General features: G+C 39.1%; 3 protein-coding genes across 5 annotated transcripts; all 3 read left to right on the top strand.

Moving 5' to 3' along the window:
- The first annotated feature begins 24135 nt into the window (after positions 1-24135).
- LOC109432926 (uncharacterized) lies at positions 24136-63156 on the top strand. 2 transcript variants are annotated; one of them, XM_062845153.1, is made up of 3 exons: positions 24136-24413; positions 47467-47777; positions 60712-63156. In XM_062845153.1, exons 2-3 carry the CDS (start codon positions 47762-47764, stop codon positions 62943-62945), a joined length of 2250 nt encoding a protein of 749 aa, XP_062701137.1. In that variant the 5' UTR covers positions 24136-24413; positions 47467-47761; the 3' UTR covers positions 62946-63156. The 2 variants fall into 2 exon arrangements, with proteins under 2 accessions (XP_062701137.1, XP_062701136.1); XM_062845152.1 differs by having other exon boundaries at positions 47397-47777.
- On the top strand, positions 32770-36161 carry LOC134285456 (uncharacterized). 2 transcript variants are annotated; one of them, XM_062846200.1, is made up of 3 exons: positions 32770-33015; positions 33073-33151; positions 33207-36161. In XM_062846200.1, exon 3 carries the CDS (start codon positions 33309-33311, stop codon positions 36153-36155), a length of 2847 nt encoding a protein of 948 aa, XP_062702184.1. In that variant the 5' UTR covers positions 32770-33015; positions 33073-33151; positions 33207-33308; the 3' UTR covers positions 36156-36161. The 2 variants fall into 2 exon arrangements, with proteins under 2 accessions (XP_062702184.1, XP_062702191.1); XM_062846207.1 differs by having other exon boundaries at positions 32770-33151.
- On the top strand, positions 36255-45132 carry LOC134288917 (uncharacterized). Its single transcript, XM_062854853.1, has 3 exons — positions 36255-36834; positions 42767-44256; positions 44338-45132. The coding sequence occupies exons 1-3, from the start codon at positions 36255-36257 to the stop codon at positions 45130-45132; spliced, it is 2865 nt and encodes a 954-aa protein (XP_062710837.1).
- Positions 63157-72089: the final 8933 nt, after the last annotated feature.

Genomic DNA, 72089 nt, shown 5'->3' with positions numbered 1-72089 from the left:
CCACCTAGCGTTGATGGCTCCTTTCTCATGCCTTCCAAAATCCAGACTTCTTCTCCATATTAAATATACCCTTATTGCAAGGTGTTTTAGAGCCCACAACTCCATTAAACATCCGCCATCTTGAACTACAGAACATTTGAATAATCCGTTAAAAGGGAAACGATGGGAAGTGAATAGAGTGAGAAGTCTGTTTGTCTGTTCTTTAACTCAACTAAAAAGCCGGAATCTTGAATTTTGAGCCACCATCTTGAATCCTAAAGCTTGAGTCATTTAATATCTGAACGCACTGTTCAATTTTCTGCAGCGCTCCTGGTGGTCGGATCCGGAAAATTTTGACAGCATTTTGTTTTGGAATGTTGCCTCCTTCAGTGCTGAAAATTCCGTCACGGTTTGTTTCGTTTCTAAAAAGTTATACGTAATGGAAGCCGCGAGTCAGAAATTATTTCTGGACAAACACTTTGAAAATCTGACGTGGCCAGGTGGTAGACTTTATCAAAAAGGATTTCAATCCAACAAATTACCCTCAGTTCCGCCCATTGAGAAATATTGGGCAATTGTCAAGCAGAAGTTAAAGAAGAGTGGAAAGGTGGTTCGGGATGCAACGCAGATGCAAAGATGGTGGAACAAAATGGCCGCTCCGATGAATCAACAGACTGTTCAAGATATGATGAGTGGTATTTAAAAGACAATTACACCGTCTTCGACCTTTCGAAGAAAAGTTTGAAATTTCGTCAAAATCAAATCGGAATAGGGTATTGGCTCCCTTATTAAGCATGTGGCTCCCATTTTCATCCTAAAAAAAGGATTGAAGTGCTCTTTCTTTTGTTTATTATTTTTGTATTTTTTGTTAGAAGTGAGCACGCATGAAAACAAAAAGAACGGAATCAATCGATGCCGTCTTCGCTTGTTTTCGAATAGGATGAATATGGGAGCGTGAGATTACTAATGGAACACATACCCTAATTTGAGGGCTATTTTTCTTTGAAAGTTCAATAAATATCCTTGATTTTGAGTATAAAACATTTTTTATACTTGACGGGCTTGGTGGTCTAGTGGCTACCGCTTCTGATTCGTATGCAGAAGGTCATGGGTTCAATCCCTGGCCCGTCCTTTTCATCCTACTTTGTATCTTTCTATCCACTTTCTCTCGCTCTCTCTTCTCTACATATACAACTCATCAGACACGAATGCCACATAAGTGGTAAAGTGTCTTTAATAAATATTAATAATAATAACAACTCATGTATATTCATATGTTCATAGCCATCGCTAGAACCAGAAACGAATTGAAAATAGTCGTTTCCCTCCCTTCCAACTTCCACTCACAGCACAGTGTATATATAACGCCTATAAGTTATGCAACCAAAGCGTGCTGTGCCGCTTGACCTTATTCACCTTATTCACCACACAATCTATCACGAACACTATAAATAACCCTATCCATGGATCGCATCACCGACCCAACGGTGACTCCCAGATCTCCCATCCTTTCCGTCTAACAAATACCCCAGTCCGTGCGGGTTGTGGGGACGCAGAGTGCTCTCGGTCTCTAGTAGCAACAACCAGTACACTCTAACATTCCTTTCCCTTCACAGCTGACTATAAGGACTTGGCCGGCGCCGTTATTGATCAAATATGCATGAGCTGCTAAAATTGCACTTTGAGAATAAGTGGAATGTCCCAGCCCCTTATTCAGTTGGATCTCAGTGCAACTGGTACCAGTTCAGATCAATCACGGAGGAGCAACCATTGACATGTATAGTCAGAATTGATCGTTGATCGTTGATCGATAAAACATTTTTTATTTCAATGACATGTTTCCGAAACAGATCCGATTTTTTGCGTCCAGATATTAAATGACTCAAGCTTTAGGCCGACATCGTGAAATTTCTTATCACCAGCGTTGATTTCCGCACCAAATTCGTCATCCATGCTAAAGGTTACAAAAATTGGCACATTTTGATGTGTCGCATGATGAGTATGACGATCCTATTCCCTAACCTGTCCTTTCCCATGCCCTATCCTTTTTCCTTCCCTTCTCCGTCAGGTAAATGATAAATAGGCTCGTGTTCATGGCGATGGCACAAATTTCCCGAATGGAGGAGAACGTGCCTCTTGAGCCGACCTACTGATACCTGATACCTGATGATGGGGCTTGGTTCAGTTCTATATACAGCCGGTTCTACCGGTGTTGGTTCGGATCACTGATCACTGATCACTCCGGAACGGCTTGACCGATCTGGATCATTGTCAATTGCAAATAATACGGTAAAATTTCGGTGCGATTCGTGTTAAAATCCGAAAAATCGGCCAATTGGAAGTGCCTTAAAAGTGAGTGACCTTTTTGGTACGCAGACATACATACACGAATCTATAACGAAAGGTCGAAAGACATAAGGTCGATGGACAAAAGGTCGAATGGACAAAATGTCAAAAAGGGCAAAAAGGTTCAATAGACTAAAAACAAATTGGAAAACATGAAAAAGTGATTAGAATTCAAACAGAAAAACCCTAATCAATCCACCTAGCGGTGATGGTGCCTTTCTCATCCCATAAAACATCCTTTCAACATAACGCAGAGTGACAAATGAAGTCCACTAAATATGGATAAAGCGAAATTTCAATTGTGGATTTTGACTATCACGCCGAGGACCTGGGATCGAATCCCACTCCCAACAAACTCACAAAATGTGAGTTCGAATCCCACTCCCAACAAACTCACAAAATGTGAGTTCTTCCTTCGGAAGGGAAGTAAAGCGTAGATCTCGAGATGAACTAGCCTAGGGATGAAAATCTCGTTAATACAGATAAAAAAATGTGGATTTTAATAATTCCGGATATCTTCCCATTCTTCTTCCATTTTTCATAGTTTCAGAAAATAAACTCTAGAAAACAATCGCCGTCTTAAATATTGAGGCATTATATAAATATTCTAGTCATCATATTTTAAATCTTGACATATTTTCCATGCACGTTCTCCTCCATTCGGGAAATTTGTGCCATTAACCCTGCTTAGCACCGGAAAATGTCAACAAACCTGTTCCAGCAGATACGTAGAAACAGTATCACGTTCATCATCCATCTCCTAATTCGACGAAATAGCCGCGAGGTAAGGGACATGCCTCACATTCAACGGATTACTGTATAAATCCGTGGTAATATTTTATTTATATTAACCCTCTAATACCCAATCCCGCCTTTAGACGGGGTATAGTTTGAGCATTTTTGTAATTTTGGTTTCGTAAAAAAAAACATTTTTTTTTTATATTTTTGGCTGATATAAAGAACTGTTCTATACATCTCAAAATGGTTTTTGATGTATTTAAAAGCGTATTCACATTTTTTAAAAATCATTAAAGAATTGATATGAATCGCTAGAATTAATATATTTTAAATTTTTCCCAAATCATTCTATCCTTGTTTAATAGTTTAAGGGAATCAAATACACTCTAAAATTATTTTCCTTAAAATTACACAAATAATAAAATTTTCAGTGAAAAAAAATTAAAATAATTTAATTTCAACAATAATAATAAAATCTGAAAATGTTTTCATCTCAAAAAATCCGTTCCCCAAATTGGCTTCCAGGAAAAAATATAAAAGTGTGGGGATGTTCAAAAATAAAAATTAGAAAAATCAAAAACTGAAATTCACGAAATCGAGAATTAATAAGAATCATCTTCCAAATCATGTTTAAATCGATTTTAGATGACAAAAAATGATATTTAGATCAAAATAAAAAAAAATAGGGTGTTAGAGGGTTAATATGAATTGCCTGTCGGTTTCGTTCTAGCAATTGCTAAAACGCGATTAAGAGTGTACAAACCAAACGCTTACAGCAATGCAAAAACCAGCTAAACGATTTGCTGAATTTTCAGCAATATTTGGTTTGATCCAACACGTCGTTGTGTCCTATCAGCGCAAATTGCTGGATGTATATTAGGGCAGTTCAGACTTTAAACATATCAAAAATTCAAAGCTCCCATATGTTCATTGCAATCCTTGGTGCAAAACTAGAGTCCTGTCAAATTTTCAGCCATTTTGGTGGTGATTTAATGGTGGCCCAAAAGCATAATAGGTTTGTATGGAAATAACTATGGAGAATTTTCCAAAAAGGTTGTCCGCGCGGTAGAGCATTACCCACGTGGATGAAGTCATAGGGTCAAAGCCGAATCGAATTCTTCAGATCTCAATGCTGAATGTTGCCGAAGACCGGAACTTATTTCGACAATCGGATAAAAAGTTATTAAACAAATTCTCACTCACATGCGCATCTTTATACACGATGTCCTGCAAGATGTGCAAGAAGGTAAAAGGCATACTATGATTGCGTGTCAAGCGTGTCGATCGAGCTGCGGTCTTCTTTTCAAGCATGCATGGATGATTATTGATTGATAACTTCTGTCTCGTGAGTCGAAACGAGTTGCGGTCTTCGGCAACATTCATCATTGAGGTCTGAAGAATTCAATTTGACTTTGACCCTATGACTTCATCCATGTATTTATACTCTACAACACGGAGGACCTTTTTTTTAATTCTCCATAGTAATTCCCATATAAACCTATTTTGCTTTTGGGCCACCATTAAATCACCACCGAAATGGCTGAAAATTTGACAGGACTCTAGTTTTGCACCAAGGATTGCAATGAACATATGGGAGCTATGAATTTTTGACATGTTTAAAGTCTGAACTGCCCTAATGTATATTAAATAGAAAATTGTGCTGAAATTCAGCAATTTATATTACAAAATGCATTCAGCAAGGCAAAACCAGCAAAATTTGCTGGTTAGCTGTCAAAAATATTTAAGGTGTTCCCTAAAACTCAAGCTAAGCGGTGGCACTTTTTCGCACTTACCAGTCGCGGTCTATCTCGCCTTCTGCTTGATGTTGCATTTTCAAATTGTGTAAAAAAGCCCTCCACCATGCAACAAATTCCTTCCAAGCTATTCTTCGGCAATAATAAGTCGTAGCTAGAAAACGGCGGATGTAAAACACTTTCTCAAATGTCGAAACCGTCGAAACGCAAGAACGCAAGGTACGATCCGCGACCGCCACCGACGAAGACCGAACCGACCGCGTTTCCTGACCATTCCAAATCATCACGGAGAAAAAATATTAGTAATTACAATGATTTTCAAGTTTGATTCAACCAAAATTTGGCACAAACGAAATGGTAGTTTGATTTTACTACCCACGGTGGTTAAAACAAACAAAAATGTCAGTTGACCGTTTTGAAGAGTTGTGAGTTAGCTTTTACAAACATCCGTTTGATTTTACTATTTTGTTAGTTGATTCTTTGTTAGAATTTTCGAATTAAACGGAACTGTAGATTCAACAACCAGATTTAGTTCGTATCTAACAAAATCTAGTTTGAAACAAAATAATGCTGTCGGTTAAATTGAAAAACGTGTGTTGCTGGAGGTGCTTCTTGAGGTAGACGGTGAACCTAGAGTGACTGGAAGGGAGAGTGGCGTCAATGTCAAAATTGGAACAGCGATCATCTGTCAAATCCATACAAATTCCCGTTCCAAACGAGCAAGAGACCTGTCAAAATTGGAACATGACGCCACTCTCCCTTCCAGTCACTCTAGGTGAACCAACTCTCACAGCAAAACACGACAATTACTGTCTCAGTTAGCTTAAAAGCCAAAAATAATGTTTATTATACTAAATAAATACATTTACCTTATAATTAGCTTACAATTTTGGTGACCTGTCACGGGAACACCTCCTCGCTATACTGATAATCACTATTCAATAAGCATTTTTCTTGTCAAGCTGTATAGCATTCAGCCGCAGGGGTTCTCAAGCGTTATTACAGTAGTCTTAAAATTTAAGGTACGCGACTATGCGTAACAACGTGTTTGTTGAAATTACGTCCGGGAATAAATTCCTCTACTTGCTTATACAAAAACAAATTAAAACAAAAATTGCATGTTGTTTTATTTATAAAGCTCATTGAAATATAACTTTCATCAAATGATAAATCCATACACACTTAGGAAACGCGGAACACTGCGGAAACGCCGACAACACCCGGCCTGTTCCATAGTGGTTTCGCCTCGAGTTTCTCCTTTACTACCCACTACATAGATAGATAGGTGAGCTAACGGGAATAAATAAAAAAGGGTAATAGTTCGACATCATTATTAAATATAACATTAGAAAATCCACACCTGGTAGTTCAGTTACCCGGGTAGAGGAAAAGATCTCAATAATAGCATATTTTGATATTGAGATCAAAATGTGATATTGGTTTGATAGATATAAGAGATAAAAGATCTGAAAATAATATCTAAAATTTACTCCTGGAACATCATCATCAGATCATAATTAGATCTTGTAAGATCTAACCAATAGCAGCAAGCTATTTGTTTGATCTTGAAATATCAAATTTTGATATTGTTCAGATGTTCCAGGAACATTTTTAAGATATTATTTTCAGATCTTTTATCTCTTATATCAATCAGACCAATATCACGATTTGATCGTCAGTATTTCACCTCTACCCGGGTAGTAATGTCCTTGTTCGTCTTTCAAAAGAACAACAAAATCCAAAATGTCCTAGAATTTTGTCAAAGATGATTCAGTGGTCACTAGCAAAAAGTTCCTTCGAGAATAAATATGGTTGCCGTCGACAGAGCTTAGAGCAGGCGACACCGGTGTCACGATAACATTGTAGTAATGAACCAGTTAGTTTGGATGGAACCAAAACTCCGGTTGTTTTTTCTACAAATAAAATGTCGATTTGATTCAACCGGTAGGTTTTGTTGAATCAAACAACATGATTGGTTTGATTCTTAGTTTCCTCGTAGGAGATGAATAAACTTGAAATTGGTAAAAACAAACTACATGTTTGTTGAAAAGCAACTAACATGATGGATTGAAAAAACTTTCATTCTGTTTGCTATAGAAACGTGTGCATTAGTGGAAACAACGTTGTTTGAACCAACAAAAATTTGGATAATAATGACTATTTATCATGTGGTAATATCAACAAACAGGTTTGTTATTTCAAACCGTTCTCATTTTTCTCCGTGATTATATCACCATGTACGTTTTTTTTCTCTCAAGCCGCAAACAGATGACCAGCGACGACGATGGTAAAAAACAAACTGATTTTAATTATTTTGGTCACACACACACACACACACTCAAGCGTTGCTTATACAGTACGGAAACTGTTTCAACTTTCCATACAGTACTTGTGTGTGCGCATCATCAATCGCAGGGAATCGAGTTCGTAAATCGAGTAATTCAGAAGTGGGTCTTGTGTCGTGATACTGTTTTTGCGATGCATGTATGCGGTTTACCGTCCGTGAGCGTTTGTGTGCCGTCGGATAAGCACGTTTCGCGCACATTACATGCATGTTCCGTGCACAAAACGCCGTGAGCGCAAACGCTCACAATTTCCTGTTTTGGGTGTAGAAACGCTCCAACACAAATTCTCTACCTGTGCTCGTGTCGTGCCTGCCTGAACGGTTCCATAGCAGAGGCTTGCAAGGATATTGAATGGATGGAGGCGACTTTCTTACGAATACCTCGACAGACCTGGGGAAGGAATAGGGCGAACTAGGAGGGTGCAAATTTTGCGAATTTTCATAAAGTACATCTGTTTGTTAACTCGTGTAACGTTAGAATTGATGTAAGTGCTTTGAATTTTCATCTAAATCTAGAATTTTAATTTGTAACTAATGAATTGACCAAGTAAAATCAAATATTATAATAAAAAAAAAGTTGATTTTTTCAGCACAAGTTGTGCATTTATCCATCGAGGCTTGCCGGTTGGATATATACGAAGAGTACTGAAAAAAAAACGTGTTTTGAAACGAGTTCCATAATAAAAAATATGCAATGATATTTTCATTATACATCTAATTTGAGTTGCATAATTTTCATAATGCAGCTCAAATGAATTGCATTATGAATATTATGCAACTATCTCCCATTATGCAACTCATTTCAGTTGCATAACGAACCAGTTCGGAAAAATTTACTTTTATGATACCAAAATTTGTTATGTTCAGTCTTCCCACAAACTCAACCCATGTTCAACTTCTGTACGTTTTCTCGTACTTGTGTTGAACGTCAAACGCCAAACGTCGGAGTACCCGTTGCTAGCGTACTCCGTACCGAAGCGTACTCAAGTACAAAACTTGTGTTCGTACCGAAGTACAAAACGAAAATCGAACCGAGCGCAAACCGAAAATGAAACCCGAAGTGGCATTCGGATTGGCAAACGATTGGCAAACGAGTGGTCCTGAACTGTCATTCGTCGTTCGAGAAAGTTCTTTTTTTTACGATCGCTTCTCACTTCATTTCGCGCGGTACTCATGTACTGTACACAAGTTCGTACTTGTGTTTAAAATGAACTTTGAACATAAGTACACGTTTGAGTAGGTACAGATTTGTGTGTTGCGGCTTAAACACGAAGTCGGAGTACAGGCGGAGTATAAATACAGCACCGAAACCGTGGTTGACTGGTGCACCTCGAATGGAATGACGATGAACGCGACGAAATGCAAAGTGATCAGCTTCTGCAAAGCACGTGCACCGCTCTCTCTCTCTCTCTTCTTGGCGGAACGTCCTCACTGGGACAAAGCCTGCTTCTCAGCTTAGTGTTCTTAGTGTTAGCACTTCCACAGTTTTTGACTGAGAGCTTCCTCTGTCAATGACTATTTTTAATGTGTATATCGTGTGGCAGGCACGAAGATACTCTATGCCCAAGGAAGTCAAGGAAATTTCCTTTACGAAATGATCCTGGACCGACCGGGAATCGAACCCGTCACCCTCAGCATGGTCATAATTTATTTAACTTTCAAATTTAATAATAGTTATTTATTTATTTATTTATTTATTTATTGTACCGTCTTCAGCTATGCTGCACAGACTGAATAATCTTAATCTAATTGCCTAATACTATTTCTAAAACTATTTCTACTATGATGGAAGTCAAACGTAAAATCGATCTCATTTAACAGATTAAAACACCTTTAAAGAGGATGGTTCTGACCATACTCAGTGCGATGAAAAGCGGACCAAAACAGCGTTCGATGTCGTAAACGTCGTACCGGAACTGAAAAGTTTACCTGTTCCAAGAGAGCCGGACAGTCGATTCGGCCACTGAGTAAATCGAACGCAAACATCCTTCGAAGATCCACACGTCGCCGTCGCAGAGTTTCTAGATGAATTAAGGACAGACTTGTTAGAATCCCAAAATGGCCGCCACAATGGCCGACTTTGGCACCTACTCACGATTTCGAACGCACAAATCTCTTCGTAAACAAAACCAGCGCACCTGAGCTTCTTATTTTAAGCTTATTACAAGTGAGCAAGAACAGAATAATGAAATGCATAATTGTTTGAAGCTTGCTTCTTGAGATTTGTGCGTCTGATGTTTTGATGCACTGTTGAAGCGGGATTTCAAGACGTTTGTCCTTAATTGACAACGATGTTCATATGGCGGCAATCTCAGTCGGTCGTTCCATGGCAATCCTCGAAGAGCGAAACGGACAAAGTAGCGTTGCACTCTCTCAATCCTGGCAATCTGTGTCTCGTGATGCGGAGCCGAGATTTATACGGCGTATTCCAGGATGCTGCGAACCAGTGAACAGTAGAGTACCTTCAAAGCGTATACATCACGGAATTCGTATGCGTTTCGACGTATGAAACCCAATACGGCAAAAGCTTTAGCAGTGGTCCTTGTAATGTGTTCCGCAAAGTTTAGTTTGCTGCCCAGTGTCACTCCTAAATCGTTGATTGACGTTACTCGGTCCAGAATTCTGCCATTTGCTGCATATTCAAAAGTCAGCGGTGCACGTAAGGGCCCATATAGCCGAGGCGGTAAACGCACGGGTATTCAGCATGACCATGCTGAGGGTGACGGGTTCGATTCCCGGTCGGTCCAGGATCTTTTCGTAAAGGAAATTTCCTTGACTTCCTTGGGCATAGAGTATCTTCGTGCCTGCCACACGATATACGATACGCATGCAAAATGGTCATTGGCAGAGGAAGCTCTCAGTTAATAACTGTGGAAGTGCTCATAGAACACTAAGCTGAGAAGCAGGCTCTGTCCCAATGAGGACATTACGCCAAGAAGAGAGAGAGAGAGAGCGGTGCACGTGCTTTGCAGAAGCTGATCACTTTGCATTTCGTCGCGTTCATCGTCATTCCATTCGAGGTGCACCAGTCAACCACGGTTTCCATGTCTTGCTGTAGAGCAGCACAATCAACCAGAGAGCTGATGATACGATACATTTTAAGGTCGTCGGCATACATTAGCAGGAGAGATTTCAACCGATGGCACAAATCATTGACGAAAAGTATAAATATAAGGGATCCGAGGTGGCTGCCTTGCGGCACCCCAGAAGGCGTTGCAAAGAGATTAGACGTAACTGAGCTCAGCTTAACGTAGGCGCATCTGTCTTTCAGGTACGAATGTAACCATTGGATAAGCCAATTAGGAAATCCCAATCGCTCAAGTTTACTTAACGCCAAATCGTGCGGTACTTTATCGAACGCCTTGGATAAATCCACGTAAATGCTGTCCACTTGACGATGTTTTTTTCCAGGCTGGAGTTGAGCGTACTTACATATACCATAAGCACGGGGGTGAATCTTCATCACGAAAAGCACTGCCCGTTTGATAGCTCAACACTAGCGAACCTGGTGGTGGAAGTCAAGCTTTAACCTGCAGCGAGCATAGGGAGGCGGCGTAGCACGCTTTGATGATTTTTTATTTTCCCATGGGATTTTATTCCAATCTAGTTTTCCAAGTGAAAATTTCACGTCTTCCACCTCGAAACTTCACATTTGTTCGAAGATACACATCTGTTCTGTGCCATAAGGTTCGAGGTTGTAGAACGATTCTTAACAAATCCATGCTGAGACTGCGAGATTATTGGCTTAGCAGCAAAATACATCTTGTCGTGAATCAAAACTTCAAAAATTTTGGCTAGACAACATAGAATTGAAATAGGCCGGTAGTTTTCAACCTGACGAACATTGCCAGCTTTATGGATAGAGGTAATAGCAGCCACGGGAACACAGCTTCCGATAGCGATAAATTGAAAATTCTACAGACAGGTGGTCCTAGCGCCGCAGCGTATCGTTGTACAAATACCGGAGAAAGTTTGTCACATCCAGGTCGTTTAGATGGGTCAACGGATTCCAATACATTAGTGACATCTGCTACAGAAAATGTCGGGCATGGAAAGTGTATGTCGTATGTCGGGAGAGTATTCAAAAGATCCGGAGAAACCATCTGAGGATCAGCGTTATAAACGGATTTAAAGAAATCGGCAAAAAGCTCAGTCGAACTTTCGACATCACAACTCGTTTTGTTGCCAAATGTCATTTCCGACGGAACCGATGACGCAGTTTTCCTACTCTTGATGTGGCGCCAAAAGGAGGATGGATCGGTTTTGACTTCGTCTTCGATACGAAAAACATACTCACGGAAGGAAGCTGAAACACAGTCGTCGTATTCAACTTCAAGTCTTTGGAGAACGCTTCTATTTTCCGCGGTACGGTGCCGTAGACAGCGGCGGCGAGCTTTGCGGAGGACATTGCGGAGAACATTTTATTTATGTAATTAATGTGTCTTTCGGGTTGGGTTCAAACACTCGGGTTAGGATGGTACTTACAATTATTCGTACTGATGTTGTTGGCTCGAGGAGTGAGCAATAAAAGAGAAAGTTACAATGATTGATTGGTCTTTTATACCATTAAAAATAGCATGGTTAGGGGATCGTCAGTTTTGACCTTTGTCAAGCCTTCCTATATGAATTCGATATTATTTCGATGTTTACAAAGGTTTACACATCTAGGTATACTACAGTAATCAATTGCAAAATGATGGTATTTATAGCACGAGTCCAACGAGTCTTTTCAAACAATGCCACTTCACTTCACTGACTGATCAATTTCACCCCGAAAGGAAATTTATAGATTTTTTTTGTTTATAGTATTATTTAGCGTTCCTAAATTTCAACCTTGAGGACTGAAATCCATCGTCGTTCTTGTTTTAAAGCATTGAGTTTGACAACCCCGGTAACTATTCATAAAATTGTACACCAAAAAGTTTGGAAAATGATATTATTTTTCCCGAAAATTATGGTACCGAAACTAAGAAGAAGCCCATGACAGAAATTATGAGTCCTAGGGAAGGGATTACTTTGATAAGAAGGGTTGGAATGGATTAACCATCATAAAATTGGTCATCGTCAGAAATACAAACCAACAGAATCGATAGTTGACATTGACAAACCTGCATTCGCAATAACTGGAAAACGCCATCCTTCCTGAAGAAAGGAGAATAAAACTGAGTCTAAACCCATGGGTGCAGCAAAGTGTCCCAAATAACCCAGAGCCGGCACAGTCAATTTTTATTGGTTTATTTGTTCGCTTTTCCGTCACTGAGCCAACGCTACGGTGTTGATGGCACTTATTTCTCGCTTCGAAAGAATACCGTAGTAAAAAAAGACAGCTTGCAAAATTGTGTCGTCTGCAAGAATCTGCATCGAAATGCTTTCGCGAAGGACGATCTCGCATTATAGGGGTTATCGTGAAGCAGGGTGGCTTTGAACACAAATACTTATCAAACAAATATTAACAAACAAATTTACTAATTTGAACTGAACCTTCCTTTTGCATCACGTTGACAGCAGCTCGCTGACGTAGTGCACGGTTTGGACCGAAAAATGAACCTAATGTCAAAGAAGGGTTAAAAGATGATATGTTTTATAATCTGAACAATGCACACTAAGTAATGCTGGAAAGAATAATGAAGTTTCTTGGCAGAAGGATTATTTCTTGGTATTTTGAAAAAGATCAACACCACTCCAACTAACGGTCGCCAGTTGATCGCTTTCGGAAGCCCCGGAGTGGCAAACTATTTACTTTTATATGACAACCGGTTGCTGGGAGGCAAGATGCGTCCTCCCATTGACGGCCGAGGAGAAAAACTTTCACTCGCTTTTATTCGGTCGTCGAAACATAAGCGCAGAAAAGTTTCACCCACTGAATGTGACTACTATGTGCACTGCATGGCATATGAGCGCATGACCGGGTGAGATTCCCATACAAATAGAACCAGAAGGATGTGTGACATTATCAAAGTTGCATAAAGAAGATGTCCCATTGTTGATAAGCGCTGGGGATGAGAAACTGTTTGTAACTGTCGCGCACTTAACAGAGTAACTATATGGGGAAACTGCGAACTGCCGTTTGAAACAATGATATCGTAAATGGTAATGGCGATCGAAACTACTGTTGGATCGCAACCCTTGCTGGAAAGGGTTCACAGCTGCTCGTCAAATGGCTTTTATTTTTCGATTATGATATTTGGATATCAAATTGTATATGTGTAATTCGAAACTTTCGATCAGGATTTCTGTTTAGATCCGACCAGATTCATATATGATAATTACAAAATTATAACAAGACTCGATACAGAAAAATCAGGTTTTTTTATTTGCTCGACGTTTTGACGGTTATGTGTCATCTTCAGGGTTTGGATACAGCGAAATTGGTTTATTTCCGTTTTGAAGATTTACGCCTACGGTAATTTGTCAGTAGTGTTGAGCGATATTAGTGCAAAATTCCAAAAATCGTTAATCGAATGATAAACCTGTAACACAATTGTGTAAAAGTACTCATCAGAGAAACTTAATTAAGTTCCTGAATATCATTTACACGACTTTCTATTTTTGTTTTCTTTTCCACGCCACGTTTCTACTACTTTTGAGTTAAGAAACCTATCATAAAATTGAAGCGACTGTAAAACTTTCCGATTCCATGGTGGATTTTCAGTTGCAATTTGTTCTTTGCTCATCATCACTTGTACCATACCAGTCATCGTCGTAAACTTTACAGTCTGCACCTTGGGTGAATAAACTTTTATTTATTTCCATTCTCTCGCCTCTTTGGCCTCTTCGGAACAAATTGGAAAATGTGCAGCCGTTGTTGACACGACGACGGCGGCCGGCGTGGTGGCTCGCGGTCAGTCACTGCAAAGTGTTTGTTTTTCTTTTGGCGTGGCTTCGTGAGCCGTGTGGGTTGTTTTGTTGTTGTCGGAAATTTTCCCGTTTATTGGATTATGGATTTCATACGGGTGGGACATGTAGGGAAACTTTTGCTTCTTGGTAACGAATTATTAAAGTTTTTAACTGGGGTATTCAATAACCAAAGCAGCCTGTTATTACTTTGGGTAACAGGTTTATTTCGAAAACTTGGTCATTTGCCACTCACCAATCTTGGAAATGGCTAACTTATTTGAATAAAATTATTTACATTCCTCTCTCAACAACAAATCTTTTTCAAGAAACTGTAATCCAAAAACAGTATGTTGGAATGAAATGATGTCTTTGAAGATGTTTGAGGACATTTTAGGACTTTTAGAGAAAGAAATACCGTGAGAGTGAGAACCTTTGCTGATCTTTGTTGTCATATAATTTACATTTTTACATTTTTTACATTTTTTTTTATAGCTTAAAGTATTTGACCATCCTGACTACTTGGCAAATTTAGAGACTAGAAGTCAGCTTCCTACAAAAAAAAAACAAAAAAAAAATCGAAGGGTAAAGGATTTGGAAAATGGAAATTTTATGCTATCTATCAGCAATTCCATAGAAAAACGATGTAGTGCATCTCCGATTGTCGTGAAACTTGGTGGGCTTGTAGTTCTTCGGAAATAATTAGACCCGTATTTTTTTATTTCGTCATTAGGGTGACCAATTTTCATATAGGGTGGTCCAAAAAATTAAGGTTTTTCAAAACTAAAAATTTTCAAAAAATCGTAACTTTTAAACCAGTTGACCGATTTTAAACTTCTTTTTATTTTGTTTGAAAACTATTGAATTGTAGTTATCAGGAAAAATACGTTAAAGGGCTAAAATGTAAAGAGTACTATAAAATATGCAAATATATTAGTTTTTCACGTTTTCATGGTCTCGGGACCAAAGAGGTACCCTGGTATTATATTTTTATCAGAAAATTCAGGAAATTTGGCGTAACATATCAAAACATCAGAAATGTATGTTTTTTTAGTTTTTGAGATATGATTTTTTGAAAATAAAAGGTCAAATTTTCCCATACAAGGCACTTTTTTAAATTTGATTATATTTTGATTCCTTATAATATTATGGATACCAAAACCACCAGGAACCACTTTAAAAAGCAATACTATGCATAGTTTTATGAGAATTTGCAATTTCAAGCAATTTTAGAGTAGCTAGTACTAAAATATATGACTCACTATATTCAAAAAATCATATCTCAAAAACAAAACAACATACATTTCTGAAAAATAAAAAGAAAATCGCGTTTAGTACTGTTCCTTTGAATTCCACTAAGAATTTGCATCCTTCGACTCAGTCGAGTCAAGTACAAGACACTGAAGACGACCTTACAGTTGAGGTCGTAATACGTATCTGTCAAAGGATGCAAATTCTTAGTGGAATTCAAAGGAATAGTACTTAACGCGATTTTCTTTTTATTTACAGATATTCCCCTAACAAGCCCAGGTTAATCATCATACATTTCTGATTTTTTGATATGTTACGCCAAATTTCCTGAATTTTCTGGTAAAAATATAAAACCAGGGTACCTCTTTGGTCCCGAGACCATGAAAACGTGAAAAAACTAATATATTTGCATATTTTTAGTACTCTTTACATTTTAGCCCCTTTAACGTATTTTTCCTGAAAACTACAATTCAATAGCTTTCAAACAAAAAAAAATAAGTTTAAAATCGGTCAAATGGTTCAAAAGTTACGATTTTTAGAAAAATTTTAGTTTTGAAAAACCTTGATTTTTTGGACCACCCTATATGAAAATTGGTCACCCTAATGACGAAATAAAAAAATACGGGTCTAATTATTTCCGAAGAACTACAAACCCACCAAGTTTCACGACAATCGGAGATGCTTTATATCGTTTTTCTATGGAATGGTTGCTATGTATCATAAATCCGCGATGAATATAACTCTCAGTTTTTTTTTTCTAAAAGTCCTTCAAATATCCTTTAGCACCTTCGAAGACATAATTTCAATCCAACAAAGCCATTTCAAGTTATAATTTTTTGAAGAAGATAATTTAGTTTTTTAAATGCCTTTTTCAGAAGTTGGGTAATAAATATTGCAAACCAAATAAACAAATAATATTTTCAGACAGAAGCTCATATACGAGCGAAATTCCATTCAAATTGAAAAAGGTCACGTCTATGTGATTTCAAGGTGATGCCTGGATGTCTCAGGACGGTTACAGGGAATCTCAGGGCATTTCAGGGGGCTCGGGGTTCCAGGGGGGTTCTTCGGGGGTCTAAGGGGAGCTCCAGGAGGAGTCAGGTGCGTTTTAGGGGTTCTCAGTTGATGTTTCAGAAGTCTTTGAAGCGCTTCAAGGGGTTCCAGATTGCTTCAGAGGCATTGCTTGGGGTTCCAGATTTCAGGATGTATCCGGAAGACTCTGAAATGTTTTAGGGGATCTTAGGGGGTACCCGGAGGTCTCAGAGATCTCAGGTGTTTCAGGGGATATCAGGAAGTTCCAGGGGGACTATGTTGCACTTCATACTGTTGAAACGCTCCCGAAATTCCATTTATCCCTTAGAAAAACCCTAGAAGTTTAAGGAAACCTCTGAGACCACTAAAAAACGTGGAAACCCCTTGAAAAGCCCCTGATACGCCTCGAAACGCCATTGAGACCTCCATAATACCATTCAAACACCCTTCAAATTTCCGTAATCTATCTGGAATACCTGGAAAAACTCCAGAAACCCCAGAACGCATCTGAAACAATCCTAAATTGTTTCTGAAGCTTTCTGAAATGCTTATGCAATACCTTGAAACGCACCTGAAACCCCTTGTTACGCCCTTTGAAGACTATTGAGACCTCCCTCCCCATCCCTGAAACGCCCTCAAAGCCCCCAGAAACAGTGAAAGCTGCCGGAACGCCCTTCAAATGCTCCTGAAATCCCCTTACACAACCCCTTGGAACGCCCCTGAAGCCCATTGGAACCCCCTTATTTGGTCTCTCTGGGAACTTCCAGGAAACTTTTTTGGCCCCTCTTCAAATGCCCAGGAGCAAGACCTGACAGTTCTCGCGAACTAAGTTTCCTCACGACTCACTCAAAGTGCAAATTCTCGGTAATACCAATCCGTGTGGTCAATTATGAATTTCAAATAACTCAACTTACATATGCACAGATGGGTAAATTATTGGTCGATACTTAAGAATACTTAAGAAACCTCTAGGAATATTTTTGAAGTTTTCCCTGATAAATTTCTGGTTAAATATCTGCAGGAATTTCTAAACAAACTTCTAGTCGAATTCCAGTGGAAATCCCTTGAGGAATTCGAAAAACAATCCCTGGAGGAATATCCGAGGGATTCTAAGGAAATTTTATCCCATAAGGAATTTCAAAACAAATCTCAAGATAAATACCAAAGAAACTCCCTAGAAAACCCCTGTTGTAGTTTTTGAAGGAACCCGTAGAAATATTTTCAGAAAAAAGTCTTCAGGAAATGTCTTTATAAAAAATCCCGAACGTTTTGTGGAAGGAATGCCTTAAGGATATCTTAGAAGAATCCGTGGAGTATTTCCAAAGGCATCCCATGAGAGACACCAGCAAAATTCTCTGTGAAGATTAATAGAAAAGTATCTAGAAGATCTTCCTAAGGAATTGATATGAACATTCCTGGGAAAATTTCTGAATTTATTGCTGAAGAAAAAATCCTGGGAGAAATTTCTGGAGATATTAGTGGAGGAAATCCTGCATTTTTTTGAAACATCTTGCTTGAGCTTTTGCAGGTATCACTTAAACAAATCACGCTAGAATCTCTGGAGGAATTTTTGGATGAATATTTGGAAGCATGGCTAAAAAATTGCTGGGGACACTTCTGTGAGAATTTCAAATAGAATCCATGGGGTGAATTTCTGAAAAAATCCCTGTAGGAGTTTTTGGAGCAATACGTGTGCGAATTGCTGAAGCAAAGCATTACTGAATGAATCCCTATTGTTTAAAAAAGCAACTCAAAACAATTTTATGGAACAGTTCCTAAAGGAATTTCTAAAAAAAAGGAGCGAAGCTGGTGTGATGGTTGAAGCCTGTGACTATAACGCTGAAGATTTAGGATCGAATCCCTTCCCCGACATACTCTCAAGATGTGATTTCTACCTTTGAATTTGAGAAATTTTGAGAATACAGGTCTTTTTTTTACAGAAAAATAGTTAAAAAAATCAAAGGATAAGGTTTTTGGAAAATTGAAACTCTATGACATCTAACATACATCCGCGATGCATATTACTCCCAGTATATATTTTTTCTAAAAGTCCTTCAAACATTTTCGAAAACACTTTTTCAATTCAGAAAACAGTTTTCAAGTTATATTTTTTTGAAGAAGATCACTAGGGTTTTTTTCATACGCCCTTTTTAAAAGTTAGGTGAAAAATATTGCAAAACACATAAACAAACAACATTTTCAGACAGAAGCTCGTATATGAGCGTGATTCGTGCGCGGCACTGGAAATGGGTCTCGGGGTGCTTCAGAAGTCACAGGAATGTTTCAGGAGGACTTAGGGAGTACGTGGAGGTCTCAGCGATACTTCAAAGAGCTTCGGTTAGTATCAGAGGATTTTAGGGGGCTCCACCGGGTTTCTGTGGCGCTTCAGGGGGTCTCATGAGCGTTTCAAGGGGTGGTACCTGGAGGTCTCTGGACTGTTACAGGGGATCTCATTGGCAGTTCAGGAGGCCTCATTGAGTTTCAGGGGGTCTCTGGGGCCTCGATAAGGTTCCTCGAGGTCTCAGGAGCGTTTGAGGGGTTATCATAAGCGTTTTAGGGGGACTCAGAGGTATTTTAGGGGATCCAAAGAGGCTGTAGAGCTGGATCCAAAGAGGCTGAGAGCTGGAGATCTCAGGAGAGTTTTAGGTGCTTTCAGGATAGATTTTTGGGGGCCCAAGGGATTTCAATGGGATTCTAGGGGCATTTCATTGGGTGGTCTCAGGAGTCTCAGAGCATCCCAGGGGGTTTTTGGGACGTTTCATGGGGTTCCAAAAGTTTTCAGAGGCATTTCTTGAGGTCCCGGGGGTCTCAAGGAGTACCTGGAAGTCTCTGGAACAAAGAAGAGAATTGTCCGACAAAAGAGGCGAAAACAAGCAACAAAGAATGCGCAGCGATTACTCTTTATCCCAACTAGTAACAGATAATGACATGAGCTAGATCTAGAATTGTTTTTGTTGGAGACAAAAGGGAAGCGGAATTTGTGGTGAGCTCGTGAATAATCAAATATTACTAACCCAAAATCGAAACTGTTTGATGGTAGATCTTCAATAGCGTTGCCGTCTTTACCGACTCTAAGGTACTGCTCGAAAATTACAATGGAAAGCTTTACAATAGCTAAACTCGTGGTGAACGATGTTTATCCTTTTCTGTTCTAGTTGGGACAAACTTATGTCGCATTGGGTGGATTGTCGTAACAAATGCAACTTGCAACATAACCATCATTGTTGCGCGATGGTTGAATTTTAATTCAGCGCTCTGGAATGTTTTACGGGATCTCATGGAGTACTCAGAGTTCTCAGAGGCGTTTTAGGGGTTTCAGAACGCCTGTTGATACGCTCCTGAAATCCCCTTTGACCCTTTGAAATACCCCTAAAGTTTAACAGCACTTCTGAGACAACTCCAGAAAAAAAAACTTGAAACCCCATTAATCATCCCTGGAATTGCCCTGAGCCCATATTCCCATTGAAACGCCCTAAAATCTCTGTAATCTAGCCTATGGCATAAAAATAGGTTTCAGTGTATTCAATAGTTTTGGAAGAAGAAAGCTTATGATTTATATAACTAATTTTAAAAGAATTTCTGGGAAGCTTTATCATGGTATTTATGTCATTGAAGAATAAATTTACCGAAAACAAATTTTCTGTACCCGAAAAAATCAAAAATTGTCAGATGGAGAAAAACCTTTAACCTTTTCCCTAAAAAAATCTTGATTCTGTTATTTGCATTATCTCTCCATAATTGTTCTCTAAAATTCTTTTTTTTTTATTTTTATTTTTGTGTATTTTAACTAGTTTCTAATTCTACACTCACTCTCTCTAAAATTCGTTTTCACGAATTCCATCATATTTTTTTAGCTGATTCAATCAAGAAGGAGCAATTTTTGATAAAGGATTAAAGATTATTAAAAGACTGCACAGGGACAACTTCTAGAGAAATCCCTGAAGGACTATCTGAAAAAAAAAAAAACAGGGGGAATCCCTGAGGTATTAGTGGAGGAAAACTTGGTCAAATTTTTGAGAAAATAATTTATTAGTTTGTCTTTATTAAAGAGACTTTCAGCCCTTGGCTGGCTCGTCTCTGATTGAGAAAATAACATGCAGTGACACGTAGAAAAATTTCTGACAAAATCTCAATATAAATGTTTGGGGAATCTTGCTGGATCATTGAAACAAATCATACAAACATCCCTTGAGGAATTCCTGCAGGAACCACTGGAAGTACTGGAGACATTAATGCTGGAACTTCCAATATATAGAGAATTTCTTAAACAGTTGTAAAAGACTTTGCAGAAAAAACTACTGAAAGAATTTCTGAAACATTCCTTGGAAGAATTATTTTCTAAATCTTTAGAGTATTGTTTGTGAAAAAAAAAATTCTGTTGAATATTCTGGAAAAAAATCTCTAGAGCAATTTCTAAAGGAATGAATGCAGCAGTTTTGGATGGGACTAATGTAAGATTTTCTAATAGAATTTTTGGAAAAATTGCTAGTGGAGCAGACCTGGTGTGATAATTAAAGCCTGTGACTATCACACGAAGGACCTGGGATTGAGTCCCACTCCCAACATACTCACAAAATGCGATCTACTTTTGGAATGGACACAAAGCCTTGGTCCCTGGGACGAACTGGCCACGAGCAAATATTCTTGGATAAAATATAAATTTATGAAGAGGAAAAAAATAGGGAAAAAATAAGTTTCTGTAAGAATTTTTCTAAGAAACGAATTAACGTTTGCATTAAAAAATGGACTTTTTTCAAAATGTGGTAGAAGAATGTATAAGCAAAATATAAACAAGTTATTTTTGTTCACAAACAGCATACATTGGGTAATGCTATAAAAATTGGTACAGGCACTTAAAGCCAGTTTTATTGAAGTTAGTGAGGATGTTGCTTACAGTAGTGGAGATATTTTTCGATATTTATTATCGTTTCGAGGAATTTTTCCATGAAGACTATTACAATTTAGTTACGCATACTCCTCATTTCACTTCTTCTTACTAACCAACCCTTCGAAATAATTGAGAAACTTGTAAGAAATAAAGATTCCATGTTATCCGAAGTGTAAAAAACAGCGAATTTCGACTTATAATTATGTCATGCTAATCGTCATTGTAGATTCATGTCAAAACAGAATATCATCATCCCCATGATATTTGTGAATCAACAAAAAACAGTTTTTTTTCAACATTTGGTACAATTGATACAAAAGTTCATCAAGTTTGTGAATGAAATTATGCAACCGAAAAAAAAATAATTTAACCATATTTTCTTAATAGTGCTGCCCTTATTCAAAGCGCCATTATTATGTTAAATGATCAAAATCATCTAAGTTTCCCTAGTATTTTCAACAACCATGCATAGGTATATTGGTATAAATTTTTCGACGATTTTATCTCAATGGAGCATAGAGATACACTGCAATGCATTGTATGTGCTTAGTAGAAAATCATTGAGAAAAAATAGGATTTTTTCAACACCGTTTCACATTTATTAGAATAACTTCACAATGCACGTATCGTTATGAAAATTGGAGTGGAAGTAGTGAAAATGTTTTGAAATCAGGGAAAATTGTTAAAGATGGCACTCCAGTGTAAAAGAACTTCATAAAAAATTGGTGAAAAAAGTCCATTTTTTTTAATGTAATCGTTACGAAGACTTTGTAAGAAAATCCATGACGCAAAACAACTATGGAAGCTTATTTAAACGGCGTTTTGGAGAATTTTTTTTTTGAATATTTGGAAAAGTTTCCAAAATAATCCCAGGAGGAGTTTTTGAAAGTTTGCTTAGAAACTTTTTTGTAAGAAGTCCTATCGATTTTTTTTAGAAGTTTCTGGGAATTTTCTTAAGGAATTACTCATAAATATTTCAAAAATCCCCGGAAGAAATCGCTGATTGATTTGAAATATTTTCTTTTTTAATTATTGACGATTTTCCCCCTTATCGAACGCGACGATTTGAATCCGTCGCTATTGGAAACCGTCGCCAGAGTCGTCGCAGCCAATCAGCAAGCGGGAGTCTGACGTTTCTCCGATCTCACTAACACAAACAGCAGCAGAGGTGGTGCTTGATTCGTTGCGATGATTCCAAAATGCCGACTGAAAGTTGGCAGCGCGTTTTGTTATGAAAGCAACATACAATATGAGCAATCAATTTGTTGTGTTATATTCGGTCGGTTCTGTTTTGTGCTGTTTTTGTGTTTTTCCTGTTGCATACATTTAGGCTTCAATTAGCAATGATACAAGGTTAGCATACTTTTAGGAGTTTATCAAGTACATATGGTCGACGTTCGGTCAGAGTGGACTACGAGATTTTTTCCATAGGTAAAAATATGCGAAGGATTTCAAAAACTTTGAACTTTTCGTCATTATTTTGATGCAGATGTTTGGTTACATAAAGGAACTATAGTATTCCCGATAAAAAATGTACTACATTTGACATCACAAGTTTTATGCAGGGCATTTTTCTGAAATCGTTGAAAAACAGATGCTCCGGTCTAACTTAACGCCGACCATATATTGCTGAAACCTATCAAAAATGCGTTTTTGCCATAAATCAGTAAAATTTCAAGTTAAGTTTAAACTTTTTTAGATCAAACAAGCCTAGATTTTACAAGGATTGCAATGACTCTGTTTTATTAAACATATAATGTAATTTGAAAATTTTCATGCAAAAAAATATGGGAAATTTTGAGGTACATTAAATAAGCAGTTCAGATTTCGAAGGTAAGTTGTTGGTACTTACCATGCAGAAAACCTTAGTTTCGGAAAGATTCACGAAGATTTTCTAAAAAAAAACACCATCTATCTGGCAGGAATTCGTGAGGTAAGATCAAATTCCCGTTAGATACGCTATGGTACGCACTTGGTACACTCACTTAACGGTATTTATTTTAATGTTGGTTACCTCATGGTGTGATAATGACATGGGTCGTTGTTCTTGGGTTATTTGAGAATAAGAATGCAATAATTTGGTCCGAAGTGCTGATTGCAATTCATGTTACTAAGTGGTTTGTCTACAGGGTTCTGACGTCTTAGAAAATGTAGTGGAGAAAGCTGGGAAATATCCTACAGAGCATGCTAAACTTATTTTTTTTTTTCATTTATGAATGCTCTCATATATAAATTGATAGAAAGTTGAAGCCGCAAAACAAATCAATTTTTCATGTTACAAAAGTGACCCCTATGGCTTGGTCTATGTTAGCTTTAGTATCAATTACCATGCGTCTCCATTGTAAACCTGTGTTACACTTAAGGACAAACGTCTTGAAATCCCGGTTCAACAGTGCATCAAAACTTCAGACGCACTAATCTCAAGAAGCAAGCTTCAAACAACAATGCATTTTATTATTCTGTTCTTGCTCACTTGTAATAAGCTTAAAATAAGAAGCTCAGGTGCGCTGGTTTTGTTTACGAAGAGATCTGTGCCCTCAAAATCGTGAGTAGGTGCCAAAGTCGGCCATTGTGGCGGCCATATTGGGATTCTAACAAGTCTGTCCTTAATATGTCGTTATTGTTTATGGATGTTATCAAGCTCTCGAAAAAGAATAACTGACTTATTTCATTCCATTTCTTCATTCCAATGTTTCCCCGAAGTCGTTAATTCTATTTTACACCTGCCCAGGCTAATATTTCCACGTACCAAATACCTACAAACAAAGCGCACTTCTTCCAACGAAACCAGTCAGTGCCACGCCGCCTCAAGCCACAGAAAACATACCATTGCTTTTCCCTGTATGTCATGTCGCCCACCTTCCACCCCACTGGTTTCGGACTAGAAACATACAAAGTTATGTCGCAAAGTGGTCATCGCTGGCGTTGTCCACCCAGGTCGGTCGGTTGGTCTGTCTCAGTCGGTCCGACTGCCTTCGGGGGGTAAAAAACGAAACAAGTCCGCAATGGCAATTAGTAACACCCGCGTCCATCGTCCTGTCGACAAGTGTTGCCTAGCGAGTACCGGGCGGGTGGCAAGTGCGTTGTCGTCGTCGTCATTTCGCCCCGAAAGATTAATGAGTACTTAACAACTTTTCATCGACGACGACGCAGATAGGGGACATACACATGGGGGAACCCTTGTCATCGCTGCGGATGGAATTGTGCTGTAGTGTTTCTAGAGTGAGATTGTGGAGTGGGGGATATAGTAAGTGTGACATCAAGCGAGATCCCCAGCGACTGTCCAGCAGAGATAATGGAAGAATAACAGTTTTCCCAGTACCTACCAGAGCCAACGTAGGATTTTTTTGTTGCCACGGATGTTTCCCATCTTGCGTTGCACCAACTCCGGTTCTTCAGTTCCTTGGAAGTGCAAACAAATTAATTCTCCTGGCTGCCGCACAGCTGCCGGTGGCGGCTGACGACCGGATATTGGTGAAGTAACGTGGCAGGTTTTTTGTCGACTGTTTTCCTCTTCAACAAGTGCAGTGCAGTAGTGGTGGTGATGGTGGTGATGTGATAAGGCTTCCTTGCTTCAGGAAGGGAACTGTCGATGCAAATGTCCGTTCACTGTGGTTCGAATTGACGATTTAGCGAGTAAATTTTCTACTAGATTTCCATTCATACTGGAATTATTGCAGGAATACGCCTAAGATTGCTCGAGGAATACTTTCAGAGTTTATTAAAGGATTTCTTCAGAAATTTTCCCTAAACTTTATTATTATCCTATTCCGGGAATACCACCAGTGAAATATCGAGCTTTTCTCCAGGTATTCAAGTATCAAATTCTTCAGAAGTTTCTTCAGAAATTCTTCCAGAAATGCCTGCTTGAACTTCCTCTGAAATTCCTATTGGGCTTTCTTCAAAAAAATATCCGGAGGTTTCTGCACATTTTTTCTCAGGAGGATTTCTTTTGGGGATTTCTTCAGTAATTCCGGCAAGTGATTAATTTAAACGTTCTTTCATGAAGTTTTTCTGAAACTTCTCCTAACATTCCTTGAAAAATCCACCAGAGATTCCTTCAGAAATGCTTCCAAAGGTTCCTCCAAGAACTCATTATGAAATTTCTTCAGGGATGCTTGCAAGAAGTTCCTACAAGGATTTTTCTAGAAATTTCTGGTGATGGAACAATCAGATATTGTTCTTGTTATTCTTTCAGAGATTACTGCAGGAGTTGTTAGATGGGAATGAATCTTAATAAATCCCTGGAAAAAAATACCTTTCACAAACTTCTGGAAAAGAAAGTGAAAATTAATGCATGAGAGTACCCCTGAATATATGGTGTAATGCCTAAAGGGGCTGTCCATAAGCCACGTGGTCATTTTTTCTGAAATTCAGCCCCCCCCCCTTCTTCGTGATGTTGCGTGGTTTTTGACCGAACCCCCTACCCCCCAAGCGACCACGTGGCTTTTTTCTGTTAGTTTTTTTTGACAATTAATAACATTCTAACTATGAAGTTTTGCAAACATTTCATAATTTCGAGGCGTATTTCTGATTAGAGTTTGTTATACATCGTGGATGGATTGAAAAGTCTAGAACAGTTTTTTTTTTTCAGATTGCACAATGACGCAGAAACTTTTAAGTAGAGGTTCATGGGCAAATTCGCTAGGTATATCATGATAAATAATGTTGTGGCCCAAGAGAGGGAGCGAGTAAAACATTCGCAAGTGCATCCCCAGGTAAAAATTTGTTGCTGTACAAACGTTTCTCCAACAATTTTAAATCAGTCTTCATTTGAACAGAAACTGAACACAAGAGGCATAATTCTTTATTCAGCTCCTAAACATCTAATTCTGGTGATTTTTTTCAACCTTCAGCTTATTTGAGGTTTTTTAAAAAGCTAGTTTATGCGCTTAATCAATAATCAATTAAGTTCATCAATTGTGTAAAAATAAAAACAAAAATACTTTCGAAAGCTTATTTTTACCATTAGTCGCTTCTATTTCCAGAACTGGTGTATAGGAATGTAGGGATTAATCTGTGAGGAATCTGGGAATTGAACTCGGACCTCCTAATTTATAGTCACTTACCTTAGCACCTACACCACACACAATAGTATACGTATCCTCGAAAACAAGAGCTTTTCTTGTTGTGTCTGAATAGTCAAGGACATAAGTTGAACTAAGTTTTATTAAGGCTGAAGAAGCGCTGTGGGCTACACGAAAATATGCTTCGGTCAGCTGTCAAAAATTATTTGATTTATGGTTGAACAACAGATGATTAGTACTGCATGTTGGTATATGCTTTAAAGCTGGTTACGCAGATGAAGAATATTCTTCTTCTTCTTCTTCTGTATGGTTTTACATTCCCACTGGAACTTGGCCTGCCTCTCCCCATTGTTATTAATTGGAGGGCTTTCTTTGCCAGCCATTGCATGAATTAGTATATTGTAAGGCAAGCACAATAGGCCGTATGAATAGAGCTAAGTAAATACTCTGTACTAAATCTATGTGAAGTCATGGAGCAATCCTCTGTGAATCTTCACAGAGATCTAAGTAAAGAGCATTTACTCAGTTTTATTCATATGGCCTAATGTCACATTATGCCCAGGGAGTCGAGAAAATTTTCCCAACTGGAACGAGAATCGAACCCGCCGTCTCCGGATTGGCCAACCATAGCCTCAACCACTAGGCTAGGCTAGGAATATTCTATTTAACTTGATATTCAGCCATCTATGTATTGCTGATAAAAGAGGTAAAACAAGCCATACTTCAGACCAATATTCAGCTGTTATTGTGTTCTGTTTCGTGGTGGCTTATCAGTCTTGAAAAAAAGAACACTATTTATTTTATTTTGTCCGACATTTCGGTCCGTTTGGGACCTTCTTCAGGGACTCCCTAAAGACTGACAAGCCACCACGATACAGTTTCGTAAAACAGTCGAACACACCAACTTTATTGTGTTCAGCTACTGAAACCTTTAATCAACCACTGTTCAGCTAATACTCTCACTGTTCAGCATTCATTGTTACTTGGGTCGCTAACAGAACATATGAAAGTAAGTATCCGTAAAGGTTTAGCCTGATTTGGTGATCAGCCACGTTAACTGGAGATGTTGAGCAGAATCATCATATTTGGGTAGTGTTCATCATAGAGAGAAGCACTCGAATTCAACCTACCCTAAAGTCATTTACATTTATCTAATGTTGCTAGAAGAGAATTATGTGACTTGTAGTCTTAAGGCGAAACTGGAAGCATTTTCTCATTTTTTTGGTTTTTGATTTTTTATTAAATTACGAAGCAATATTTTCAAAATCGGTTTTCGTGCACATGTAGAGCATGGATCAAGGTATCTTCTGAATTTTTTTGAGGTGGAAAATGTTTTCCATTTTTACAAAAAAACATTTTTTTGTGAAGTTTCATTCAAAACTGGTTTCTGCAAAAACGAAAAACATTTTCCACTACATAACCAAATTAGAAGATACCTTGATCCATACTCTACATGTGTACGAAAACCGATTTTGAAAATATTGCTTCATTATTTAATAAAAAATCCAAAACCAAAAAGTGAGGAAATGCTTCCCGTTTCGCCTTAAGCAAAGTGATAGAAAGACTACACAAATGATCAGATTGTGAAACGAACATGTATTTGGTTGTAGTTGATACTGCGTTTTTTCGGTTTTGGCTTGAGGGAAACATGTAGTAAAATTAACAGGGATTGTGTAATTTTGATGAAATTGTAAGAAAAAAACGAAGCAATTCGAAACAAAAATGAATCAATTACCTACTTTGATTTTTTTTAAATCAATGTGCACTCAAATGTGTGTTTTTTTTGAAAATTTAACCTTTCCCGTATGACATTCGTTCTCCAAGGTACAGGTGATTTGAAGATACGGAACATGGCCGCACGCAAAAGGGATGTCCATCTAGCTGGCAGGACACCAAGTGCGTACCATTTCTGAACGTACCTGACGAATTCTTAGAAAACAGGTGTCCCGCTGGATGGATGGTGGTTTTTTCGAAAATCTTCGTAAATCTCTCCGAAGTTAAGGTTTTCTGCAAGCATTCCTGTACAAAGACATGAAATTCATGGAAATTGGATTCCACGAGACATACTGTCAAATATTTCAACTTAACATCTTGAAACATAATCTTTTGGGAATTCTGTGAACGTAGGATTATTTCATCAATTGAAAATAAAACAAATTTTTGCAACGATTACTGAATTAATTGCTCCAACGAGTACTTCAATTAATTGCTCCTGAAAATTCACTTGGAATTTTTCCAAGGTTTCCACCAAGACTTTTCAGGGATTTCTCTAGGGCTAGGATATACTTTACATGTTGTAACAGTGAATTGTTCAGGTACTGTAGAAATAATTACACCAAGGATTCCACCAGAAGCTTTATATGTATTGAGCTTCTTTTTGAGCCCTTCGAGGATTACGTGTTTCTTAGAGCATTTAATCATTGGCGTAGCTAGGGGGTTCCAGGGGTGCCTGGCTCCCTCTAGAACATATTCGGCACCCCCTTGAATTTTTCCTTGACAGTCACCTAAAATTTAAAACATCGCACAATAATTTTAATATTTATTAATGGTACATTTAAACAAAACTTAAGCACATCCGGAATTACTTATATGTATAACTGTTGTACGTTTTGGATAGGCAAAAGGTTATTGCAACCATAACAAATTGCAAATGCTCCATAGAAAATCAAAAAGCGCTCCATAAAGAATGAACACATGTTCCATAAAAATGTGCAATGTTACCCATAAAAAATTGAAAACGTTCCATACTTTATAAAAAATGTACCGGTAAAACATAAAATTTTCTCATTAAAAGTGAAATTTTGCTCCAATAAATGATGCTGAAATTCTCTATAATAAAATACAAATGCTCCATAGAAAAATGCAAATGCTCCATAAAAAATAAAATTGTACCCATAGAAAATTGAATATTGCTCCATAGAAAAATTAAATTGCACCATAAAAAATTGAAATTGCATCATGGAAAATAGAAAATGCGCCATAAGTATTATCAAACTGCACCACATAAAATACAATTAGCTCCATAAAAAAATGAAAATTCTCCATAACTTTAAACATTTGCACCACTAAAATAGTGCAATGTAAAGCAATTCAGCCTTATCGAATCAAATTATGAGAATATGCTATCTATGGAGGATTTTCAATTTTTCATGGAGCAATTCATATTTTCTATGGTGTAGTTTGATAATACTTATGGAGAATTCATCTATTTTCTATGGTGCAATTTCAATTTTTCATGGTGCAATTTAGTTTTTCTATGGAGCAATATTCAATTTTCTATGGGTACAAATTTATTTTTTTATGGAACATTTGCATTTTCCTATGGAGCATTTGCATTTTCATATGGAGCATTTCAGTATTATTTATTGGTGCAAAATTTCACTTTTAATGAGAAAATTGTATGTTTTACCGGTACATTTTTTATAAAGTATGGAACGTTTTCAATTATTTATGGGTAACATTGCACATTTTCATGGAACATTTGTTCTTTATTCATGGAGCGCAATAAATAAGCTGCCTTTTGGATATTGGTAAGAACAACCAATAGACTTCTACATAGATTCCTCCAGAAATACCTCTATCTATTCATACAGTGATTTCTCTAGGCTTCCTTTATGGATTCCTCCCGATATTGCTTCAATGAACTTAGAATACTCCAGGCAGTCTTGATGGGGTTGAACTTACTAGAAATTTCTGCAGAGATTGATCCAGCAAATTCGGCAAGGATTTCTTTGGAAATTCTTACTATGATTCTTCTCGGAATTTTTCTAGGGATTCCTCTAAAAATTTGTATTGGAATTTTATTCAGTAATTTCTGGTGGAATTATTCAAGCAATCTTCCTGGGATTCTTTTAGAAATTCCTCTGGTGATTCTTCCACGAATTCTTTCAGATATTTCATTCAGAGATTTCTCCAGAAATTTCTCATGGAGTTCCTTCAGGCGCTTATATTGACCTTCCTCCGGGAATTGTGGCTAGGATTCCTCAAGCAACTCCTGCTGCGATTCTTCCAGCAATGTCACTCCTCCTCTACAAATTCTCACTGTGGTACCTTCTGGAATTCTACTAGGAAAGTTCTCCGGAAATTCTTCAGGAAGATTTCCCTGAGATTTTTCTATAAAATCCCTTCATTGATGCTTCCATACATTTCTTCAAGGATATATTCAGGACTTTCTACAGAGATTCTTTCAGAAATTCCACAGGGGATTTCCCCAAAAATTTCTATTGACCTTTTCAATGAATTTCAGCTGGAATTTTTCAAGCAATTCCCATTAGGACTCCTATAGAAATACTTCTAGGGATTTCTCCAGTTATACTTACTTGCTGCAATACTTTCGGGAAATCTTCCTGAGATTCCTCTAGAAATTCCTCCTGCGATTCCATCAGGAATTCCTCCAGTATACTTCTACCGATTCCTTCAGGGAGAACTGTAGGTATTCCTCCAGGCATTTGTTAGAAGAACTTCTCTTAAGATACCCCTGGAATTGCTGAATCTAGGATTTTTCAAGAAATTACATCTATGATAGCTCCCGGAATTCTAAGAATTCCTCCAGATATTCCAACTGTGACTGCTCGAGCAGTTCATGCGGTTGTTCCTGCTATTCTTCCTCCAATTCTAACTGTGGTTCTTCCGAAATTAAGCTACGGATTCTTCTAGAGCTTTCTCCTGGGGTTTTTGCTGAAACCTTTCCAGGCCATCTTCCTGGAATTCTAGCAGAAATTCCTTTGGTTTCTCCACCAGAGATTTCTCCAAGGACTCATCTAGGAATTCCTCCACAGATTTTTTCCAAAGATTTCTCCAGAAAATCTTCATGGAATTCCTGCAGAAACTCTTTTTAGCCTTCCTCCAAGAATACCTAAAACAACTCCTCATATGATTCTTCCATCAATTCCTTCAGAAATTCTTCCTAGTGATTCCTATACGAATTTATCCTAGCCTTACGGCTGGAATTCTTTTCTGAGATTCTTTCAGAAATCCTCCTGTGATTCCTTCATGGCCTTCTCTATAGATTCTTCCAAAATACTGCTACCGGTTCTTGCAGGGACTTCTCTGGGTATTCCAAGGATTTTTTCTTTGGATTCATTCCGGCATTCCTGATGGGGTTTCTCTAGAAATTTCTTCTAGGATTTCAGCTGATGTTTCTACAGTGATACATCCAGAATCCTTCTAAGAATACCTTCTGAAATTTTTTCCTGTGATTTCTTCAGAAACTCTCCGGTGATTCCTCCAGGTTTTTTACTCAAGATATTTTGTCCACGGATTCACTCATATATTTCCCATGGGATTCCTACAGGAACTCCTGTTGGCCTTCATCCAGAAATTGCAGCTGGATTTCTCAAGCTATTCCTGCTGTGGTTCTTCCAGCAATTCCTCCTAGGACTCCTCCAGTCATTATTACTGTAATACCTCCCAGAATTCTTCGACGGATTCTACTAAGAATTTTTCCAGGAATTCCTTCAAAAACTTGCTGGAATTATTCAAGACAATCGAGTCTTTCAGAAGTGCCTTCTGTGTCCTTCTGGAAACCTTTAAAAAATCTGGGATTTCTCCTAATATTTCTTGTTGGACTTCTCCAGGGACTCCTCTTAGGATTCCATAAGCGATTCCTGCTGCTTCTAATGTTTCAGGAATGCCCCCTAGGTCTCCTCCATTGAAATTTTTACTGTGATACCTGCAGGAATCCCTCTCTTCTTCTGGAATTCTTGCCGGAATTCTTCTAGCCAGTTTTCCTAGGATACTTCCAGAAATGCCTATGATTCTTCCAGGGATTTTTATAAAGACTCATCCAGGAGTTCATGGATTACTACCATGGTATTACACCTGGAACTCTTTTGACCTTCTTCAAAGAATTATAGCTGAAGGCCCAATAGACATCTTTAGAGGAATCCCTAAACGAATTTTGGGAATAGTTGGAATTTTTACAGAAATTTTAGGAGGTATTACTAGAGGAATCTTTATTTTTTTTTTTATTTCTTTTTATTCGTGAATTTCAACTAAGGCTAATTCTTCACACAATGAGAAATCTTTAGTGAAATCTTGAAGGAATGTACGGGAAAACTTGTAATTAATTAGAAGGCACAGAATGTTGCTAATTGACAAAATGAGAGATGAATTTGTGGAAAAAGAATCGCGTTCTGGTGGGATTCGAGAACACACGGCTCCGTATTTGCTAAACCGCAATATGGCCATTTCTTTGAGGGTTCCTTCGGCATGGTGTTTTTTTTAAATTTCTTATGCAGTTCCATTGGAACTCAACAAACATTTTAGCTTCATGGAAGAGGAACAAACCACTCATAACCCTTTCGTGACGAATCAGCACAATCGTGCTGTTTTTCGGCATTGGTTTTACACATTTTTTTCAATTGTTTTTTCCAGAAAATATGGGATGTAAATAATTTTTATGATCGAGTTATTACTCTAACTTGTATTTCTGAGCCTCAGCTTTGATTGGAATTGTTTGGAAAAGATAAACAAAAAGTAAACAATCACCCTAGAAGTTGAAAAAAAATTATCTGTCGTATTTTTATAAATATTTGTTTAATCCAGATATGCAGGAACAAATATCGATAGTGTGACGACGAGTACCCCTCGGCGCATGACGATCAGTAATTTCTGCAGGGTCGGTACATGTGTCAAACGGAGAGAAGTCGAACTCAACGTCAATGTCAAGAATGATGAGGAAGGGGAGATAAAGGATGACCAACAGTTTTATGAACAGAATAGATCGTAAACATCGTATCTGTGCAAATAGTCGAGTTGTCCGCTCAAAATACAGTGAAGAAAACACCAGGATAAATTTAGAATTTGTATTTTTCACTGAAAGTGAGTAGTTTCTTTATAAATGAATTTATTCTATATTTACCGAACATTTGTTCTTAGATTATTAGAAATTCCTACTTAACCTACAATTTGAGCTTAATACCTAAAGGAAGTTTACAAGAAAAGAAACTGATAAATTGTAAGTATATTTGTAATTATAAATTGAAAAATTCCTAAAAATAAATATCTTACAGCTAAAGCTGATCCCTACAAACCCAGAGTTTTAGTACGGGACTGCTGAGAAACGGTTTCAACATTCCTTTAGAATTTATCAACGTGGTGGAATTTCCTGAACAATGGCGGAGAACAATGCCCCGCAGCGCAGTTGTGCCTTTTGCTCCCAACCCGACGAACATGATGACATGGTGGCATGTGACACGTGTCAGCACTGGCATCACTACTCTTGCGCCAAAGTCGATGCCAGTGTGAAGGATCGGGAATGGCAATGCACGAACTGCACTATGGAAGGTAAAGGTGCGAAACCTAAAGGGACGGCAAATCCGCTGGAGAACCTTCCAGTCCCGGTGAGGAAGTCAGGCGCAAAATCATCGGCCGGCAGCAAAACTAGCCGGAGGTCCAAAAAAGGAATCGGTGAGCAAAGCGTTACTTCGAGCTCCCGAATGCGGTTAGAATTGGAGCTGAAAGCTGTAGAAGACCAGCAGAAGATCCGCGAAGAAGAACTCGCCGCGGAGAAGGAGCTACTGGATCTTCAAAGGAAGCTCGAAGAGGAACTACGGGAGAAGGAGTTGGCGATCGAAGCAAAACGAATCGCCGAAGCGAAGGCCGCTTTGAAGCAGAAGATATCCGAGGAGCGGGAATTCAGGATGAAACAGATGGAAATCAGGAGACGCTCGGAGGAAGAAAAGGCAAAGCTGATTCGGCAGGCGTCCGAGTACGGCAGCAGCAGGGGCAGTTTAATTGGTACCAATGCCGATTCGAAGGACAAGGTGGAAGATTGGCTGGAGAAGTCGACGCAGCAGACAGCGGGACCCCTGAAAGAGTTCACGTCAGCAGTTGACCCTAGTCGTGGTCAAAGCCAGGTACCCCTCGAGCAAACTACTAACCGCCAAACAGCCAACATTAGGGCCGATAGGAGCTTAGGCATTCCCCCACTAACAATGCGAAATAAAATTGTCTCCTCCGTGAAACTGCTCCCTGTACAGACTTTGGTTAGCCAGCTAAACGAAGACCAGCAAGCTCACTCGAATGGTTACGAAAATCGACATTTCGTGGATGAGTTTGACAGACAAAATGTGGGTGGTGTTTCTGGTGACCAAGTCAATTCAGACGGTCGCAATCTGAAACTGTTGGTGGGTGGAATCGATCGTGTCAGTGTATGGGAAGATCGTCAACGAGTGCGAGTTCGTGAACAAACTGAAAGTGATAATTTCGGACGCGGTGCGGGAAACACGAACGAAGTGCTGACGAGCAGTATCGGTGGTACCAGACAACACGACAACCCAGCGCGTTCCGCGGAGGAACCAGATGCGGGATTGCGAAGATTGTGCAACGACGAAGTGGCAACGGGGCCAATCAGACCGGATATCAGCGGTAGAAGACAGCAACCAGTACCGAGAAGTAATGAGTCAAACACTCAAGCGAGCTGTAATGACGGCTACTTCTTGGAAGGTCCAACAGGTAGGCAGCTGGCAGCTAGGCAAGTCATGGGGAAGGATTTGCCAATATTTTCCGGAAATCCTGAAGAATGGCCCATATGGATCAGCAATTTTCGGCGGTCAACTTCTACTTGTGGGTTTTCCGACGACGAAAACCTGATACGACTGCAACGTTGTTTGAAAGGTTCAGCTCTCGAAGCGGTACGCAGCAGGCTGTTGTGTCCGGCTAGTGTTCCGCATGTAATTCGAACGCTAGAGATGCGATACGGTCGTCCGGAGACATTAATTCGCTCGATGACGGAGCGAGTTCGTCGATTACCTTCTCTGAAAATCCACGATCTGGAAGCGGTCATCGAATTTGGATTGGTTGTGGACAATTTGGTGCAACATCTGAAGAACGCGGGACAGCAGGCACATCTGGCTAATCCGGCCCTTCTGCACGATCTGGTGGGAAAATTGCCTGTTGATTACAGACTCAAGTGGTCGGCGTACAAAAGTATGCAGTTCAACGTGGATTTGGATACGTTTGGGCAGTTCATGTCAACTTTAGTAGAGCTAGCCTATGACGTGGCGGATGATTTCTCAATCAACGAAAAACATAAGCAAAAGACCAAGGATCGGGCTTTCGTACAGACGCACACAGAAACCGCCGTGTCGTCAGAGAACGTACCGGTTAACGCTGCGGGTTCCCGTAATCCGAGAAAACCTTGTGCCATTTGTAAAGCGGAAGGACAGCGGGTGGCGGAATGCAGCCGGTTCAAGTCGATGGATATAAGCGGAAGATTGAAGGCCGTACAGCAGAGTGGTCTTTGTCGATCGTGTTTGAATTTCCACGGGAAGTGGCCGTGCAAGACTGCGAAGGAATGTGGAATCAACGATTGCCGGCTGAAACATCATTCGCTGTTACATTCTCCAGTAGCAGTTCATGCGGCGGTGTCTACGAGTCATGCGAACGAGTCGGCAGCGAGCGGAGGGCCATTGTTCCGGATTATACCCGTGACGCTATACGGGAAGGGCTGTGAAGTGAACATCTACGCCTTTGTGGACGAAGGATCAAAAATTACGCTGTTGGAGGATACCGTAGCGGATCAACTGGGAATCACTGGACCAACGGAACCGTTGAACTTGCAGTGGACCGGGAACATCAAGCGTAGTGAGCCCAAATCGCGGCGGATCAACGCTGAGATTTCAGGCAGAGGATCAACGAAACAGTATCAACTGAGCAACGCTCGGACAGTTGGTGGATTACTGCTCCCATCGCAAACAGTGAGCTACGAAGAAATGTGTGATCGATACCCCCATCTACGTGGTCTACCCATTCAAAGCTACGAGAAGGTATCTCCAAAACTCTTGATTGGTCTTGACAATTTGAAGCTCACCGTACCGTTAAAAATCAGAGAAGGAAGATGGGTAGAACCGATAGCCGCCAAGTGCCGCATCGGGTGGAGCATCTACGGATGCGCAATAACGTCAGCGTCAACGGTCGTATGTGGGCTTCACTTTGGAGGATGGACCAATCAGGAATAGGAGCTCAACCAACTGGTTCGTGACTACATTACGCTGGACAACACTGGTGTAACGCATCCCACTACTCTTCTGGAATCGGAGGAGGACAAGAGATCAAAAATGCTGCTTGAAACAACCACCAGAAGAGTCGGCGGAGCCTTCGAAACTGGACTGCTGTGGAAGGCGGACAATACTCGGTTTCCAAGCAGTTACAACATGGCGTATCGACGATTGTGCTCTTTGGAAAGGCGGCTGAAGAAGGATACGGTGTTGTACGAACGCGTTAGAGAGCAAATTCGAGATTACGAGGCGAAACAATACGCACACAAGGCCACCCACGAGGAACTGAGCACTACCAGCCTCGATCAGTGCTGGTACCTACCACTGGGAATAGTTGTGAACCCGAAGAAGCCGAACAAATTGAGGATGATCTGGGACGCGGCAGCAACAGTCGATGGAGTGTCCCTGAACACTGCTTTGCTGAAAGGGCCAGACTTCTTAGCATCTCTTCCGGCAGTAATAGGAAACTTTCGCGTGTTTCGATACGTTTTGACCGGAGACATCAAGGAAATGTTTCATCGATTCTTCACACGACCTGAAGATCGACAATTCCAGAGATTGCTGTTCAGGGAGCAGCCACATCAAGAGCCAGTTACCTACGTAATGGACGTAGCCATCTTTGGGGCTGCCTGTTCACCAAGTAGTGCCCAGTTTATAAAAAATCTGAACGCCAAAGATTTCGAAGCATTGCACAGTGTTCGAAATCGATGATTTTACGATCAAAATTAAATAACTTTTTTTAGGTTGGTTCTAGAGGTTTGACGTGTTCTACAAAGTTTTTCTGCATGTTAATAGGCGTCTTTTGATAAAATGTAATAAATGATTAATCCCCCTAGAAGTAAGATAAAAAAATTATTTTTTCGAAATATTTTTTTAGAGGTTTGACGTCTTCGGCAAAGTTGTAGCCCATAATAAGATAACAAAAATCGTAGAACATGTCAAAGTTCCACCTCTTACGGTTTTCGAGATATGGATCGTTTTGTGCAAAGTACCCCTAAAACAAGTTTTTTCAATGTAGCTTCAACAGATAAAATCCTACAGTTTTGTGACCTTCTACAATCTTGTTCAGGACGTCGAATTACACATTTCTTTCGAAGTTGTCAAGTCATTATATCTTAAAACAAAGAAGTTATAGGTAAATTTATCATATTTTAAGGTGTACTTTCACCATAAGTAACTATTTCCAGCGCAAAATGGCGCAGATAGCTCAGTCAGTAGTTGAAAGATTAGACTTTTTATTATCACTTGGGGGTGGAAACCCTCGTGGGCAATAGTGGGAAAGGTGGTTTAAATACATGACAAAAACGAATTATTTTGCCTGTAATACAAGAAAAATAAATAAAAATTAATCATTTAGGAGCCCACAGTAACTTTTACTGCATTGCGTTATTTCCAGCAATATTTTAGAACATTTTTGAGCATGATTTATTTATTTATTTACTTAAATTAGCGACACTTTACACCAAAGTTGCATCCGTGTCGTTTTTGAGCATTGTTTTTACCAAACAGATTATTTTATTCATGATTTTGAATTCATATTGTTTGCTATCAGATGGTCAGACAATTTCTGATAAAGTTACTTTAAAATTACCTGTTTGCATTTTTTTGGGGCAATATTCAAGTAAAGTAGCGCTAGAAAGGCAGCATCCATTTATTACGTAACGCTGAAATCGACTTTTTTCAACCCCCCCTCCCCCCTCCGTAACGCTTTTTTGTATGAAAACCCTTAAATTTTTGTATGGGGCGTAACGCTCGACCGTACTCCCCCCCCCTCCCCCTAGAGCGTTACGTAATTTGTGGACGACGCCAAATAGGAAGAAGGAAATATCAAACAGTTCAAGATGTGCATCAAAACACATAGTAGATTTTTTTGTTATTTTTTCATGTATTTATATTTATATTTGTTGTTTGACTTTTCAACTACAGAATCAGTATCGGAAAACATCAGGAGAAGTTTTGATTCGTCCGATAGCAGATTAACAGCTTTTTCGGTAATCCACGAGTTTGGCTTACAACTGGGAAGCAATAGAAATATATCAGATATAAATCAATAAAATACAGGGGGTGCCGAGAAATAACGCGATAGTTTTTTTTTAATTTCAAACATTATTTTTAATCTCTTGACGTTAACCAATTACATGTTACGTCCCATCGTCTGCATCATGAGCTAATTGAAGTACTTTTCATATTTTTAACAGTACTTTTCACAAAAATCGGGTTGAAAATAAAACTTTATATCAAATTGATCATTTGATATAAAAGATTAACTTTATTTTCACCAGGAAATCGTCAAAATATGTATTGAAGAATGTAAAATTACAACTACCTTTATAAGAACTGCGAAGGTATTTATCAAAACGCATTTGATATTCTAACCACCGTAGCCATTCAGTTTCATGACTATCGAGTAGGTTGTCATTCATTTGGGCATAGATATGTTGTCATTACACTGTACGACAAAAAAAAAACTTTTGCCGTGATCAGAGACCCCATTAGTAGGGCATAAAAGCGCATGGAAAATGTAGAAAAATGCCATTTTCAAATCTGTTGGGGCACCCCTAGAAACTTTTTGAGATGAGTTTGATTTTTATTCATTTTTGAAGGTTCGATACGAGCTTTAGAAATCATCATAAACACTTTTGAAATACAATATCTTTGAAATGCAGTTTTTCACAGATCTGAGAAGCAACTTTGATAAATAACTAGTCAAAATTTCAATCTATTACGACAATCCGTTTCATTGATACATATGCGCAAAGGCTTAACTCTGGCTTATATAGTGAAAATCTTTTAGGTTTTTTTTAAATCTAATCCCATAAAGCACGCCCATATTCATATCCATTAAAAAAAACTTCTATGGGTTAATGCCGTGCAGCGTCAGTCTTTCGGATAATTCGAAGGCCTCGGAATATTTGATGGATTTCCGCTCAGTCGGAGAAAACGTTTCTTTACAAGTTTTCCACTAGGTCACTAGATGTGACATCCGTTTTCTGGTATTAATGTATTTTTCAGTCTTTGAAGTCTCTGACTGAAGAAGATGAAAATTGCATTTCAAACATCTGGTTTAACTACGTATGATTCTGGAAAGCTATACGACAAATTTTAGGATTAGTTTACAAGGGTCCACAGAAAGAAAGTTAGATCCATTCATTGAGGTCAGCATGGGTGTTATAAGGAAAAGCTTTTTCAAATAAATTTGATGTTCTAATTACAGTTTTCAAAAACTTGTTTGTCGCTTATGAAAATGAACAAAGTTCATTGTAACATTTTACATCAATTACTTTCATAATCATGTTTAAATACCAATTAACTGCGATTTTGATTGCGATGGATTAGGATCACAATTCAGGCAAAATACACTACGTCCACTTAATTGAAGGAAGTATTTTGTTTTGATCGAATTTCAAATCTTGCCCAAATTTAAATATCCATATATCGCATATGGATGAGAATGCTTTTCAATGATTTGGTGTGTACCTAAGTAACCGTTCCAGATTGCTTGACCTGGTGAATATCAAGAAGTTCCATGTTCTAAAAAATTTAAATACGATGCGGAAAATATATTCAAATTCCAACGACGTCTTCATTGGAACAAATTTGGACTTAAGTTAATAAATTATTCATCATCATCATATATAAATTAGCCTTAGTGCCTCTGGATAGATGGTATTTAACACTAAATTATCACAAATAGGGCCTGGGGCCATTTGGGAAGGAGCTCCTAGTTTGGGCACTTGCTGCTATAATTCAGTCAATTCCAAACCGATTGACTTGAGTTGTTGCTCATAGCTATAGATACTGTGCGTATCTGATCAAGTCAATCGGTTCTAAATTAACTGAGTTATAGTCACAAGTACCCAAAATAAGTGCTCCTGCCCAAATGGTCCCAGACCCTATGCCGCTGGAACTTATAAAGGAATTTTATAGTCGTAGAGGACATTATTGAGCTTGAAATTACGATTAGAAATATTTTACTACATGACAAATTCAATTAATTTCATAAAAGTGTCTTCAATGGCAATGCCCCAACATACACATTCTTTATTGCGAAACTAACTAAATGTGATGAAAACAACAGTGGTTGTACGATTACTGATAGTAAATGGGGAATTTTCTCATTTTTGGCTTGCATTTTTTTAGGGTTGCATTGTTTTGAACAATGCGCAATGCCAGCTTCAATTCATTGTAAATATTTAAATATGTTTGTTTAATTCATTAAAGTTATCAATTCTACCACCTTGGTATGACTAGGAGGTTCTTCGAAACACTAAGTGAATGTAGACAACCCACGAAAACACTGGAAACGTTTCTTTTTTGTACTGATCGCAAAATACAAATGTTTTAGATTTTTTTTTAATTTTTACTCAAGCTTCCCACGTTAGTAATTTGAAAAACCGACCGAATTTTCTTCTCGAAAATTTAAATTCAATTATTTAGATCATAAGTGTAGAATTTCGAAGTCAAATTAAAGTAAAATACATGTTTTGGTATGCATAGATAAGGGTAGGGGCCTGCTTTTTGTAATTGAATTAAGAGAAAACTTCAAGGATTTGTATTATGTAAGTCATTGTTGATTTTTCCCGGATATGTATCAATGAAATGGAATGTCGTAATAGGCTGAAATTTTGACTAGTTATTTATCAAAGTTACTTCTCAGATCTGTGAAAGTTTTAGCGGTGCATAAAATTGCATTTCAAAGATATTGTATTTCAAAAGTGTTTATGATGATTTCTAAAACTCGTGTCAAACCTTCAAAATTGAATAAAATTCAAACTCATCTCAAAAAGTTTCTAGGGGTGCCCCAACAGATTTGAAAATGGCATTTTTCTACATTTTTCATGCGCTTTTATGCCCTACTTATAGGGTCTCTGATCACGGCAAAAGTTTTTTTTGTCGAACAGTGTTTGTTCACGCCTAACGTGAACAAAGTTTTGCATTTTGTCCACTCGTCCGCACAGTTCGCACCCATAGTGCAGCATACAATAATTTATCCACGGTAGTTATCGGGTACCTACGTTTAAGTGATCTCCAGTATCACACACAGCTGATCTTACTTCGGCTAATACTCTACTTCGGCTGATTGTATAGCTCCACAGCGACTACTTTGTAGTCCGGCCCGATTCCACGGTGATTCGTAAACAATCACCTGTGTATCGGTTCGTATGGTTCATCTCGTTAGCAGCAACCAACAGCTAGGTCCGAATCGTCATTACGTTAGTTGACCGCCGACTATTACGGTCCTGCGGCTCAGCCAGAGCCGCCCGCGCGCGCTCGTAAATATCATGTGTATATATGTAAATAGAACGGCTCTACCCCATTTGGCATAATGCCATTTGGCATAACGCCGTTTGGCATAATGCCATTTGGCATAATGGTTATTTGGCATAATGGCTATTTGGCATAATGCCGTTTGGCATAACACAAAGAACAGCCTTCTTGGTAAGAATGTGCATAATATTTGTTATGCCAAATGGCCATTATGCCAAATGGCCGTTATGCCAAATGGCTTTTATGCCAAATGGCATTATGCCAAACGGCGTTATGCCAAATGGCATTATGCCAAATGGGGTAGAGCCAATAGAACAATAAAGTTGAACTATAAGTACTCTAGTGTGTTGGAGCATTCAGTGAAAGATCACTTAGTTATTACATCGAGAATGACCATTATGACCTGTTCCCCCGGCCCAGAGCTCGACCATCCACAACGGCGTCAACAGTGTTATTTTGAAGAAATTCAATACTTTTATTTAGAACTAGCATTAGGTATAACTCTCGGGAACAATATTTTGTTCTGATGTTTTAATTTTAAGTGATAAAAACTCACTGGTTTTTGCAAAAACGTTGTAAAATATTGCCGGAAGTAACACGGTGCAGTAAAAATTACTGTGGGCTTCTTAATTATTATTTTTCTATTTATTTTGCTTGGCAAAATAATTAGTTTTTGTCATGTATTTAAACCACCTTTCCCACTATTGCCCATGAGGGTTTCCACCCCCAAGTGATAATAAAAAGTCTAATCTTTCAACTACTGACTGAGCCATCTGCGCCATTTTGCGCCGGAAATAGTTACTTAAGGTGAAAGTACACCTTAAAATATGATAACTATGCCTATAACTTTTTTGTTTTTAGATATAATGACTTGACATCTTCGGAAGAAATGTGTAATTCGACGTCCTGAACAAGTTTGTAGAAGGTCACAAAACTGTAGAATTTTATCTGTTGAAGCTACACTGAAAAAAACTTGTATTAGGGGTACTTCGCATAAAACGCTCCATATCTTGAAAACCGTAAGAGATGGAGCTTTGACATGTTCTACGATTTTTGTTCTCTTATTATGGGCTACAACTTTGCCGAAGACGTCAAGCCTCTAAAAAAATATTTCGAAAAAATATTTTTTTTATCTCACTTCTAGAGGGATTAATCATTTATTAAATTTTATCAAAAGACGCCTTTTTACATGCAGAAAAACTTTGTAGAACACGCCAAACCTCTAGAACCAACCCAAAAAAAGTTTTTTAATTTTGATCGTAAAATCATCGATTTCGAACACTGTGCATTGTATCCACGGGCAGCTGAAGCCATCGTGCGCCGTCATTATGTGAACGATTACCTCGATAGCTTCGGAACCATCGAGGAAGCGGTAGAGATTGGTCGTCAAGTGAAGAGTATACACGCTGAAGGGGGATTCGAGCTCCGGAATTTCTTGTCAAACGATGCAACGATAGCAGCACGGGTTGGAGATGAATCGCAGGAGGCGGAAAAAAGCATCAGCGTGGAAAAGGATGATCGGATTGAATCCGTCCTAGGAATGAAGTGGATTCCAAGTAGCGACACCTTCACATTCACTGTTTGCCTCCGTGATAATCTGCGACACGTTCTTGAAGAGTCACACGTTCCTACGAAACGAGAAGTCTTACGCACCGTAATGAGTTTCTTCGACCCGATGGGACTCATATCGTTTTTCGTGATCCACGGGCGCATCTTGATGCAGGATATCTGGGCAACAGGAATCGGCTGGGATGATCTGATCGATGGAAAGAGTTGGTTGCAGTGGAAGAAGTGGATCGAGCTGATTTCGGAATTGAGCACTCTTCGAATCCCACGTTGCTACTTCGAAGGCGCCACAGAAGAGAGTTATTGCAAGTTGCAGATCCATGTATTCGTTGATGCGAGCCAATCAGCCTATGCATGTGCAGTGTATTTCCGAGTTGAAACACCAGAAGGTCCGGCGGTTAGCCTTGTAATGGCAAAATCCAAAGTAGCTCCGTTGAAGGTGTTGACGATTCCAAGACTCGAATTGCAAGCTGCCGTCCTTGGAACCCGTCTGCTCAATAATGTGATCACCATGCACGCACTCAAGGCAACGAAGCGCGTATTATGGACTGACTCAAATACAGTTCTTGCCTGGATACGATCAGATCAGCGGCGGTATCACCAATACGTTGGATTTAGGATCGGTGAAATTCTATCGATGACGGATGTCGACGAATGGAGGAAGGTGCCAACGAAAGAGAATGTAGCTGACGACGCAACGAAGTGGGGAAACGGACCGGCTGTTCGCTCCGGAAATCGGTGGTTTCAAGGACCGGAATTTCTTCGACAATCCGAGGACAATTGGCCAGGTGGTAGTGAACTGATCGAACCCACGCAGGAGGAACTAGTGGCGTTGAACGTTCATGATGAAGCAATGGAGCCAGCGCTAGTAGACGTAAATAGATTCAGTAAGTGGGAAAAGCTGCACCGTTCAATGGCTTACGTGCATAGATTCGTTCAGAACATCCAACGATCTAGACAAAACGAGGCACGATTGATAGGGTTATTGACGCAAGAGGAGTTGCGTAGCGCCGAGAAATCGCTGTGGATTCAAGCACAAATGGAGTGCTTTACGTTGGAATCTCAAATGCTGCATAAGTCAAAGGGAAAACCCGAAGCAGTTCATGTCACATTACCAAAATCAAGCACGTTACACAAGCTATTGCCGTTCATGGATGAAACTGGCGTAATACGGGCAAGGAGCCGTCTTGGTTATGCTGACTGGATCCCTTCTCACATCAAGTACCCGGTAAATTTACCTCGGCAAAATCCAATCACGTAACTTCTGGTTGACTATTTCCACCGTCGGTATCGCCATTGCAACCGTGAGACGATCGTCAACGAGATGCGGCAACTCTACGAGATCCAGAAACTACGATCAGTTGTGTTCAAGGTATCGCAAGATTGTCTACCATGTAAGATACGTCGAGCGGCTGCTCGCCCGCCCCCTATGGCGCCGCTGCCCAAAGTGCGAGTTACTCCTTATATAAGGCCGTTTACCTTTGTTGGAGTTGACTTCTTCGGTCCGGTGCTGGTGAAAGTTGGACGAAGCGTTGTTAAGCGGTGGGTGTCTCTATTCACCTGTTTGACAATACGAGCTGTGCATCTCGAGGTTGTACACAGCCTGTCGAAGGAGTCCTGTGTAATGGCGGTTAGAAGGTTCGTGTCACGACGAGGAGCACCGTCAGAGATCTTCAGTGATAATGGCACGAACTTCGTCGGTGCGAGCAATCAGCTGAAGCAGGAAATGGATGATTTGAATCAACATTTGGCGTCAACGTTCACCAACACCACAACTCGGTGGTCGTTCAACCCACCAGGAGCTCCTCACATGGGAGGAGTGTGGGAGCGTATGGTCCGCTCAGTGAAGGTGGCTTTAGGCGGTATTCTTGAAGCGCAGCGACGACCAGACGACGAAATTTTGGAGACGGTTGTCATCGAAGCGGAAGTAATGATAAATTCGCGGCCACTGACGTATATTCCGCTGGAATCGGACGCACAGGAGTTTCTAACGCCGAATCACTTCCTGTTGGGGAGTTCAACTGGAGTGAAGCAACAGACTGTACTACCAACGGACTACCAAGCAACGCTGCTGAACGGATGGAAGTTTGTGCAGCACTTGTAGGATGGAATATGGAGAAGATGGATCAAAGAATATTTGCCGGTAATATCTAGAAGGTCGAAATGGTTCGAAGAAGTAAAAGAGTTGGCTGAAGGAGATCTAGTCCTAGTTGTGGATGGTGCATTTCGGAACCAGTGGATAAGAGGGAGAGTTGACAAGGTTGCTAAAGGAAAAGACGGCAGAGTGCGGCAGGCCTGGGTGAAGACTGCGAATGGAATTTTGAGAAGGCCAGCGGTGAAGTTGGCGTTACTCGACGTCGTTTCTGGAAGCAAACCGGATATGGACTATAATGGTTTACGGGCGGGGGGATGTGACGACGAGTACCCCTCGGCGCATGACGATCAGTAATTTCTGCAGTGTCGGTACATGTGTCAAACGGAGAGAAGTCGAACTCAACGTCAATGTCAAGAATGATGAGGAAGGGGAGATAAAGGATGACCAACAGTTTTATGAACAGAATAGATCGTAAACATCGTATCTGTGCAAATAGTCAAGTTGTCGCTCAAAATACAGTGAAGAAAACACCAGGATAAATTTAGAATTTGTATTTTTCACTGAAAGTGAGTAGTTTCTTTATAAATGAATTTATTCTATATTTACCGAACATTTGTTCTTAGATTATTAGAAATTCCTACTTAACCTACAATTTGAGCTTAATACCTAAAGGAAGTTTACAAGAAAAGAAACTGATAAATTGTAAGTATATTTGTAATTATAAATTGAAAAATCCCTAAAAATAAATATCTTACAGCTAAAGCTGATCCCTACAAACCCAGAGTTTTAGTACGGGACTGCTGAGAAACGGTTTCAACAGATAGAAAAAGAGTAGTTCTGCAAAACGGCGAAGAAAAAGTGGTGCTTTGTTGAAAAGCACAAGATTTCTGGGTGGTCAAAGTGGGACCAGCACAATTGTGCTGTTCCGTCCACAAGGTGGTCCAAGTTTCATCGGTAATTGCCTATTCTTAGGCGTTTTATGGTATAGAAGATTGATTTTAATTATTAAATCACTACAAAGTGTTAGTTTGTAAAAACTTAGACGTATAATTTCAACTCAAGGAACACAATATCACCTTGTACGAGTTTTTTAAGGAACTTTGAATACTTGGGTGAAAAATATTACTCCATATTATCGAAATCATGAATTAGATTGGAACAGGGATTTGCTGGTCTTATTATCTTCTTTATATTCACTTCTATGATTTGAATACCCTGTCAAGCTGATCTCGTGTTCCTAGATTTAAAATTATACGTCTAAATTTCTACAAACTAACACTTTGCAGTGATTTAATAATTACAATAAATCTTCTGTGCCAAAAAACGCCTAAAAGTAGGCAATTTTTAGCAATTACTTAGAGAACATCGACCAGCTTGAGGAACTGATATTCAGCTAGTTACGTTTCTTGGGAATGCAATCAACAATTCCTTTGTATTTTTTTTTTTCTATATTTCAATGGCTATTCCTCCGTAATTATTTTAGCAATTTCTTTTTCAGTTATTTTGCAAATTTCTCAGGAAATTTTATCGTTATTACTTTTGTAATTCTTTATGATTCAATTATATTTAAATTTATTGCTTCCGAAAATTGCTGAACTGGAAATTCAGAAATTCTCAACTGGACTTGCTTAAAGAAAATCCTATGAAATACACGAAAAAAATCCTGATATATTCCCAAAGAAGTTGCCGGAAAAAAAATCCATCAAAATTACCTTAGAGCTTTCAAAGTAGTTGCCAAAAGAATTCATATAAGAACTACCAGAGGAATTCCTGATGAAAATAGTAAGACTTTTTCAAGAAATTGGCCGAATCCAATCTCAAAATAAATTTCCAAAATATATTCTATAAAATTTTTCACAAACATTCACAAACAAATTTCGAAGAAATTCTCAAAGAATTTTCCGAAGAAAATTTAGAAAGAATTCCAAAAGGAATTGCAGTGACAGAATTTTTAAAGAACTGCCAGAGATGATTTTCAAAGAAATTCCCGAAGGAAATCTCTAAGAAAATTGTTCAATCAATTTCCAAAGGAATTACCGAAGAAGTTCCTAAAGTAATATTAGAAGTTTCCAAAATTTCCAAAGGATTTGCTGAAAAAATTCCCAAATAAATGTTTAATTCCTTACATAATTACTTAAGAAATTTCCATAACAAAAAGTTATAGGACCAACCGGGAATCGTATCCGTCACCCTCAGCATGGTGTCGCTGATTACCCGCGCATTTATCCCTTCGACTACATGAGCCATTTTTCACCTGTTAAATCATCATTTAGAACTACAGTGCACTGCCTTTAAACCCTCCGAGCTGCAGCACCGCCACTGCGCTCGTCTTAATGTGATTAGTGAGGAAAACCACCCATCGGAGCGTAAACGAAAACTACTAGAATAAGACGTCGGAAATTAATACGGCTACGACCTTGGGGAATTGTGGTCGACAATGCGGATGTGGGGCCCAGGAGTGTAAAGAGTTAGTTACTTAAGTGAAAAATTGTTCCCCGGAAGTGGATTAATTAGCGGCATCCGTGGAAACCGGTGACAGCTGGTAAAAGTGCGAATTTGCAACAAGGAGCTTCGGTGGTGCAACTGAACTTGTGCGGAGTGAGCATGATGCAGTGGAAAGTGAAGTGAGCGGAACGCTATGGATTTCATAAAAAGTAAGCAGTGGGACAGTTTCATTTGTCTACGGAACGGTGCATGGTGTAGTAATTTGATTAACTGCTTCAGTAGAGAGCGTTGGTACCTATTCGGTGCTACAAAGAATCATAGTACTTTTACCGCCAGGTGCTTCTGAGCTAGTTATGTCGAAGTAGTGATTTCGGTGCCTTTGTTTTTCAGCAGGTGGTTGAGACAGTTAAAATAATGAAGCCATATTAGTTTCGTTTATGTCGTGTGCATCGCAGACCAAGAGAATTTTTCAACTAGTACCGACATTTTTGTTTTCATTTGTTTTTACGTGCATAATTCCATGACAGTGGGAAAATATCCAGTGATGCAGATGCAGAAGGTCCTAGGTTCAATCCCTGGTCCGTCCCTTTCCTCCCACGTTGTATCTTTCTATATACTTTCTCTCTCCTCTCGACATATTAAACTGATATACATTCATATGTTCGATCATAGCTCTCGCTAGAACCAGAAACGGATTGAAAACAGCCTCTCGGATCAGTGGACGAATCTGTGCCAATATTTTACTTTTGTATGACTTGTGTGTCTGTTCGGTTCTACCGATTACAAGACCCACTGTCAATCTGCGATGGCTAAGCTACTGCGTGGAAACAAACAATGTGATGTCACATGATGGTTTTTTGTAGTGTAGAAAATCACCAAAACTCACACACTGCAGATGCCTGCTAGTCCCAAGCAGATATATATTTTTTCCTTGTGTACTCACTGACCTGACGATACTGGAGTAGCATCTACAGGTTGTCAATCAAGCTCAAGTCCTATGGGAGTTTCAAAATGGTTTCGGAGGGGTTCGTCGGGTTCCTTTGAGCTTCTAAGGGAGGAGTTTGAAAGTGCAATAAAGGTTCTCAGGAGGGTTCCGGAGAGAACGCTGCTGCAACCCCCTGAAACGTCCTTAAGGTCTCTAGAAAAGCCCTGGAGTGCCCCTGAAAATCCTTGAAACCCATGTAAAGCCACTGAAACAACCTGAATCCTCATGGAACGCCTCGGAAGTCCTTTTAGGTCTTGAAAACAGCCCTGGAATGCCCCAGAAACTCCCTGGAATGCCGAAGAAAAGAAGCTTCAAGGGATCTCCTGTTAGCCTTGTGGATAAGGTTTTCCGTGGACATGGTGCATCATTGTACTTGGCTCACAAATATTTAATACAAATTCATGCCTTCAACCAACAACATTACTTTCTTTAATTGAAGGGCTGCTTTTGCAAATTACATTGCTGTATATTTTGTCGTTTCGACTTTTTGCCTATTCGATCCTTAGACTTCTTGCCTATCGACCTCTTGAAATAGATTTCCTTGGAATATCACTACTCCTCTAAAACTACCTGAAGCCCCAAGGAGCGCTCCTGTTACCCCTTGAATCTCCCTAAAATTCTCTAAAACCTCTATAACAGCTTTGGAACGTCCCTTAAAACTCATGTAAATAAACGCAGCGCTTTCGAAATCCTATAAAATCCCTCGAAACACCCTTGGAAACCCCCTGCGACTAAAAAAACCCACAAACGCCCCTGAAACCACCTGAGACTCCCTGGAACACCCCTGGAGCGCTCGTTAGACTGAAACTTCACCATGCACCACACACAGAAAAAAATATTCATGTAAAATTCAGCGAGAAATCATGCACATAAAGGGAATGCTAGAGTTAGTGCATATTTACATGAGATATCATGTAAAATTACGTTACGATCCTGTAAATTTCCGCTAATAGTCGCGTAACCGGTTGGAGTCCATGATGGTTTACACAATGGTTAGCGGAAATTTACACGATCGTAACGTAATTTTACATGATATCTCATGTAAATATGCACTAACTCTAGCATTCCCTTTATGTGCATGATTTCTCGCTGAATTTTACATGAATATTTTTTCTGTGCACAGAAAAAATATTCATGTAAAATTCAGCGAGAAATCATGCACATTAAGGGAATGCTAGTGTTAGTGCATATTTACATTAGATATCATGTAAAATTACGTTACAGTCGTGAAAATTTCCGCTAATAGTCACGTAACCGATTGGAGTCCATGATGGTTTACGCGATGGTTGGCGGAAATTTACAAGATGGTAATGTAATTTTACATTATATTTCATGTAAAAGTGCACTAACTCTAGCATTCCCTTTATGTGCATGATTTCTCGCTGAATTTTAATTGCATATTTTTTCAGTGCATGAAACTCCCCTGAAATCCCTAGAAACACCCTTGAAACGCCCTGGGGACTCCCAGAAATCCCCACAGAACGTCTCTAGAGCGCCTTTGGGGCCACCTGAAATTGCTGAAACCCCCCAAATACCACCAGAGTGCTCCTGAAAACCCTGGGACCCCATTAAACCCAGTGGAAACCTCATGGGATGCCCATTAAACTTCAAAGAACACGCCTGGGACATTCCTAGGACATCCTAAGAGCCCCTGAATCTCTTGGAACGGTCCTGAAACCCCGCCATCTCTGGGATGCCTATGGAACTTACAAAAATGCACGATTAGGTAAATTGAAAACAAATCATCTGACTGTTTACACAGAAAAAAATATTCATGTAAAATTCAGCGAGAAATCATGCACATAAGGGAATGCTAGAGTTAGTGAATATTTAAATGAGATATCATGGAAAATTACGTTACAATCGTGTAAATTTCCGCTAATAGTCACGTAATCGGTTGGAGTCCATGATGGTTTACGCGATGGTTGGCGGAAATTTACACGATGGTAATGTAATTTTACAATATATCTCATGTAAAAGTGCACTAACTCTAGCATTCCCTTTATGTGCATGACTTCTCGCTGAATTTTAATTACATATTTTTTTCTGTGTATGCTAACAGTTTATCTTTATCGTTATCAGGGCAGGAAAAAGTCTGTTTGAGCACAGCTTAATTATGCTCTCTCTCTCTCTCTCTCTCTCGAAGATCTGTCGCCACAAAATTGTTCACCGTCATCCTGCTTAATTGCTAAAACGCTCAGGTTGATCTGAAAGCGGCCTTTGACAGAATCGATTACAACATTCTACTAACCAAGCTCACTTGTCTGGGACCATCCAACAAGCTTGTTTCGTCCCGCGCCTGTTTTTTTTTTTTTTTTGAGTATAATGTGATTTTTTTGCATTCCAATTCCTTTAGTTTGATGTTAGATGAACAAACGAAATTTAATTTGCGTGGATAGAATGACAGTTCCATTGATAAAATGAGAGTTCGCCCCGAACAAAAACATACTTTCTCCCTCCTCTTCCATATACAACTCATGTATATTCACATGTTTATAGCCATCGCTAGAACAGTAGCTGGTTGAAAAAGCCGTTTGCCTCCCTTTCAACTCTTACAGCACAGTGTCAATCTATCACATAACGCCTACGAGTTATGCAATCAAGCGAATTGTATTGCATTATCTTCAGAGTAATAAATACACTAATCTATCACCTTACGGTTGGCATCAACGTACTAATGTGTGAACCCATTGCTAACCATATTCCACAAACACTGCGACATCCGCATGAATTTGTGCAGACGCAGAGGTGTGTTCGGTCTGCTGTGGATACAAACGATTGCAATCATCTCTTCCTTCTCCTTCCCCACATAGACCTGCAACCTGACTTGGCAGGCGCCATTGTTGCCTAAAAATAGACGATCACCAACACTTACACACTGAAGATGCCTGTTTGGTCCCCGGCAGATATCGCATTGGTTTGTTGTGTGTCAAGCTCAAGCTTGAAAATAGTTCCCGGTGACCAAAAGTTTTAAAATTTTGGATTTTGCCTAATGATACTCTTAAAGAACCTAATTTCGTGTACAAATTGATTCATGCATAACGTCGACATTCCGCAAAGCATCGGGTGTTCCCCGAGGAAGTAATTTAAGCTCTTTGCCGCTTGTTTTGTTCTTCAATGATGTCATTTCGAAATTAGGTGCAAACTTCAGGTTCATCTATGTTGATGATCTGCACGTTTATTTGGTGATCCAATCGTTAGAAGACTGTCTTGGTCGGGTACTACCGATTCTCGAAACCGCATCTTCTTTGGACGCCAAATGATATTACTTGGACTTTGAGACTGGAACGAATTCAGCTACGATTCATCCGATTGGCTCTACGACATTTATCTTGGCGTGATCAACCTTGCAGAATATCCAGCTTGATGCAGAATGCACACCATAGACACCCTGCAAAAAGGCGGAAAAACCAATAGGCAATGTTTGTAGCTACACTACTGATGAATGACATTGATTCACCTCATTTGATATCAAGGTAAGACATTCGTGCTCTACAACTATTTTTATATCTCAGCAGTTAGTGAACCAAATTTCAATATTTTTGCGTTATCGGAATCCTACACTATCCTAGAAAGGTAGGATTGGAATTTCATGCAGCTTATGGTGAGAACCAGGCGAACACATTAGTTCCACATTTTCAACTTCTCCCGGTTCCGTTTTGTTCCCAGATTGGTGATGAGTAGCATGCCTTTGTGGCGAGTTCCGTCTTCGGAAAAGTTGTTCAGAACAACAACCAATTCCTGCTGATGGATTTCATAGTTCCGAATTTCACCACCACGTGGCGCTAGTGCACACAATGACTTCCGGTACGACTTAGGTGAGATATAGCACGAGATTGAAGCCAGATAGGAAGGTACGACTCGTACCGTACGAGCCTAGCTTCCAAGTTCAAGGGTCAAGGATCATTTCAGGAACATTTTGTGAGTATTACCCAAGAAATATCTACAGAAATACATTCTGCGTATGCCTAAGAGATTCAATTCTAGTAGAATGAATTTTTAAGCGTAGTTATTATGAAAGCCTCGTGGGTCTCATGGCAGATTTTTGTTATCGTGAAAAATGTAAACGTCATAAAGATATTCTCATAATGATGATTCACACAAGTTTTAGCAAAGATGTTCAAAGAAATCTCTGGCCCAAATTTCAATATTTCAAGCAATATTTTGAGGTATTTTTGGAGGAATCTCTTGAAAAATTTCCGAAAGAATTCCTGAAGACATAATGAATACGTGGGTAAATTCCAGAAGTAATCACTGCCCTACTAACAAAAGTAACTACATAAAAGCTTATGGAGCAAACGCCTTTGGAAGAAAGCTCGTTTAAGCTCTTATACAGCAAAAATGTTAGTTGGGTGGAGAAGCTTGAATAAATTTCTGCAGTAATCCCAGAAGAAATCTCTGGAACAAAAATCCCTAATAAAATAATCGAATATATCCTTGTGTAACGATGAATATAAATCTCTAAACCGACAGCATGTGGACAGTGCCATCTGCATGTCAAATATGAAGTTTACTAACGATAAAAAAAAATAGAAACGCGAAATTAAAAGGCTCCACTGAACTTCAACTGATTTCCTTTTGCGAACAGACAATGGGGAGGCGAATCTAAACGGGTAAAAGGGAGATGAAAACAGGCTATTGTTCTCGGGATCACGAGAGGCTTGCCCAGTTTAGTTTTTTGGGTGATCATTTCAGTGGAGATTGTCGAAGCCATCGGATGTGTGAATTCTAAAGCAAAAATAAAACTACACGTTGAAGTGGCAGTTGAAAGTCAGTGAACAGACATAGACGGTCTTAAATTAGTTGAGTGAGTGATAAGCTCTGAAACATTTTGTAAGTTTAGAAAGTGAAGAAACGGTTAAGCAAAGTTCATTTACATAATTGAATACTCTAATAGGTACGCCGTATACTTTCATTAAAAATAGAAGTAGGCAGAGAAGAGTGTTCACGACAGCAATAGGATTTGAAGGTAAATTTAATACATATAATTATGTGAGATGAGCGAATAATAATGGAATGCGTTGCGCAGGTTACCAACCCGCGCTTCCGTGGGTTTTTGGTTGGGGTTTGGTAAATCCACCAAACCACGAGAGCTTCGAGAGCATTGGTGAGCCCCTTGGTGGAAAAACGTGTTCTGGGCCTTAATCTTCCACCTCGCCCACGGTTACGGGGTAACACCACCCTCTGTGATCTGAGACGGTGGCCTAACTAAACAGTGCATGGATCACAGTAGATCTCCACGAACAACGCCATTATCCAGTTACCCCACGTAACACGTTATTACACCGCCCACGAAGACCACGAGTAGCCCAAACACCAACCACGTGGCTCGCGGCGTCCTCTGGGTATTGAACCACGAGGGACCCCGTCAAAGTACCGTAGCGAGGAGAAGGTTTGTTCCAGCGCTGCAGGAGTCAACGCACCATATAATCCAGGTCAGATCTAACTAATGTACCTAGCTTAAGAAATAGGGCCCATCTTTAGTCCCGGGACAGGTTAGGAGGAAACCAGAGAGAAGAATACATGTAGATGCATCGAAATTCTGGTCGTACGTATTACTAATCCGTCGGCGGATACAATCTTTTTTTTTGAAATGACGGTTCGTTAATCTAGTTGATGTTGATTTTATTTGGCTATTTTCACCTCTATTAACCTTAGTCGGATCTTTAATCTTCAGAATCTTTTCGGCGGGTGATCAAAAGAACTTAGGTGTTTGAGCCGAACGACAGACCCGCCTTCGGGAGAGAGTCTCTAGCCAGCCGGACTACAATTTACGTTAGTAGCCTTCCATTGACGGAAGTGGCGCTTAAGCTGTGAATGGTTAAGAGCAAAATTCACCCGTTACACTTGAAAACAGAATCCCAGAACAAACTCCGGGAATTCCCATAGAAAGAGCTAGAGAAATTGTCAGAGGAATCCTTCGAGTGAGTCGGAGAAGTCCCTATCTGATTTGAATTTCACTTGAATATCTCACCAAAATCATGCCTGAAATTACTTTTCACACTATCACAACGTGGTGGTGAAATTTGAAACCTGGTAGTGCGTGTAGTCCTGAACAATTTTGCCTTCCTATTAGTCAAAAAGTTCGTGCAAAATTTCACCAAATTCATACGGGAAGTAAGTATGTAAACTAGCGCCAAGTGGTGTTGACGTTCGGAACTGAAAGTACTCGTAGTCCTGAACTACTTTGCCGAAGATCGCACCTTCCTATCTGGCTTCAATCTCTCCAAAGTCGTACCGGAAGTAGCTTTATACACTAGCGCCACGTGGTGTGAAAATTCGGAACTATGAAATCCATCACCAAGAAGTGCACGGGAGTTCAGAAGGACCATGCTGAGGGTGAGCGGTTCCATTCCCGATCAATCCAGGATCATTTCGTGATGAAAATTTTCTTTTTGCCCGCCACATAAAATGCAAAATGGTTATTGGTAAAGAAAGCTCTCAGTAAATAACTGTGGAAGCGATCATGAAACACTAATCTGAGAAGCGAACTTTGTTCTAGTTGAGACATTATTTCAAGAAGGAGATTTGTAATTCTGGTGTACATTATTACCCAAGCAACCAAAAGTTCCGCTTTCCATGACAAAATGCACTTTCAAGTTCCGCGAAGTTCAGATAAAGTTCCAAATGGAACATTCAGACTGCTTAAGAGGCTAACGATGAGCCTTGCTGGAACTTCGGTCACAAGTTCCAGCAAGGCTCATTGTTGGCCTCTTAAGCAGCCAGAAAGTTCCATTCGGAGCTTTATCTGGACTTCGCGGAACTTTAAAGCTGCTTAAGATACTACTTGGAACTTTATCGGAACTTTCAAGTTCATAGCAGTTCAGGTCAGTAGCATTATGTTTCAATGAAGATTACATTTATTTCTTTTACAGAAAACAATACAGAAGCATACACGAATAAAAGACAAATATGAATTTATCAAATCAATGAATACTAGGCTTGAGCAAAAAAAAATTGCCGCCCACCGGATTCAAAGTGGTAGTCACTGCGTCAGAACCCTACGCTCTACCACAGTACTACAGCTGCGATTGAGTGAACAGTAGGTAAAGTCTGACTTGAATTGATTTTCTGTCGGCAGCTAGTTTTGCACATTTGTACAGTAGTGAAGCTAGCTTGACTTTGTCAAGTGTCTTCAGTAGCGCAGCGGTAAGTCGGCAGGCTATCACACAGGAGGATCCAGTTCAAATCTACATAGCAGCGACATGTGCGAAAATATAATAATCAGAAGCAATTTCCAGACATGAATCACAACCCACTAACAGGTTTGTGATTCTGAAAACACATTTATGTTTCTGCAAGAATTTTGTCAAAGTTCTGTCAGAAGCTGCTTAGAAGGCTATCCAGCGTGCTTACGTGAACTTTCAAGTTCCAGAATTACCTGAAAATGAAGCTACTTAAGAGAAGGCTAATGAGCAACCTCGATCAAGTATTTTTTTTTCGTCTGTATTAACGAGATTTTTAAACTCGATCAAGTAGTTTCAGCCTTTTGTACACGTTATAACCCTTTTTGTACTTTTTTGACGGTGAAAAACGTATGTCGGCGGGATAAAGGTTAAAGAACTTCTAAAGCAATCTCAGATATAATCCATGAAAAGAAAACTTCAGAAACCGCAAAAGCACTTTTTGAAAGAATTCCTGCATGAATTTGTATAGGAAATCCAAGACAATTTTTACAAAAAAAAAACATGGGAGAATTTCTAAGGAAATTCAAGGATTTTTTTTCATGAGCTTCGGCAGATGAAGGAATCCTTCGAATACTAAAGAACTTCTTGGAGTTATTTTAGAAGAAACTCCTCGATGGTTTCAGAAGGAATTTCCAAGCGATTTCCTGAATAAAATCTGATGAAGTCTCTGGTCGAATTCTGGTCGAAGCCAAAGGAAACTCTTGTAAAAACCAAAGAAAAGCACAAGAGCAGAAGTATGTAGAATTTCCGGAGAATTTTTCAAACGATCCCATAGGAAGTTTTCTAAAAAGAAGAATTTCTGAAGGAGTCTTCTTTATAAATTCATGGAAGAATTACTTACAAAATTATAGATTTATTACTTTCAAAGAATTTATCACCATATTCTTGAAGTAGCTTCTGGAGGAAAACTTTGGGATATCTGTAGAAATGTTTGACAAAACTTCTGATGCAACTCATAGAAGGTTTTCCAAAAGAGTCTCCAAATTTTCTCATCAGGTATCAGGTATCAGAAGGCCGGCTCCAGAGGCACGTTATCATCCATTTGGGACATTTGTGCCATCGCCATACATATGAGCCTATTTCATCATTTACCTGAGGGAGAATGGGACAAGAGATGGGAATTGGGAAAGGGAAAGGTGATGAAATAGGAAGGGGTGCCCTAGAAGAGGGAATGAGCGCATAAGCGCAACGAGAGCTCATAGCTCATACCACAACGGGGTTAATCAGTGCCCTGAAAAGGACACTGTAAAACGCATAAGCGTAAAAAGAGCCTATAGCTCATTGGAGGTAGCTTGCGACGTCATGCGACTTTCAATATGACATAGAAAGGCACGTCATCAAAAGCATCCTCAATATTCAAGAAATCATCCAAGCAAAAACTACGTTTGAGCGAGTGCTTTCTTGAAAACGTATACAACTTTATGTAAAAGAGTCATTGTGGACATCCCAAATTGGGAGACATGTGAGTTCACATGAACAGGCATGTTAGCCAGACGAACATCACAGATGTGATAATCGACAATGCGTTTCGAGCATTTCAGAAAGAACGACGTAACCAGATAAGGGGCTGTCCATTAATTACGTAAGGGTTTATAGGGGGAGGGGGGGTTTGAGAAATCGTACGCGCCATACAAAAATATTTGGCTTCTCATACAAAAAATCTTACAAGGGGGGGTGGGGGTGTCAAAAAACCGTGAAAATCCCCTTACGTAATAAATGGACAGCCCCTAAATCTGGAACTTATTCCATCTTTTTACAAGCAAAAGCACTTTTTGAAAGAATTCCTGCATGAATTTGTATAGGAAATCCAAGACAATTTTTACAAAAAAAAAAAAACATGGGAGAATTTCTAAGGAAATTCAAGGATTTTTTTTTCATGAGCTTCGGCAGATGAAGGAATCCTTCGAATACTAAAAAACTTCTTGGAGTTATTTTAGAAGAAACTCCTCGATGGTTTCAGAAGGAATTTCCAAGCGATTTCCTGAATAAAATCTGATGAAGTCTCTGGTCGAATTCTGGTCGAAGCCAAAGGAAACTCTTGTAAAAAACCAAAGAAAAGCACAAGAGCAGAAGTATGTAGAATTTCCGGAGAATTTTTCAAACGATCCCATAGGAAGTTTTCTAAAAAGAAGAATTTCTGAAGGAGTCTTCTTTATAAATTCATGGAAGAATTACTTACAAAATTATAGATTTATTACTTTCAAAGAATTTATCACCATATTCTTGAAGTAGCTTCTGGAGGAAAACTTTGGAATATCTGTAGAAATGTTTGACAAAACTTCTGATGCAACTCATAGAAGGTTTTCCAAAAGAGTCTCCAAATTTTTGGACTTATTTCGGGAGAAATCCATGAAAAACAACCTGCAAGCTTCTCTGGAAGAAATTGTGGAGAATACCCTGTAGGATTTCCTTAATTCATTAGAGGTTCATGGAGTTGGTTCGCAGTCAGTTTAGTTTTCTTTTTCAGAATCGTTACCTGTTCTGTGGCTTAGTTGGCTAAAGCGCTGGTCTAGCAAATACGGAGTCGTGGGTTCGAATCCCACGAGAACGCGTTTTTTTTTTCACAATTTCATCTCCCAATTTTCCAGTTGATCAACTTTTTGTATGTTCTTATTTTCAAGCTTTTTATAGTAGTTTTTGTCAGGTCATTGTTTGTACCAACAGGTAGGCGCTGAACTATCCAATCGTCGGGTGTAGTCCTCTTTCAAGTTAAGCCTCCAAGTTGATCTCGACGTCTCCACGAGAGATCACGAGGGTCTCCACTTAGCCTAGTGATTAACGTTGTGAATCGCCAATCTGGAGACGGCGGGTTCGATCGGAAAAATGGTCTCGACTCCCTGGGCAGTGGGCATAGTGTATCATTGTTCTTGCCCCACAATATACAAATTCATGCAAAGGCAGTCAAAAAGAGCTTATCAATTAATAACTGTGGAAATGCGCAAACAACACTTAGTTGAAGCAACGCAAGCCAAGTCCCAGTGGGGACGTAGAGCCATAAACAAGAAGAAGAAGAAGAAGAAGAAGAAGAAAAGGATGATCTCGACGTCATACTCGCATTTGAGTTGCGCTTAGAATGACCCTGTCATCGTCAATAATCAGTGCTGGGAATTTTTATACCCTTCAGAACGGTTGACGAAATCAACACTGAAATCCAGAATCTCCACGATGTCAGCCCAAATTCAAGATGGCTACCCAATATTCTAGATGGAAGCTCAAAATCGAAGATTTCGGCTGTTTAAAAAAGTTTTAGACTCTAAGATGGCGCTCTAAAATCCAAGATGGCGGCTCCTAGTTCAAAATGGCGGCTGTTTAATGGAATTTTAGGATTTAATTCCATGTATATTTGGGTATATTTGGGTATATGATATATTTGGGTATGGGTATATGGGTATGGGAAAGATGTCTGGTGTCCAAAAATGGCGACCAGAGTATCCAAGATGGTGGTCCAAAATCCAATATGGCGACTCCAAATTCAAGATTGCGGTTATTTTTTGGAGTTTTAGGCGCTAACAACATGCAATATGGGTATATTTGGTATGTGGAAGACGTCCGGATTCTAGTAGGGGACTGTCCATAAAACACGTGGTCATGAGGAGTGGGGGGGGGGGGGGGGGTTTCGGCCAATGACCATTTTGTATGGACAAATAAAAAATTTTGTATGGACTAATGACCACGCGGGGGGGGGGGGGGGGTTGGAAAGTCCCAAAAAAATGACCACGTGGTTTATGGACAGCCCCTAGAATAACCACGATAGCGGTCTATAATAAAAAATGGCGGCTAAAACATCAAGATGGTAGCTGTTCAATGTAGTTTAAGGCTCTATATATGGTATGGTAAAGATGTCCGGAGTTCAAAATAACGACCAGAATATCGAAAATGGCGAACTTAAATGCAAAATGGCTGTTCAAAATTCGATTAAGCGGCTTTTTTAAGAGTTTAAGGCTCAAACATCAAAAGCCAGAAAAATGATATGATTTCTGGTGCCATGAAATGGAAGTAAGTATGAAAGTATGATATTCATCAACATGATACTTAAGTTTTGTTCAAACGGGTTTTCGAAGGCACGAGAAAGGCACCATCACCGCTAGGTGGATTAATTAGGGTTGTTATAGTATTAGTGCACTGTGCTATAAACATTAATGTAGCTCACCATATGAATATCAGTGGAAGATGTAGGTTATAACATCATACAAATGGATCAAGAGGAATAGTCGGTCACTGATGTTCGTTGATGTTGATGCTGGTTTGAATGAGTGTCAGTTCTAGCTGCATATGCATGAGCAGATGCCATAACGATGGTCGTTAGTTTTCATTCGATACTCACTGCGTTAGGCGTTAACCAACCACACATTAAACAATGCTTGTTTAGCTCAGGCGCTGTCCATAAACTACGTAGACTCATTTTTGGTCATCTCAGACCCTTCTACCTTCCATTTTGCCTTATCTTCGCTAATTTTGTTCTCAGAGGAAGTTGGTGTCTCGGAATGTGGAAACGCAAGCTGCAATATGTCAGTTGCAATCATCTAATTCACTCAAATTACCCACAAAACGGTGATGAACAACTCCTCTAACCATTATGCAGCCAGCAAAAAGCTACCATCTAATCGTGTCACTTCGCAGAAACAAGCAAAGTCAATGTGAGGATTCAATTAAAACTTTCCCCCGACGTGCAACTCTCAGAAACAGTTCACCGTGACGACGACGTGACGGCCATCCGTTTGTCGGTTGGTTTTCCGTCAGGGTCGCACCGACGAAAATTCATTTCGCTATGCAGCAACGCAACGATATTTGAGCTTCTTTTTAAATTAAACTTTGCTATTTGATGCACCTTGCGCCTGCACACCTTTTCGCTTTCGCACGTACTTTTCCTGGGTGTGAAGCAATTTAACCCTTGGCTGACCTCCCACCTCTCCTGTATCCAATTAAAAAATAACGGAGATTTCTCGCTTTTTTCTTTCCTTTAATTTGCAGGTCTCCTTCCGCCGTTGAGGATCCCCAAGCTCAAGAAGCTCAAACAATGGAACGGTGGCTCGATTCTGAACTTGAGTCAGCTGACGCGACTGCCGTCGCGTACCCGGAACGTCGGAACGGTTCCATCGGTGGCCACTCCGACGGCGTCCTTTTCGCGATCCGGGACGAACTCGGCCGTGGCGTCGATATCCAACGGTACCAAAGGGCACGCCAGGAAGCGTTCGGACATTTCGACCATTTCAGCGGCGGTGCCGAGTGCCGCCGGAGTAGGACACGGGAGTTTGGGGCTGTACGCGCTGAAGTGCGACCGGAATGCGGCGAAGCGTGGAATATTGCTGAACCTGCCGAGGAAGATGGTGGCGGCAGTGGGGGGTGACGGAGGGAGTGGCAGCAGCTGTTATCAGTCTGGGGAAATGGTTCATGAGAAGTTTTCGCCGTGCAAGAGAGCGGTGGAGCCACCGCCGAGGAGGAAGAGGATGAGAAAGAGACAGGAGCAGGGAAAGCAGGGGAATCCAATGCGAGCGAGAGATGAGGAGATGTATTTAGGGGATCAGATGCTGGAGAGGAATCGCAGCGAATTGTTCAGGATTGCTGAACGAGGTTCGAATGGGCATGAGGGAAAGAAGGTGCCTTCAACGAGAATGTTGAGTAAGGGCAGGAAGACTCGATCGGTGGACAATATACTGACGTTGAAGAAGCTACATCAGGAGGAAGGGGTAGAGAGTGATAGTGATGTGGATCAGATGCGTTCGTTGAAGGTGGTGAAGATGCAGGAGTGGAAGGAGTCCAAAGGGTTGAAGTACAGTGAGAGTATGGAGAGTGACTCTGAGGAGGTGGAGGAGAAGAAAAAGAATGTGCGTGGCCGATTGAAGCAAGCTAGTGACTTCTCAATAGAGAACAATTCTGATAAGATTGAAGTCAGATTCAGGAAAAATGAAAGTACAGAAAGCGAGGGGGTGACGAAACCAGTAGAACTTCCACTGCCAAACAGGGTTGTACTTTTGCGGCAAGAAGGAGCTAAGTCAGAGGCGAAGGTTAAGCCAAAGCTACCAGATAACCCTCCACCGAAGAAAGTAGAGAAGTTTGTGAGTTCCGTGGACTTTGCCGATAACTTCAAACCGTTGGCCTCAGTTCTACAGGAATCCATTAAGAGCGGTGAGCTGAAACGCAAATGGATCAACGATTTTCTCTCGGAAAGCGACGAAGAGTCTGGTAAGCCGAAACAATCCGTAGTGGGTTTGAACAGTCAGCAATCGACCGAGTCTCTTTCCAAGAAGTTTGCACTGGTTAGCAAGTTCGACAAGCAGCTAGAAGCTCTAGAAACAGGAAAGAAACTGGTGTCCAACGAATCCAACGATAGTGTCAACATTTTCCAAAAGACCAACGCAGATTTTGAAGAGTTTGACAAACTGTTCAAAGACGGCCATCCGGAAGCGCAGCTGCAGTCGCTCGACAGCTTCAAGAAAAGCGTTACCGTCAGCGATCACATAACCTACATCAAGCAACTCAAGGCCAACCAACTACGCTTCTCATCGTCCTCCATGGACTCGGACGCCAAGATAGTACCGATTCCACCACCTCTTCCTCCGCCAGTGGCCCCGAAACCTCCAGCGAACGGAGCCCTTCCGAAGAGTACGGTGAACATCCAGGACTACTACGACAAGAACCTCCAACGCGTCCGGTACGTCTCGTCGCCATCGCCGTCGCGATGCTTCGACGAAGATTCGTCCACCGAGCAGACCGAAGCGGTCAACAATAATATAGTGCTTCCTTTAAGTATAATCAACCGTACTATTGTAGATAACAACCGTATTACTACTGAGCAAGTGCCAACGAGCGCAGCAGAATACGAACTGAACCCTAGCGTTAACGAACCGAATCAAAACATCTACCCAGATACCTATAACCAACCAGCTAGTAACGATCATATCTCGTGTAATCTCCACAATATCGACAACCCTAGCTATGTCGTAGACCATAATCATGCAACTACCAGAGATGCTACCAACCATAGTCATAATGTTTTTATCGTGGGTGAAACCTTCAAGCGAAGTCAGCAACCGCCGGTGGTCAAGCGGTACGTCAACTACAAGTTCGACGACTCTTGTAAAATCGAGCGAGAGGCAACGAAGGCGAAGGATCGCCCAGCAGTCGCCAGGGTTCCGACAAGAATCTTCAACCTCAACGACTTCCACGATAATTGCTACAACGAGGAAGGCGTTGTCATCATCTGAGTGGGAACGCTGGGGATCCCAGAACTCTTCAAATGTTATAGGCAGGTTCCAGCGACTGATGTATGACCAATTGTAGTTGTTAACAGGTTGCTGTAATCAAATAAGCATGGAACGAATTGTTTGTATACATAGGTAACACTGGTGTAACATAGACGAGCTACCGAGTTTTAATAAATATATAACTTATTGAAGCAAATCGGTTGGGGCGCCATCTAGTGAAAGAAACTCCTCTGTACTGACTTATCCGCCTTCAGTTATGCAATCCACTACCCATCAAGAAGCATGTTGGGCCTCCAATTCAAGGTAAGTGCAAAACAAGTCCCCCTTTTGGAAGTTTTTTTCCCCGGCATTAAAGTTAGTTTTCGAGGGTTTCTTTTCGGCTGGAGGCTGGGAGTGTTGATGAGATTTGCTCCTACCTGTTTTCGAAGGAAGCAAGTTCTCGCAAGCTAGCAAGGAAAAGCACCGAAATGTGGGTTAAGTGAGAAGTTTGGTTGAAATATGTCAGTCTTTTGCCGGTGCTAGGGCGACGGAACTTCTCCAGAGGTGTGTTTGTTTGGTGACTTTTGGTGTTGCGCCAAGAATAGTCTGATAAGCGTGAAAATTACTAATTATACTTGGCCGGGAAATAAGAAGCATGAGGGAAAAGGATAGTGGAAAGCTTATTATTGGAACGGAAGATGCTCAACAGTAAATTTTGAAAATAATCCTTTGTTAGTTGATTTCTTCATTCCAACGACCGAAACACAATCATTTTCTAAAGCAATCATACTGTTACACGCAGTATGTACACAGACGAAGTATATACACTACGTACACTAAGTGCCTCAGATAGTAAGAAAATGTCGTAGTATATAGGGAGTTCATGCGTAGAATGTATTTTTTTTTTCTTTTTTTTAATTTTTTCTCCAAAATTTTTTGGGAATTTTATTTAAATATATACTTTTTTAATATTGATTGAATATTACTCCTGAAATTCATACAAGTTTTAAGAATTTCCTTGAATGACACCGAATGCTTCCAAAAAATCGAACGAAACAATTGACTCTTGAATCTATTGAAAAAGTTATCGGATAATCTTTTTCATAACATTCTTTTGGTTTAATTTCAAAAAATTGTTTTTATTTTTTTTTTTTCTCAAGTATTTCATGAGTTCGAGATTGAAAAAACCTCAAATTGGCTTTTTTTTTGCAGACTTTTCAAGTCTCTACCTGAAAAATCTTCCGGAAATAAAGTCAATAACTAAATTTAAAATTCCGTCAGCTTTTTGAGAATCTTTCATTTTCAAATTAATAATTTCTTTTAACATTTCTCTTCAAGTTTTTCAAGTTTTTTTTCTTCAAAACTGCATCTGACATCTGAGAAGGCTGGTTGCAATCCAAGCCAGAAGTTTTCTTTTGTCGGCGTCGTCGTGATTTGGTGAGTTCCTTCCATATTATAATAAATAATTTTATTTGATAAGCTAAACTACACCATATTTTTCTTGGAATATTGAAATGTTCGTCACGTCAAGAGCCGGCACAAGGTACGTTTTGTTGATAAGAAATATTTTTCTTTCATTTTTGCAATTACAAGATAATTTTAACGGTTCGTCACCTTTGAGTAAATAACGGCAGGTGTAACCGGGAAATAACCGAGGTATGCATTGCGTCTGCATATTTCTCAGGAGACGTCTATGATGTGCCTTCATCTAATGAAATGACTTTCATTAATTATTGTAAAAGGATAAACACTCAATTTTTGATTGGAGCAGTACAAATAATTATAAGAGGGGTGAGGAACTTTTAACTACAGTTTGTCGAATAACATAGATATATGAAATAAGGGAGAATCTCCCACTTTTATTAACGTTATTCGACAAGAGGTTCTAGATCTACAGCGACTGGCTGTCAGAAAAAAAGGTGAACTGCAATTTTCTGATGAGGAATCTTTGTCAGATCACAAACATATCAGGTTCAATTATAAAGCCGGATCAAATTTAATTGAAAGCTTGGGAAACCCAAACAAAACTAACTGGGACCTCTACCGATTTTATTAATGAAAAAGAGGCGATTTGTCCGCTCTTAACCGAAATATTCAGAGCCAGTATTAATTTAACTCACATACCTAAAGCATGGCGTAAGGTTCGTGTTATTTTTATCTCAGAAGCCGGCAAACGGGACAAAACAATTCCAAAAGCCCTTAGACCCATAAGCCTTTCGTGTGTTCTGTTAAAAACCATGGATGACTTTATCAAGTCAACATTTTTGGTAGAAATGCCTCTTTGTAAATTTCAATATGCTTATCAATCGGGTAAATCTACAATAAAGACCCCGAGTAGATGTGAAGTACTGTCGATCGAAACGTGATATTGAATTGATTGATATAAGAGATAACAGTACTGAAATAATATCTAAATAATGTTCCTAAAACATCTGAGCAATATCAAAATTTGTTATTTTAAGATCAAACGATTAGCTCGCTGCTATTTTACAAGAACTAAATATGATATGGTGATGATGTTCCACGAGGAAATTTTAGATATTATATTTAGATCTTTTATCTCTTATGCCAATCAAACCAATATCACTTTTTGATCTCCATATCAAAATATGACATCATTAAGATCTTTTCCTCTACCCGGGGTGCTAACCCGGGGCGTTAGTGAGCAAAGTTGAGAAATCAAGCATCATTTCTTTTCAAACAACGTTACAGTAGGTCAACATATAAAACTTAAATCTAGTGTACGGCGGGTGTTCTCGGGATACATCCATATGCAGGAGGCTCAGGGGCAGGGATGCCATATATAGGGGTGTTGGGGGTAAAGTGGACAACCTAAGCATTTTGGTCGTTTCCCGCGGAAATGCGGCAAAATCCATCTGCTTTTCCGAGAAACATGGAAGGTAAAGATATACTCTAGAAATCTTGTAAGGGGTTGCATTTAAAAAATATTGTTTTCTTTGGTTATTTTCTTCATCAAATCGTGCTTCAAAATAGCGTGAAAAAAATGTATGGGGGTAATGGACAATCGATGGGGTAAAATGAACAAGTCGTTAAAAGTTAAATAACAGCATATTGTTTCTATGTTTTTAAATGGGTAATTCTCGCTGAGACCGGCCCACTATTTACACCTTGTCTTCAAAAATGTTTAAGGTGCCGATTTTCTGAAAGCCCTCACTAAAAAAGTAAGAAAAATGCGTTTGGTTACTCAAATTGGTGGACCCCCCGTTAGTTTGAGCCACAACCATTTTTGCAGACCCCTCGATTTTGGTCAAATGGTGGCTCACCTAAACCGTTATAACTCAAAAGTTTCTCCAAAAACCACCTCAAAACAAATTGTTGTTGAAAAGAGGAAAGATAGGGCTACTATATACAATAATAAAAAGTTGGGTCGGCCATATTTATTTTGGCCGCCATCTTGTATTTTTATACCAAAACATTTTTTTCACCATGAGGGCAACCACCGATTTTCAAAATCTTTGCATCAATTGAAAGCTGAGACATTTATACATAACATATCAAAAAATTAGAGATGTCTTTTTCTTCTTTCAAAAGTTATCTGCCGTTTTGTGAATCATGCCACTTTTGCGCACTGGGCCCAGTGCCGGCCGTTTACATAAATGCAGCGTTATTTCGCAGTGTTTACGAACACGAATATAAATTCTGAGTCCACTAATGGAAAGCTAAAGGTTTAAGCTTTTCAAAACACTATAAAAGTTATGAAAGCAATGCCCGCATCATTGAGAAACAGTCAAAAATGGGAACGAAACTCCGATTTAACCAATTTTTGCGGCATGCGCCTTTGTGTATACATGCAGGCGCAAACTCGGAAGCTGTTGCATGTCGTTGCCGGTGCGCATGGAAATGTATGGAGAAAACGTAGCTTAATTTACAAAACTGCAGATAACTTTTGATAGGAAAAAAAGACATCTCTAATTTTTTGATATGTTATGTATAAATGCCTCAGCTTTCAATTGATGCAAAAATTTTGAAAATCGGTGGTTGCCCTCATGGTGAAAAAACTATTTTGGTATAAAAATCCAAGATGGCGGCCAAAATCAATATGGCCGACCCAACTTTTTATTATTGTAAATAGTAGCTCTATCTCTCCTCTTTTCAACAACATTTCGTTTTGAGGTGGTTTTCGGTGAAACTTTTGAGTTTTTTTTTTTTTATTCTTTATCACTTAACCTAATTTACAGCTCTTTTGTCCACTAGGGTACTACGTGAGCGATTCCAATTGGACGCTGCACTTTCACTTTGTACAGCGCCTAAATGTATTCTATTCTATTCTACTGTATTGAACTGGTTGCCTTTTGTGCTTCTTTCATTCTTCTACCCTGTTCATGGTAGAATGATGAGCACGATGATGCTGATGTGTGGCTGCTGTTCCTTTTCCAGTCCGATTGGGGGTCCATTATGAGTTGCGGTTCGCCGATATCCAAATTCCGAGTCCGTTGGAGCTATATGCTCCGAAGAGGGTCAGGTGCCAGCTGCTCTCGGGGGGAAGAGCAACTGACGAAAAATTGCAAGTGCCGGGGCTGGGTTCGAACCCATGACCATCCGCTTATGAAGCGAACGTGTGGACCACTGCGCCACGGGCCCCGACAACTTTTGAGTTATAACGGTTTTAGTGAGCCACCATTTGACCAAAATCGAGGGGTCTGCAAAAATTGTTGTGGCTCTAACTAACGGGGGGTCCATCAATTTGAGTAACCAAATGCATTTTTCTTACTTTTTAGGCGAGGGCTTTCAGAAAATCGGCACCTTAAACATTTTTGAAGACAAGGTGTAAATAGTGGGCCGGTCTCAGCGAGAATTACCCAACTGTTATTAACAAAGAGTTTCCTTTGTCAATGACCATTTCGTATGTGCATACCGTGTGGCAGACACAAAGACACTCTTTTCCTAAGGAAGTCAAGGATTTTCCTTCACGAAAAGTTCTTGGAACGACCGGGAATTGAACGCGTCACCCTTAGTATGGTCATGCTGAATATCCACACCTTAACAGCTGTGGCTATAAGGGCTTTGTTTAAAATATGAACGCTCATTCGCGTGAAATTTATATGGTATCGTTAAAAATATAAATTGTATTTCAGATTCTTGGGGGGCGCCTTCATCGGGGGGGGGGGGGGGCGGGGCACTTGCCCCCTTTGCCCCCCCCCTTAAATCCGGGCCTGATGGCTTGGCCACTGGGTGTTTAGTGTGTTGTCCATTGTCTCATGTTAGTGATCGGTTTAGTCTGTGCAATCTTCTGGTCGAAGACGGTTTAGTGTATTTTCAAGAAATCCCCCAGGAATTCTGTGTGAATTTCCTTTAGAATTTTCTCCAAAAAGTTCTAAAGATTTTTTCTAATAAATACTTGCTAATAAAACTTTGCTGGTATTCCTTCCGACATTGCTCCATGTATTCTTTTAGAAATTCTTCCAGCAATTGCTTTCAGATTTTTCAAACAATTTAATTTTTTGTTTGCAGAGTTCTTTAGAACACCTTCCATTGATAGTTTCAGAATTTCATGTTAAAAATTTTCCGGAATTTCCGTTAGTGGATCCCTCAGAAATTTCTTCAAAAATTTATTTAAAAAAGCTTCCATGGGTTTCCTTAAAACGACCTCGATGTGTTTTTTCTCCAGAGACTTCTTCAGAATTTAAATAATCTTTGGAAGGTTTCCTGGAGGTAGCTCTGAAGATTTAAAAATAATCTTTTATAATTTCTGAAAGCATTTGTACACAAAATTCCCTTCACTACGACCCGGAGAAATTTCTGTAGAAAATCCGGGAAAAGTCTTTGAACAACTACTGTAGAAATAAAAATAATGAATTTTTGAAGGAATCTTCTAAGTACCGTGATTTCGGATGAAATTGATCACTTTTCGCAGTTTTTTGCGCCTAATTTTTGAATGTTTGTCGATATGGTAAAATTCAATGCTTTAATACAATTACGGCCATTGTTTTCATCAGTCAACGAGGCTGAAACTTGTACAGTAAATCATTTTATTATAATAAATATCATTTTAAACAAAAAATCCAAAATTTTACTTTCAGGGTGAAATTGATCAGTCAGTGAAATGCCTTTGTAAGTGCTGAAAATTATTTTTCCATCTGAATTAACCACCCTGCGAAAATCTATGCAAAATTGTTACAAGTTTACTGAATTTTTAATTATTTAAGATTAAAGTTTTATAAATCAAAAGAAAACGCCTAGAAGTATGCAATGTTCTCACTTATTATGTGTATCCTTGTGCGTATCAATATTGTACTTCCAAAAAAGTGCAATTTTATGCATACATTACGATATTTATAGAACTTTTGATGACGAAATCGGGATTAGCGAATACTTGGCAGCTATAAACATTCATTCGAATATTCATTACATGTGCGATACAACTACGGTAACAAAAGTTTATAAGTGTCTATGAAGATCGCCTAACGCGCAGATTCGGAAAATATTGAATTTAAAACCGAAACATGCAAAAAGTTGGCTGTAACTCATCGTTCAATAACCCTTGAGCAAGGTGATGGCTATTTTCCACAAATTGTTTTAAGTTTAAAGCGTGATTTTAACAAATAAAAATGGACCTCTCGTCGATCCATTTTACCCAAAATCACGGTAATACATGGATGAACTGGAGAACCCTCTGCAGGCAATCATAGAAAAACATCCTGAAAAAACCCTTGTGCTGGCGCAACAGATGAACGGCGTCACTCAGGCACCCTCAGCCGCAATTGCTAAGGAATAGATTCTGGAATAGTATCTGCAAAAATTTCCGAGAGAGACATTGGAATCCCTCAAGGCAGCTCTAAATGAATTCAAAGCAATGGAGGATTAACTGAAGGAATTATTTGAGAAGCCCCTAGAGAAATTTCCAGAAATATCCCTTTACAATTTTCTAGAGGACTTTTCATATAAATTCCCTCAAATATCCCTGAGTAAACGGAGTAATAAGGAGTGTATCGTAAAGTAGTTGAAAATGTTTGCAATAGCCTCAAAAATAGTTTAATACAAGTTTTAGGTAAATTTTATTTTTGGAGGTACTGTATAAATCCTTGAAAAAAGAAATGGCTTTTATTATTTTCTAAAAATATTCTTTTAACTGGGTTTTTAACCTAGATTACTGAACGCATGTTTTTAAATTTTTGCCCACCTTCTGAAAAATTGAAATTGTGAAAAAAATTCGATAATGTTCGAAAGTTGTTAACTTTTTTGAGCAAATATAATAAGCTCCAGCATCCTCATGATAAAGGCAAATTATTTTTTTCAAGAAAAATCACCACTGCATTTAAGCGCAATCCGTAAAAATGAAAAAAGGCCATTTTTGAGGAACCCCTTTTTTCTATGCTCCTGCAAATCATGTTTACGCAAATAAAAAATACATCAAATGAAAAATCCGCATTTTTTTAAATAGGGTATGTTTTTTAATTTATGGACGAATAAGTTAGAACAAAAAATAGAATTTTATAACCTTTTAGGATATTAAAAGCAGAACTTAAAAATTTGAACAAAAAATTGACGTTTTTTGGAGTGGACCATTTTGTAGATATAGGAGATTTTTCTATCGAAAATATGAATTTTGAAAGTCGGTGTTGTATGATATGTTATGTGTACATAACTGTTAACAAGTGTCAATATTTTCCAGATTTTTTTATCGTACATATTTTATTCGCTACAGATTTTTGAAATGTTGATAAATCGTAACAAAATTACATTTTGTGCAGATTTTTATTTTGTGAGGTGTTTTCATTTAACCATATTTTCAATAATACTAAACATTTTCCAAATTTTTCCAAGCTGTTCTAAACTTAACTACAGTGTATCAAACAATTGTCCGTACAGCAATTTTTTGGTCAAACTAATTTTTCATTAAAATGATTATAACTTTTTAATCCGTCAATCAAAAATGCTGAAATTTTGACCAATTATAACCCATATATTAAAGCTTCATTGGTAAAATTTTGAGCGAGATCAAATAAGTTTTCTGAAAGTTATAGAAATTTTAGTAAAACTTATAAAATTTTTAAATACATTTTTAAAACTTTATATCTCAATATGTACTTGATGAAACATTTTCATTTTTTTTCGTGTTACAGCTTATACCTAAGGCTTTCATATGCAGCTTCGTTTAAGGTTTTATATTCACTACAAAAAATATGAAAAATCTGTATATGTTCAGAGTGTCATTTGGAAATTTATCATATTTTGATCAATAAAAGTGCCAAGTGTTTTCAACTTTTTTAAACTCTCCTTATGATATATTTTCATACAGGACCTACTAAACTATATAAGAAGAGTAGGTCCCATTGATTTTTCGTTAAGTTAATGCACTTTTATTGGTGGAAAACGTTTGGCAGATTATATGTGCAAAATTTGGAAAATTTTTAAAGATCGTCAACTACATACGCACATTTTTCATATTTTTTGTAGTGAATATAAAACCCCAAACATGGCTGCATATGAAAGCCTTAGGTATAAGATGTAACACAAAAAAAAATGAAAAAACATCATCGAGTACATATTGAGGTATAATGTTTTAAAAATTTGTTCAACAATCTTGTAAGTTTTACTAAAAGTTCTATAACTTTCAGTAAACTTATTCGATCTCGCTCAAAATTTTACTAATGGAGCTTTAATATATGATTCATGATTGGTCAAAATTTCAGCGTTTCTGATTGACGCATAAAAAAGTTATTAATATTTGAATGAAAAATTATGTTGACAAAAAATTTGCTGTACGGACAATTGTTTGATACACTGTATATTGTGAAGATTTCATAGAAGAACCAAAATGAAAAGACTAACCCAGCTTCGAGATGGAGCATACTGAACATTTTCAACTACTTTCCGATACACTCCTTACCTGAAGGAACCTCTGAAAAAATCAAACAATAATGTCTGATAAAGTTTCTGGACAATTTTCTTAGTTCCTAAAAAAACTATACAGGCATTTCTGAAAGAATTTCCGAATTTTTATGCACAAAAATCTTCTAGAATTGTATATTTTGAAGAAACTGCTAAAGAAACCCGTGGAGAAATTCCTTGATAAATTTCTAGGGAAATTTCGGAGACATAAAAAAACTCCTGCAAAAAAATCCGGCAATATTTTTGGAGCGATTGCTTCAGAAATGTTCGAAGAAAAGCATGATGAACCACAAGCACTGCCTTATGTAATGC

Source organism: Aedes albopictus, chromosome 1, assembly GCF_035046485.1.
Source record: "Aedes albopictus strain Foshan chromosome 1, AalbF5, whole genome shotgun sequence".
NCBI lineage: Eukaryota > Metazoa > Arthropoda > Insecta > Diptera > Culicidae > Aedes > Aedes albopictus.
Note: the sequence above shows the minus strand (reverse complement) of the source record. Positions and strands in the feature narration are given on the sequence as shown.

Coding starts and splice junctions, on each gene's coding strand:
- LOC134285456 (XM_062846200.1), top strand. CDS start 33,309: ATGGCGGAGAACAATGCCCCGCAGCGCAGTTGTGCCTTTTGCTCCCAA.
- LOC134288917 (XM_062854853.1), top strand. CDS start 36,255: ATGCTGCTTGAAACAACCACCAGAAGAGTCGGCGGAGCCTTCGAAACT. Junction 36,835..42,766: donor TGGGGCTGCCTGTTCACCAA/GTAGTGCCCAGT, acceptor ATCCACGGGCAG/CTGAAGCCATCGTGCGCCGT. Junction 44,257..44,337: donor CTTCTCACATCAAGTACCCG/GTAAATTTACCT, acceptor TGCAACCGTGAG/ACGATCGTCAACGAGATGCG.